The 72,089-nt window shown below is 35.8% G+C and overlaps 1 long non-coding RNA gene across 1 annotated transcript; it reads right to left on the reverse strand.

Moving 5' to 3' along the window:
• Positions 1-13,437: 13,437 nt before the first annotated feature.
• LOC115438412 (uncharacterized) lies at positions 13,438-30,684 on the reverse strand. The gene is made up of 4 exons (XR_003938065.1): positions 30,377-30,684; positions 23,182-23,185; positions 17,686-17,694; positions 13,438-13,449 (listed from the first exon to the last, which is right to left on the reverse strand). It is a non-coding gene; the product is annotated as an uncharacterized LOC115438412 (long non-coding RNA).
• Between the last annotated feature and the right edge of the window lie 41,405 nt (positions 30,685-72,089).

Consider the following 72,089-nt stretch of genomic DNA (forward strand, 5'->3'; position numbering starts at 1 on the left):
AAAAATAATCACACACAATTAGACTGAAAAATGTATAATGAAATATACTAATAACATACAAAAGCACAGAGAAATGTCTAACCCATAAGACCCAGTGTTATTTTATGGCAGTTCCCAAATGTATTTTTCTCCCATTCTTAAGTGATTTATCAACATTTATTATAATATTATCCTTGTGTTTTCCATTTTTCACTGTAATAGTGTATTTTCTTATATTTAATTTAGATGCTCGTGAAGGACTTGATAAATTCAGTTTATTATATTAAAAACTAGTGCTGTCCAATGATTACAAATTTTAATCAGATTAATCACAGGGTTGTTGTGGATTAATTTAGATTAATCTCAATGAAATATCATTCATTTTTAATCTAGATTAACTGCGTTTCATTTGCATGAGCAAACGAACTCAGAAATAAGGAAATATATATGAACTTAACTCAGTGGTTTCCACCTTTTTGGTTCGTGACCCCATTTTAACATCACAAATTACTGGTGACCCAGACATTCAAATGAGACTTTTTTTTTTTTTTTGGATAAAATGAATTATTTTTGATCATTTAACAGTTTGCTATACCATGTTGCAAATAAATGTTATTTTAGATGACATTAGTTTACATAATGTATATTATTATGGACACAGGCAGTAATCCAGGTGTAGATTACTGCATAAAGTGAGAATTTGATTTTCCTTGGTCAGGATATGTACAGTCCAGTCCAGCTTGGATTACAAGGCTGACAATTAATACTGAACAAACAAGAACTCAAACTATGAATTATGAAAGAGCTGCAGCATCTGAAACTGACCACAATGAACATTTGACAGATAAACAGAACCAGAGTGCTTCAGTTTCAGCTTCACAGTTTGCCATGTCTTTATGGATTGGGATTGTCTCTGTCAACTCACTTTATATTTTTTTTTATTGGTACAATTGTTTGGTTGTTTTTTTGTGTTTTTTTTTCATTTTTATCAATTACTACAAATTTCAGGCAACCCCATTTGAATTCCAGGCGACACCATGTGGGGTCCCAACCCCAAGGTTGAAAACACTGACTTAACGTGTTTATTAAACACCTTCGACAGGTTTCAACAAGACAGTTGTAAAACAACTGTTCCGTCTTGGTTTTTTTTATTCCTCATATTTCCATCCAGAGGACCATGGTGCTGTTTAGTGTCTTCCATCTTTATGGGTTGGTTTCTGCTGCCTGTCACTACCGGATCAACTGACCATTTGTTCATGTGTGACGCTAACTGCTCTTGGCAAACTGACCCAAATGTGTTGGCAGAGCGATTCAGAGTCATTCTGTGATGCAGATGGGTTAATTGCGTTAAAATTTTTAATCAGATTAATCATGATGATGGATTAATCCACATTAATGTGTTAATTCTGACGGCCCAAGTTAAAACACAAAAAAAAAAAGAAGAAAAAGTGACTTTTTTCAGCAAAGATTTCAATAATTGAATGTAAACATAACGTGTGCGCACTTGAAAACCCTCGGCCTTCAGTTTTTGCACACACAGATGGACAGACGATGCCCACTCCCCACTCACGACCTAAATTCGTCCAAAATCCGGACCTCAAAACATAACTGTACAAGTAACAACGGAACCTGTATGTGGAGGATGTGTTGATAAACCTTATCATTGTTGTGATGATTGTCTGGCTGCCCCCTGTGGGCGAGAACCAGTGGTGCATGCCAAAGTTAAGCACATACATGTACAGACAGACGGACGACGGAACGGATGACCAGCTGATGACAATACCCTGTAACAGTGTGGCTGAGGTAAAACAAATGTGTCCATCCACTGTCATTGATCCAACTCCATGGGTTTTACTGGTGAGATCAATGTTGTAGAAGATGACATTGTTTCCACGTAACTACGGAGCCTCTGACAAGCCAAATGGGTCATATCTAATGACCATGAAAAGATGACAAATTGTATTTTGCTGCAAATATTTACTTGTAATGACAGGATTAGTGGATCAATAGGGTGTTAAGCTCTTTAACCCCTGACGTGTCTGTGTGAGAGTTCTGTATGTATGATTTAAAAAAAAATAGGCCCTTTTCCTAAAAATCACTGTTTACCTCAGTAAGAAAAGTTCCAAAAACGTGCTGATAGAATAGATCTTGTTCCTCCATAAATCTGAGCATGCTCAGTACACCCCCCCCCCCCATATTCATATTTCATATACATTTTGTTGATGATTTTATCCATTATATAGAGAATTTTTGTTCCTTTTCCTTAATTTAGTTGTTTCATCACTGTTTATTTTGTTCATTTTACAGATATTTTTTACACCAGTTATTGTATTGATAGGATTAATGATCAACAGGTGTTAACCCTTTAACTCCTGACGTGTCTGTGGTGCTTGTTCTGAATGTATGGTCTATTTTAAATATTCATAAAAATTCAACCATTTGCTCAATAAGAAAAAATTTCAAAACATGCTTATAGAATAGACCTTGTTCTTTCCATAGATATCTGAGCATGCTCAGAACACCCTCCACTAAATCTCTTATTGATTTACATTCTGAGTGCCTTGTATATTCAATACTTTTTTTTAAATGCTTTTTTTTAAAACTTCATTTAGTTCATTTTTTTGCATATTTTTCATGTTATTTAGTATTTTGTAAGTATTTTATTAGTTTTTGTACATTTAGTTGCTTATATTGTTTGTTTTTCTACATTTTGTTTTTCATTTGATCATTTTTTTCAGCACTTTTGTTCAGTTTGTGGCTTATTTTGTTCATGTTACTTATTCATTTGTTGGCTTATTATTCATTTTTGTACATTTTATTGATCACTTTGGCTGTTTTTGTTCATTTTGTTGCTCATTTTATTCTTCTTTTTTGACCCGTAACTGCTTTTGGAGTTCAACCAGGTGTCAAAAAGCAGCTGGACTGATTTAGAAAAAAAAAGCCCCATGGATTGATAGGATTGATGGAAGTAAAAACATGAATCATTTACGTAGCCGAGTCAACATGAACAAATATGGTTTTGGTAAAAATGATATGGATAAACTTGTGGTGCTGCCCGGGAAAATAGGCCACTTAAATACACAGTACTTTGATATATTCAATAAGATAACCTGACTTAGTTGTAAATTGCTCATCTTAAGTGTTATTGTCCGAGCTCGGTCACTGCAGGTGTGTGTCTTTTTCAACAGTGAATGGTTTCTATTCACTGAAAACACTGAAGGGCTTTTATTTTGAAATGGAAAGGGAAGTATTGTGTTTGTAGAAAGTACACTGTAATACTTCTATCATCATAAAAAGGTGCTAAACAAGACAAGGTTTTACAATTATTTGCAATTATTTCTACTTATTAAACCAAACAGAATTACCAGGGCCACTTTTTTGAGGAAATATGGTACTTGCATTTTCATTACATTCTTTTTATTTATATGTGAATTGCATGAAAGGCAAAGAAAACCTTTTTTAAAGTCTTTTTTTTTATATTAATTCCCAGAGTTGACCATGTGTCCTTGTTGCCTAGCATCTATCAGTGTCTGTATAAATTACACGGGCAGGTTGGAATTTAGCGCAAGGTCCAAACAGCAGAAACAACCACAGCCACATTCATTCCTCCTGTAGAGAAATAAAGGCTGAATACCACAGTTGGGTATTTATCATGAGAGATTATAGAGTTGGAATGAAGGAAATCCAATGATCACTGAGGATAGCTGTAGTTAATACAACACCTTGAACAGAGGAATTCTGCAAATCCAACTGGTCCCACGTTAACTTTGGACTTTAATGACATTTTATATATTTTAACTGATGAAGAGTTTGGATTCAGGGCTTTTACTTGTAGTATTTGGACATGCATTGGTGTGCAAATACTACTGGAATTATTATTTATTATTATTATTATATTTTTTATGTATTATTTATTTAGAATTTTATTTGTGGATTTTCAACAGCATAACATGGATGCATCATACAATCTGTACATTTCTACTGTCTTTTTAAAACACAAGTCCCCGCCCCCAACTTAAATATAAATATAAACATGTAAATATATCTACCAAAAAACATCAAGATTATGAACAGGAGACATTATTATTATTAGTATTATTATTATTATTATTATTATTATTATTATTATCATTATTATCATCATCATCATCATCAATAATAATAATAATAATAATAATAATAATAATAATAATAATAATAATATAATAATATATAATAATAATAAATAATAATAACAACCTTTATTTAACAGGAAAAAATGACTCGTTAAGATTAAAAATCTTTTCCAAGTAGCAGAAGTTAGAGTCAGTCCTACAACCATACATAAAAAACAAACTAATTAACTAAGTAGTTAACTAACAAACTAACATTCGTCTGTTCTCAGTCCTTAGTCAGTTGTTCACTGTGAACTGCAGCGTTGTCCTGTTTTTAAACCCAGTCATTATCACAGACCAGGGCCTTCAGTCATGACCGATGACCCCTGTAACATCTGCACATACACTGCAAAAATCCAAATCTTTCTCACCACAAATATCTCATCTAGGGATGTAACGATTAGCAGTATAATGATGAACCGCAATAAAATTGCAGACAGTTAGTATTACCGTTTAAATTCTAATTATCATGATAACCGTGTTTGATTACCGCACTTTTAGGGGAAAAAACCCTATGTAAAGATCTGCTTTTATGTCAAATATTTGAGTATAATTTTAATTTATTACAATTTTGATTTTATATACCTAATATTTGGAACCAGTATTCACTTTTAAAGTCTTTGAAAAGGTTCGTTAAGCATCTTTGTTGTTATTTATGGAATAATTATATACATTTTTCAAATTGGATGTTATATATTTTTTTGTGTTTTCTGGCCTTTTATGTTTTTATAGTAGGTTAAAGTGAAAAAATAATAGGCAGATGAGATAGATGAAGTTGTGCTGAAAAAAAAAAGATACCAAACATGGGTATAGTAAACATTTGTTTATATAGTATATAAAGGCAAAATCAAAAGTACTGAAAAACGGACAAAATAGGCTCAGACCACTAAGGGTTAATACTTTAAGGTTTCTGCCAACAGAAAGTTAATTGTGCCAATTATTTTTTTTTTTTTTTTTTTTTTTTTTTTTTTTTAATACAACTTGATTAAATTATTTCAGTGTGTGTATTAGTACTTTTTGAACATTTTGAGCACAATTTCAACAATACCGCGATATAATGATAACTGTGATAATTTTGGGTCCCAATAACCGTGATATGAAATTTTCATATCATTACGTCCCTTATCTCATCATACTTAAAATAAGACATAATCACCTAAAGAGTAACTCTTCAGTGAGATATAAGACTTATTTTTAGACACTAGATCTGGAAAATCTTATTTCAAGAAATCTTGCCAAGATCATTTTCACTTGTTCCATTGGCAAATTTTTTTGCTTATTTCAATCTATTTATTTATTTATTTTTTTGCCTAATTCAAGCAATAAAGAATAAAGGAATAAAGGATAAATATTCCCGGAACAGAAGTGCAAAGGTGTAAAAGGGGCAATTGATTCACCAGTAAAACCCAAGGAGTTTGATCAGTGACAGTGGATGGAGATGCTTGGCTTATGTTCAGTTAATGACATATTTGCTAAAAAAAAAAAAAAAAAAAAGTCACTTTTTCTCCAGTTTTCTCTGTTTCTGATATAATATCCCTCAACTTTAATCTGAGCTTTTATTAACATCTATTTGATCAGTATATTAAATGTAGAAAAATACCTGATTTTCACTGACAAAATGCAAAATACAGAGGATTATTTTATAATAAATGGTGACAAATCACTTAAAAAATGTTAAATATAGATATTAAGAATATTAATTCAAGCAAAAAAAAAAAAATTAAATAAGCAAAAAATCTGCCAATGGAACAAGTGAAAATTATCTTGGTAAGATTTTTTTTAAAGTTACTCTTTAGGTGATTTTGTCTTATTTTAAGTGTGATGAGATATTTGGACTAGAAATGAGAAAAATACACTTGGTAAGATTTAGATTTTTGCAGTGGATGAACAGTTCCTTTGTCCGTCATCCTCATCCATCAACAATGGAGTTTATTTTCTTATAATGGCTAAAATTTACTTAGGGGGTCAAATGAGTGGCCATTTTTGTCAAAAAAAAAGTTGTAAGAAATGCATAGAACTGTGTTGAAATAATGCTAATCCATTTGTGCACAGACTACTGATATTATTTGACAGTGGAAGCTCTATTTTCAGAAATATTGGATTTGAATAGCACGTGTATGTGAAAACTTTTGCTGGTGGACGGACGTGACATTACCCATGATGCTCTGGTCAGTACCAGTACTTTATTAGTAATAAACGTATATACTTACTATTGCTAATTCTCCTCTTATTCTAAATGTTAGTATTGTGGATCTAAAACAATAACAGCTGACACAAAAACACAAAATGTGGCAGTGGACGGATGTGACATGGTTGTTACAGATCCCATCATACTGATGCTCTGCAGCCATGTCACCGTTTACACTAATGATCCCTGTGCAAAAACTAGGATCAGAATATTTATTGTATAGTTTATCATCATACTAAAGAGTAAATAACAATATAGAATTGTTATTTCTTTATAAAAATGCTTATATTCGAAAACTGTTGATTTTCAAAAGTGACAGGTGACATTCTTAATGTATGTATTGGCGTAACATAAGCAGGATGGATCAGCACCATACTCCATATTGAACCTGTAAAAATAAAACATGTGATATGTAGGATGGAATCTGGTAAGAAAAACTGGGGAATCTAAAGAATAGAATATTTGTTTTCAGCTAAATTCAGTTCAAATATAACTCGGCCATTTGTGACATGAAAATCTAGCATTAATTGTGATGAAATTGGACATTTTTGAGCTGAAAACATAGTTCATATGAGCATCAACATGTTGAACAGAACTGAAATCCTGTAAATTTGCAGAACTTGCATTTACCAACACAAAGTTCCTTTGGGGATTCACTTCTATTGATTTCTTATGCACAAAGATAGAAATAAGACCTTTAAGCAAATTTTAGGCATTATATATATCATGTTATTATTTTATTGGTTCGGCCCACTTCAGATCTAATTAGCTGAATGTGGCCCCTGAACTAAAATGAGTTTGACACCCCTGTTCTAAATATTGTTTAATATTAGTTGTAATATCTAAATGGGGTGGCTCAAGATGAAAATTCTCGGAAGAAGTCAAATTATCTGAACAAGGTTGAGTCTCAAGAAGTAAATAAATCTAAAAAAAGATCTTTGAAGCTAAATCTTGCACATTCAGGTGGGTTTATCTAAGTCAGATATTCCTCTTTTTTTTCAGTGTGGGTGGCTTTCAAGAGGCAGCTGTACGCGTAAGGAAGTGACGTTCACTGCTGCTTCGCCTGAGTTCAAGGTCCCAACCACTGTACGCCTTCGTGTCGACGGTAACTTCATCAAAAGAGCTTTGCATAACATATTTGTTTGTCGATTACATAAAGCACGGCATCCCACGCTTACCGATGGCAGCTCCAGACCACCTACTTTTTTTTTTTTTTTTTTTTTTTTTTGCAAAAGCTTTGGGGAAAAATTTTTAAAAAGAACAATTATAGGAACATTTAGCTTGAGGAAATGATCTTTTACGTATTTTTTTTCTTCCCCATCAATATGTTTTCTTTTTTTTTTTGTATATTTCGAGAGCTTCTGGAAAGAAGAAAAGACTAGGCTGCTGATAAAGGCAGAAGAGTAGACTGACCTCAGAAAAGGACAAAGCTAAGCTGCCACAGACAGCAGATTACACTTTATCACATTTAAAGGACTGGGACCTTGAAATAATGCACCTTTAATATAATTACCTGCCAATAGCGCAGGTAGGAAAAAAAAAAAACACATGCGCTTTTTGAGTGTCACCTCATATCTGGCCTGACCCTCTGTGAGCCACTTAGAATTTCTGCTGGCGTAAAATCTTTTGTCCTCTTAAACTAGATTTTCACTTGAATTGAGGACCTTAGGTGAAGGGAAGGCTTTTTAATCCAAGACTGAAAGGTTTAATTAAGTCTTTGCCTTATCACTTATTCTGATAAGGTGTGTAAAATTGGTTCAAAGGGTATATTGATGATGTTTCGTCTATGGAACTGATAATGCACCTTATTCACAGCTCTGTCATTTTTTGGGGGAATGAAGGGAAATCAATGATATCAAGGATGACAAATTGTGTCAAACTTTACCCGAAACTTTGTAGAAAAGAAAAGTTGATACATTTTCTGGGTTTTACTTGGTTAAAAGATCATCATCTTTGGAGGTAGAATCACCTTTTATCAAATGTAGTTGAGTTCCAACCAGTCTGGAAAAAGTTTTCCACTAGTTTTCTTTAGTTTCTAGAGGATTGGTGTGTGTGTTTGATGACTTTTTGTTGTTGTTCCCTGATAACACTGCAAAAATCTAATTTTAAGCAATATTTAGAACAGGGGTGTCAAACTCATTTTAGTTCAGTTCCATGTTCAGTCCAATTTAATCTCAAGTGGGCCAGACCGTAAAATAATAACAGTGAAAAAAGTAAAATTCTATTATGATCAGGTTTAGATAATTTCTTAAGGGATTTTTCACCATTTATTATGAAATATTCCTCTGTATTTTGCATGTTTCCAGTGTAAATCATGTATTTTCCTATATTTAATTCACTGATCACATAGATGTTCATTAAAGCTCAGAGTAAATTTAAAGTCTATTATATCAGAAAAACAAAAAAAAGTGACTTTTTTCTGCAAAATCTATCATTAACTGAACTTAAAAACATGTCTCCATCCACTGTCATTGATCAACTCCATAGGTTTTACTGGTGAATCAATGTTATAGAGCAGGGGTGTCAACTTATTCTAGTTCGGTGGGCCACATTCGCCCCAATTTGATTTGAAGTGGGCCGGACCAGTAAAATAATAACAGTGAAAAAAGTAAAATTCTATTATGATCAGGTTTATATCTACAAAGTTTCCTTAAAAAATCTGTATAACATGACAACTTGAATTGTCTTAAGAACAAGTGCAACTTTTAACAATATTATGCCTGGTTTATCAGTTTTTGATTTACACATGTACATTACAATCGCACAAAACATTTAGTAACAGGCAGAATATTGGTAAAATTGCATTTACTTTTCTGTAGACATTTTCCGTTTGTTCATATTTGTTCAGGTTATTCACGTTTTTTGTAAAAGTATAGTTTGGTCATGTAAACATTTTCATGTAATTTCACTTTTTTATACCGAAAAACAAAGAGAAAATTTGTTGTCATCATTATTTTTAGGTTATTATGATAATATTTTACTGGTTCTGACCCCACTTTAAATCTAATTGGACTGTATGTGTCTGTATGTGAACCTGAATTAAAATGATTTCAACACCACTGATTGTTCTATCTTCAGTGTAATTTTTGCAATTTTTCACAAATTCTTCCCGCTGGCCAGGTTGGAAACTTTGCGGGCCGGATTTGGCCCCCGGGCTGCATGTTTGACACCTGTGTTCTAGAGGATCGTTTGAGTGTGCGAAGGCTTTTTGTTGTTGTTCCCTGATAACACTGCAAAAATCCAAATCTTACCAAGTGTATTTTTTCTCATTTCTAGTCAAAATATCTCATCACACTGAAAATAAGACATAATCACCTAAAGAGTAACGTTTCAGTGAGATATAAGAACGGATTTTTAGACAACAGATCTTGAAAATCTTGAATTAAGAAATCTTATCATGGTAATTTTCACTTGTTCCATTAGCAGATTTTTTTGCTTAATTCAACATTATTTTTGCTTAATTCACGCATTACATAAATCACCAAAAATAGTCGCTTGCTTGATAAAGGGTTAAAGTGTTTTGTATTTCCTGTTGGCGAGTATTAGGGATGGGAATCGCGAACCGGTTCTTTTTGAGACCCAGATCCCAGTAACTCGATTCCTTGGAATCATTTGCCTGCCTGCTTAACGATTCTGCTTATCGATTCTGCCCTTCGTTTGCGTATGCACGATGACGTCCCGCGTACGCTGCATTGTTTTGGTCAGAGGCAGAAACGGTCCAAACAGACGACACCAGGTCCACTGAACACTGTCAAAGCTTCCATGTCTTCAAAAGGGTGGAATCCCTCCAATCTGCTCAAACATTTGTCCACAGCATGGGATTCATTACAGGAATGTCACGTATTTGATACGGTACTTAGCGGCGCTTGTGAATCTACCGGCAGGGCCCGTCATCTGGCCCAGTTCCGGTGCGGGCAACAAACGTATCCCCTCAAAATACAAGTTTTCCGAAGGTAGGGGGAAAGGAAATGAGTGCACAACAACAGGAGACGAGCAGAGTCGAACTGGTTCCACGTATCAGAAAATGCGGCAAAAGAGGAAACTAGTAAAGTGTCTTTAGTTTCACTTTCACTGTATGCACCCCCCCCCCAAAAAACCCCCCCCCCAAAAAAACTGGTCCCAGCGTCATCTGTTATTTTATATGTACAGTACTGTATATGTTATATTTTCTGTGCAGATGGAAATATAAAAGAACAGTTAATACAGACACACCTGTTTGTACTCTTTTATTTTCCCTCGCCCAATGGAATTGATAAGGAATACAATAAGCAAAAGATAAGCAAAAAACGATAATGGAATCGAATCGTTAAATTCTTATCGATTCCCATCCCTAGTAGTGATGCTGACGTAGAAACAGACAAACCTATTTATGTACGTAAAGTGAACATAAATGAGCCTTAAACCTCTCCATCAGCTCCCAGTTTCGTATCAGCACACAGTCGGACTCTGCATCCGAACCGTGACTCAAGAACTGCAATACGTACCGAACTGTGGTTAACCTGTACCGCTGCATCCCTATTGCAGACCCTGTAGCCCACATTAGACCTTAGATTACTGACTCACTGTCCTCACTGTAACTGCCGCTGTCGCTGTCTTGTAAATTACCAAAAAGTAGTCGCTTGCCCGATAAAGGGGTTAAGTGTTTTGTATTTCCTTTTTGCGAGTATCTGATTGCGATGAACTGGAAACATGTCCAGGGTGTACCCCGCCTTCACCCATAAGTAGCTGGGATAGGCTCCAGAGACCCCCGTGACCCTAGTGAGGATAAAGCAAGTTCAGGAAATGAGTGAATGGATGAATGAATGAATGAATGAATGAATGAGAATCTGATTTTAGTTTTACACTGAACTGCGCAGCAAACAAATCCAGTAGCATTAATAATGTTTATCTTACCAAAAACCTAAATATTATTTCCTCTTTTTCCGATCATCAGCACCTAAGTTCAGAAGCCACCCAGTGTTCTGAGTCTGTGTTTAGTACTGTGATTACAATTCCACTCAGATTCTCCCAACGATGTAAATCCAAGCCACCAACTCTCAGACCAAACATCCATTTTCTCCAAGTGGAAAATAACTTCAGGGCTATAACTTGGCAAAGCAAAAAGATGTAATTAACAGACCATAATACATCCATGAGATGAAGCACAGCAGCAAAAACAGTGAAACGAGTTAATTGCCATGGTAACAGGGGTGTCGTGATTGTCTGTTGCTGTGCCTGTGCAAAAAACCAGCATCACAACCACACTTTTTTTTCCTCAAATTTGCTCAACAGCTTCACTGAAACATGGTTTTCGTACTATATTGTTGGCCATAAAGTTGGAAGAATTTGATTTTCAGGCACATTTTTCTTTTTATTCCAATTTATACACATCAGTAATCACCTTTGAGTTCCAGTTACACTTATCTATCAACAAGTAAAATATATTTTATCCAACTTTATGGGCGACGGTGTGTTATATTATTTATATTTGCTTCCCCTAGAGTGCAGATCTTTTTTAATATAACTCTAGAGCTAAGGTTTGTCTTCAAATTATTGACCTGACCAACTGGTATGCTCTTATGCGGGGTGCACACATAAGGATTTCGTAAATTTGAAGAGATTTTTTTATCACACATGAAGGGGAAAAATCAGTCATTGAACAGTTTTGATCGTACTGTGTGTGGTGTGCTCCGATAATCTAAACACAGCACACACATAATGATTCTGTCCCACCACCGATCTAGAATCTAGTCCTCCAAGACAGAAATCTCGGATGATCAAACATGATCTAACAAAAATGAAGAAGAACATAGCAACACCAGAAACACAACACACAACATGTCATTTTGGTTGTGTACGACGCTTGAAGAAGAAGCTGAATAGACATTTTCGGTCTACCCACTGCTCCACAAACTGGTCCTCCATTTCTGAGGTCCACCGAACTATACGTTTTAGTTTGGCCATGTTTGTTTTTATTTATGCCTGCTTCCTTGTTCCTCAGTCAGCTTGCTTCTTGATTGGCTACATTCTGTTCCACGTCACAGTTCATGGAGTCATGACTTGGGAGTCGTCGGCTTTCCCCAAACACATGAAAATTTTTGGTTGTGAATATTGAACAAGTTTAATATTTATGATTGTCGGCCCTGGCCCATTTCAGAGCCGATTATTGGGGACAAATTCACTCTTAACACACCTCAGACCACAGGATATCATATAAAACATAAGCTAATCTGGCGTTTGCCATCCTTAGTTGGGAAGTGGGAAAATTGGGACAAAAACAGCTGATTATCTTTACCGTGTACCCCGCTTAAGCTTTAAAGAAATTAGACATGAGGTTCTGGAGAAAAGACCCAAAAAACCACCGGTGACCAAAACCGTCTACTGACCTAAACTGTTTAATGTGTTGAATCCTTAAACCTATCAATACATCAGAGGTGATTTCTCACAGACTGCAAGGGAAGCTCAGCTTCCCCTAAAATTACAAAAATTAAATGTTTAAATACGTTCGGTTGTGTTGACATTTCATTGACTACAAATGTGTTAGAACACGTTCATCTCACAGACGAGTTCGTTCAGAATCAGCTTTATCACAAATCAACAGACTCGATGTTGTTCACTTCTCATACGTTCCCGTTGCGCTGTTTTCTCATTCGATCTCTGCTCAGTGCATTTGTCCGTAGACGCTCAGCGTCCATGCACTTCAATGGGACTGAGTGGAACACGTTTTTTCATTGCCTCAAAACTGGACGGGGATTGGATAAATGCCACAATGTTGTCCCCACCCCCGGACGCTCGGCATCTCTGGGGGTGAGTGGAGCTGTGGCGGAGCTCAGCCGGGCTGGACGCCAGGCTTCCACATGCTGATTGGAGGATCAGTGTAAAGACTAAATCCCACTTGATTGACAGCTATTTTCAGATCTACTCCTTCACTGACACAGTTCAGTTTAATACTGTCGCACATTCTGCTGTGAAATCGAGAGAGAAACCACTATGAAATATATCGTTTTGTAGATGGTTAAATCAATCATACTGTTGGCTAGGTCGGAGTGAACTAGCTATCAAGTCCCTGGAAAAGATGCCTACTTGGTACGATAAGGTCACTGACCATTTTCTTAAAAAGAACAGAGGGCCGAAATTATGTTTAAATAACTTGACAATTTGTTTGATGTAAGGCCGACAATGAGTTTCCCTTCTCTGAAAGACAAGCAGCCGCCACTGTAATACATGTAATAATTGGTGTAAAATCAGTTTGTCATCTTTCATGGCCATGTTTTATTTCCTTGACAACCATAGAAAATGTGGGTAAACTGCAATAACGGACAATTTTAAGGAAAAATGAGGATAAAAAAATACAAAACCTTTGTAAAATGGGAAAAAATGAACAATTATTATTATTATTTTCTTTTTTAGATTCTCAGCTAAAACACTTTGAAAATATTTCAAAGTTTTGTTCTTTTACTTCATTCTGCAGTTACCAGGGTGTGGATTTACATTGTATAGTAACACTATATACCATGTATAACCTTTTGTATGGTGTTATTTTCCTATAATCTTCATTTACTGGTTAATAATAGTCAACTGTAGTTACTATTATCATTTGGGAACTGACACAAAGTAGCACTGGGTCTTTTATGGGTTCAAATAATTGACCGGACCAACCGGTACATAGAAATTAGACATGAAGTTGTGGGTGTAATCCATGTCTGAAATGAGCCGACATTAATAAAGTCCTGGGAGTCCTCCAGACTTCATTGCCATTCCTGTTGGGGTCAGCTGGATGTGATTTGCCCGACTTCGGATTAGAACCTGATTGGCTGGGCTGGTAATGATCTGCATTAGGCCCATTATGTTAATATCAATTTCCTTAATGTTAAAAGCACTGAGGTAGATGTCCAACAGGGAGATGTAGCGGAAAAGACAGAAAAGGGGAAGGGGAAAAAGAGATGTTCTGATGCACTGCAGCAAAGCAAATGTGGATCTAATTTGACAATCCTAGCTCTACTGGCGACAGTAATGTCTTGATAGAGCATAAGTGGATCATTTTCCTCACTGCAGCTTGAAAGAAAGACCCAAAAAAATCCCCCCCCTTTGCATTTTTTTTTTTTTTTTTTTTTTTTGCTGGAATGTGCCCCTTGTTCTTTTTACTGTTAGTGGAATACTTTGTCTGTCTCCGGCCTTATTGATTTTGGATTACAGTGGCTTTATATTTCCCTGCATCCCCTCGCTTTGGTACAATGAGCTACCTCGCAATGTCGGTTCCCACATCATCGAGCCCACGGGCTGTTTATAGTCATAGCGCGCGGGTTCAAATATCAAATATCAAATATCAACGCTACATAAATGTGAAGCCTGTTTTTTTCTTTTTTTTTTTTTTTTTTTTTACATGAAATGCGCCGATGCAGGAGGTGGGAGTGGGCACAACCATTCATCACATCTTTGCTTAGTCACGGCTGAAAGGGAAGTAAATATCTTGGGGGAGCTACTAAGGTTACAGTGGTGCAAATATGTCCGGTTGCACCATGATATTCTGCTTCTTTTGTACCCCGCAAGGACAAGATAAGCCAATCACTAGCTTCACTATTTATACACTGTAAAAAAAAAAAAAAAAAAAAATCTGTAATTTAAAAGAATTTTCACTGTTTATTTACAGATTTTTCCCTGTATTTTTAAGATAACAGGAAATATCAATGAAATAAAAAAAAAAATAGACTGTGATTTTACATGTCAAATGTAAAATAACACGAAAAATCTGTAACTGTGAATGACCCTAAAATTTCACTTTTTTAAAAGAATTTTCTCTTTTTTCACAGAAAAATACAGTTAAAATACATTTGCAAATGTATCAAAATTTCTTTTCTATTTATGAGATTAAACTGTTCATTTAAAGTTTAATACTGTAAAAAAAATAATAAATGAGATAAAATTACTGACAATTAATCGTAAAAGTAAGACTTGAGACAAGTATATTCTGCTTAAATTAGAATTTCGGCATCATAATCCTTAGATAATAGTGCGATTTTCTTACCGCACTGGCAGAAAATTTTATTTGAAATAAGACATTTTAACCCAATAATGAGTTTAATTTTCTTATTTTTGTCCAGGGCCTTTTTTTTTTTTTTTTTTTTTTACAGTGCATCATCATTGGTATATTATGCACATTTTGCACTTCATGTCATAAAAGGTCATATTATTTTTCGCAATTTGTATTATATTAGAATTCAAAAGTTGCTCGTTGTTGCATGATTTGTAAAATTCTGCCACTAAAATCACATTGTACAATGAAAAATTACTACAGTAGGGCTGTTAAATCTTACTGTGAAGACTTAAACAAATATATCTGCTTAAAATAAGAATTTCACACTGTAAAAAAAAAAAAACTGTAATTCAACAGAATTTTCAGTTTATTTACAGATTTTTCCTGTATTTTTAAGATACAGGAAATATCAATGAAATGACAAAAACAGACTGTGATTTTACATGTCAAATGTAAAATAACATGAAAAAACTGTAACTGTGAATAAACCATAAAATTTCACTTTTTTAAAGAAATTTTTCACAGAAAAAATACAGTTAAAATACATTTGCAAATGTATCGTAATTTCACAAATATTTCTTTTCTATTTAGAGATTAAACTGTTAATTTAAAGTTTAATACTGTAAAAAAAAAAACAAAAAAAAACAAAATGAGATAAAATTATTGACAATTAACTGTATAAAGAAGTATTTGTTCTGTAAGTTTTACAAGACTTGTTTGTTAATTGACAAATATCTTGTGTAATTACAGGAGGTTTCACAACAAAATGTTGAATAAATGTATTTTTGTGAATGTATAAACATGTATAAGCATCTGATAAACTGTCAAATACAGTTTTTATCAGTGGATTGTACAACTGAGTCTCATTGAAAATTATTTATATATATATTTATAGGTAATTTAATTGTTTTAATACAAGAAAGTATTCTTCATTAAACATTAAAATGTCAAACAAACAAAAAAAAAAAAGCAAAATCTCATGTAAAGTTAGGGCAAAAAACTGTATTTTAATTATGGGAAATTACCGTATTTTTATGAGATGGTTATTGTCCGTTATTTTACAGTAGTTTTGGCACCCCAGCTGCTGGAATATTACTGGGTTTTTTTTATGTTTGTTTGTTTTTTCACAGTGTAGAGAAATAACGATTATTATTTGATTGTAATGCATGTTCCTGAGATAAGAAAACCCAGAGATCTGCTTGGAGTTTTGCTGATCTGTGCAGACGCTGATGGATTTGTTGTACCGGTTTCAACGCTGTTTGCATAATATATTCTATTGACCAAAAATACAAAAAAAAACAACAAAAAAAAACCAATGACCTTACAGCTGATTGTGTCAAAAAAAAAACAGCCTAAGAGCATGTATTAAAACTATAATCAATACCTGCTGGGCTAAAGTGGCCCACGTTATAAAACAGTCGTCACCTTGAAGCACAGACAGATAAATTATCTGAAGGAAATCACGATAATGGCTTTCATGTTACTCAATAAAGTAAAAATTATTTTATATATATATATATATATTTATAGGTAATTTAATTGTTTTTAATACATGAAAATATTCTTTATTAAACATTAAAAAGTCCAAAAAATATGCAAAATCTCATGTAAAGTTAGGGCAAAAAACTGTATTTTAATTATGTAAAATTACCGTGTTTTTATGAGATGGTTAGTTTCTGTTATTTGACAGCACAGGTGCCAAACATGCGGCCCGGGGGCCAAATCTGGCCCGCGAAAGGTTCCATTTCCGGCCCTGCAGATGAAAGTGCATAAATGAACCTGAACAGTCAGGTTTCCAAATCCTTTGGTTCAGGTTCCACATACAGACCAATGTGATCTACAGTAAAAATAACAACACAGTAAACCATAAATAATGACAACAACTATTTTCTTTGTGAAACATTTACGTGAAAAAAATAAGATTACACCGTGAAATATTTACATTCACAAAACTATTTTTCACAATAAAACACAAAATAAATACATAAATATAAACAAAGATGAACAACCCGAAATGTGCAATTTGAACAATATTCTGCCTGTTACTAAATGTTTTGTGCATTTATTGATCCTCTGTGATCTGGAGTTGTGTTAATATAAGAGATGGAATATTGGAGAAATTGTTCTTATTTTAGTTCCAAACTCCAACATTTTCACAATATTCTGCCTGTTACCCAATATTTCTGTAACACTGTGTGTAATGTTACATGTATAAATAATAAGTCGAGGCATAATATTGTTAAAATTGCACTAATTTTTTCAAATGAAATTTCTGTTTTTTCAGGTTATTCACATCTTTTTGTGAAATGTAAATATTTTCATAATTAACTGGGAGGTTTTTTGTACTAAACAAATGAAAACTTGGATTTGTCATTATTTATAGGTTATTAAGTCATTATTGTTACTGGTTCGGCCCACTTAAGATCAAACTGGGCTGAATATGGCCCCTGAATCAAAATGAGTTCGACACCCCCGCTTTACAGTATTTTTCGGCACCCTTTGCTGCCGGAACATTACCATTTTTATGTTTTTTTTTTTTTTTTTACAGTGTAGTCTAGCGGTGCTCTGAAGGTTAAAGTAAGTAAAGTGGCAGGTGTATTCTCCTCATGCTTGACTTTGGATGAACGCTTCATCAGGAGGTGACCCCCTCAGCCTCTAATGTATGCTTTCATAGTAAAATGTTTGACCAATAAATCGCTCAGGAAACATTAACCGGTCTTTTCTTTTTTTTTTTTTTCTTCTTCTTCTTCTTCGCATTTGCTGGGGCTAATCCACATAGGAAGCGAGAGGTCCATTGGACAAAAGCGCTACGCCGCAACTCAACAATTACCCAACGGATGCTGGAAATGACAGGGTAGATGTCAGCCGTTGCTGTGTCCCACTCGCCACGATTGATGAGTTCATTTATCTCTCCCTGGCCTGTCTTCTGGCTTTTCGCCCCTCCGTTGCTTTGAAAATGAATAGCCCCTGTAAAATGGAGGAATCATGCCTTGAAAAAAACAAAACCTGTCTTTACAATACCACAGAGGCATATTTATTTCATCTTAAAGGGGAGGTTTGAGGTCACCCTCCAGTCCTTCCCTACTGGACATTTTCCGACTGACATTCTGTGACATTTCCAGTTAAATATTGCTGATATTCCTGCAGTGGAATTAAAAGCATGTCTAAAAGGGGACACCGGCATTAAAGCCCTTTCTATCTTCCGTCCTCCCTCCATCTTTCCTCTCCCTTCTCCCTCTCTTCTGTCTTTTCATCCTAAACACTCTATCTCCCTCCTCCTCTTGGTGCAGCTCCACAGCCTTACATGCACTACCTACTAAGTGCAGTTGACTTGCATCTCCAGGTATTAGAAGTCTTGTTAATCCAAAGGATTACCAAAAAATTCTATCACCCAGAATATACCTCAACTGTGTGACGCAGAAAGATTATGATACTATTTTGAGCAAAAATTCAAAGATTAAGATGGAGCAACATTCTCCCAAGCAGGAAAAATGTGCAAGAGCAACAGAATGGCCTGAAGAATCAGAAGGATTTAAACTGGCATCGCACTAATGTACTGGTAAAAACAAACAAAACAAACCTACAACATGTGGACACAAATACACACTGTAAAAAAAAGGCCTGTACAAAATAAGACAAATAAAGTCATTAGTGGATTAAAATGTGTTCTTTCAAATAAAATTATCTGCCAGTGCAGTAAGAAAATCGCAGGATTATGATGCTAAAATTCTTATTATAAGCAGAATTTGTTTGTTTCAAGACTTCATAGTAAGATTTAAGGGCTCTAATGTAGTGATTTGTCATTGTTTACAATACGCTGATTTTAGTGGGAGAATTTTAAAAAAATTATCCAAAAATGAACAACTTTTGAATTCTAACCTAATACAAATTGTGAAAAATAATATGACTATTTATAACATGAAGTGCAAAATATACGTGTTTCAAATCTTCATAGTAAGATTTTTTTTCTATGATTATATATATATATATATATATACAGTCGCGGGAAAAAAATTATTAGACCATCGAAAGTCATGGGCGGCCATGGCTCAGATGGTAGAGTCCAATAACGAAGGGTTGGTGGTTCGAATCCCACTCAGTCCATGTGCTGTTTGTGTCCTTGGGCAAGACACTTCTCCTCCTTGCCTCCAGTGCTGCTGCTCACACTGGTGTATGAATGTGTATGAATGTTCAGTGGTGGTCAGAGGGGCCGTAGGGTCAGATTGGCAGCCATGCTTCTGTCAGTCTGCCCCAGGGCAGCTGTGGGTACAGATGTAGTTTACCACCACCAGAGGGAGAATGTGAGAGTGAATGAATAATGGATCCTCTGTACACGCTTTGAGTATGCGTTCATAGAAAAGCACTATATAAATCTAATCCATTATATTATTATTATTGTTATTATTACTATTATTAAAAACAATGGTTTTGCAATCCAGTCCTAAACTCCTGTGTGTATCATGTGACTAAAACAGACAGAAAAAAAAACATGGAATGCCTAAAAGCACTGTTTTTGTCAGTACAATGCCATAGATATTGATGTAAGAACTGAAGTGATTTTGGTTATTATCAAGAAACATGGGAAAATGGATAGATATCAGCTCTGAAATTAAACTACTATGAGCTATTTTTGTTGTTATCATTATATTGTCAACAAATATACTTGTAGTTGTACCAGGCATTAAAAATGAACAAGAAACTGAAGAAAACAAGGGTGGTCTAATAATTTTTCCAGCGACTGTATACTATGTAATGACTCAGTACCAGAGGGTGATTTCTCAGACTGCCAGGGAAGCTCAGCCTAAAATTAAATGGTCAAAAATTTTCGGTTGTGTTGACATTTTATTGACTCCAATGCTGTTAGAACACGTTCATCACAGACGAGTTCGTTCAGAATCAGCTTTATCACAAATCATCAGACTCCATGTTGTTCCCTTCTCATACATTCCCGTTGCGCTGTTTTCTCATTCGATCTCTGCTCAGTGCATTTGTCCGTAGACGCTCAGCGTCCATGCACTTCAATGGGACTGAGTGGAACAGGTTTTTTTCATTGCCTCAAAACTGGACCGGTAATTGGATAAATGCCCACAATGTTGTCCCGCCCCTGGACGCCAGACGTCTCTGGGGGTGAATGGAGCTGTGGGCGGAGCTCGGCCGGGCTGGACGCCAGAATCCCACGTGCTGATTGGAGGATCAGTCGAAAGGCTGAATCCCGTTTGATTGACAGCTATTTTCAGATCTACTCCTTCACTTGACAGAGTTCAGTTTAATACCGTCACACATTCTGCTGTGAAATGGAGAGAGAAACCACTACGAAACTACTTGTTCATTTCTTGCACTGTAAATAAAACATACTCATTGTACTTCCTTGTTTCAATTAACATAATTTCAGTGTTTTCTTGTTTAGTTGGTACGATAAGGTCACTGACCATTTTCTTAAAAAGGAACAGAGGGACGAATTTATGTTTAAATAACTTGAACATTTTTTTAATGTAAGCCGACAATGAGCTTCCCCTGTCTGAAAGACGAGCAGCCGCCACTGGACTATATACATGTACATATGTGTGGACCAAACTGCATTAAACAGTTCCTGTGTCCTCCATACTCATCCACCAACAATGAGCTTGTTTTGTTCTAATTATTGCTTATAATTAGTTGTAATATCTAAGTGGGGTAGTTCAAGATAAAACTTCTTGGACCAACTTAAATAATCTGAACCAGATTTAGTCTAAATAAGTAAATAAATCTAAAAAAAAAAGATCTTTCAAGATAAATATTCCACATTCAGCTCACTTTATTGAAGTCAGATATTCCTTTTTTTCAGTGCATGTAGACTCTGTGAGCAGTTTTTTTTTTTGAGACACTGCAAAATTAAGAAGCACACTGACTTAATTGGGGACTATAATTAACAGTGCAACACTAATCAGTGTTGACAATGACCTGTCAGCTGTAAGTCTGTCACGTCATCGCCTCCTCATGGTCGCCCACTGACAGTTAAAACAGTCGAAACCTCTGTCCCTGAGCCGCAGCAGTTTGTACATACAATGTCCTTTAAGTGTTTCCTATTGATTCACTGGACCATTAGGCTCCCATATACCACAGAATACCTAAAAGCTATTAGTGACATAGCATCAGCTGGCATTAATCTAGTTTAATAGAGCACCATTTGGGTTTAGACAGTGTGATTCATACCTTTTCCCACATCGGTATGATGTAAGCATGGAGTACTGCACTTACCGTCAAAGGGAAAATCTGGATAATAGCCTAGATTATAACACTTCAGTGTATTATATGGGTGAGAGTTAAAAAAAAAAAAACCAACATGACGATAGTTTAGAGCTGATCTCTGTACTTAGTTATAGCTTTCTCTGACTTGTTTAGTGAAAATTTAAATGTCAAATATGTAAAATTTCTACATCAGAAAACATGAGACTGATTAGACCTATGTTATCAGTATAAATCAGTAGTTTTATTCAATATACACTGGGAAAACTGTAAATGTTACTAGTGTATTTTTCTCATTTCTAGTCCAAATATCTCATCACACTTAAAATAAGACATAATCACCTACACTGTAAAAAAATCTGTAATTCAACAGAATGTCGATTGTTTATTTACAGATTTTTCCTGTATTTTTAGATACAGGAAAATATCAATGAAATGACAAAATAGACTGTGATTTCTACACGTCAATGTAAAATACATGAAAAAACTGTATACTGTGATAACCAAAAAATTTCCATTTTTAATGGAATTTTTTTTTCTTTTTTTCACAGAAAAATACAGTTAAAATACATTTGCAAATGTATCGTAATTTCACAAATATTTCTTTTCTTTTTATGAGATTACACTGTTAATTTAAAGTTTAATACTGTAAAAATAATTTAAAAATGAGATAAAATTACTGACAATCAACCATAAAAGAAGTATTTGTTCTGTAAGTTTAACAAGACTTGTTTGTTAATTGACAAATATCTTGTGTAATTACAGGAGGTTTCATAACAAAAATGTTGAATAAATGTATTTTTGTGAATGTATAACATGTATAAGCACTGATAAACTGTCCAAATACAGTTTTTATCAGTGGATTGTACAACTGAGTCTCACTGAAAATTATATATATATATATATATATATATATATATATATATATATAATTTGATTGTTTTAATACATGTAACATTCTTTATTAAACATTAAAAAAAAAAAAAATCTCATGTAAAGTTAGGGAAAAAAACTGTATTTTGATTATGGAAAATTACCATATATTTATGAGATAGTTATTTTCTGTTATTTAACAGTATTTTTTTTGGCACCCCTACTGCCAGAATATTACTGGGTTTTTTTTTTAAGTTTTGTTTTTTTGTTTTTTTTTTTTAAACAGTGTAAAGAGAAACTTTTCTGTGAGATATAAGAACTTATTTTTAGACAATAGTTCTTGAAAATCTTCTTTCAAGAAATCTTACCAAGATCATTTTCACTTGTTCCACTGGCAGATTTTTTTTTGCTTAATTCAAGATTTTTTTTGCTTAATTCAAGCAAAAAAATCTGCCAATGGAGCAAGTGAAAAAGATCTTGGTAAGATCATATAAGTTCTTATATCTCACTGGAAAGTTACTCTTTAGGTGATTATGTCTTATTTAAGTATGATGAGATATTTGGACTAGAAACGAGAAAAATACACTTGGTCAGATTTAGATTTTTTACAGTGTAACAGCCTGTGTCACCAACTATTGGCATAATTTTCCTCTTTTACACTACAAACACACCAAACAATAGCGTACCAGTAACAATAACAGCAGTATTTTTAACCTTACTGCATTATTTTTTCATACTGCTTGCACTACTTTACTGACCAGCCACATTTTCATCTGTGTGCCATGGTAACACTATTCAACACTTGTATGAACATACAAATTCTATACATCCACGTATACAGAAGAACAATAGTTAAAAATTTCATAGTCAATTGTCTAACAGTCTGAGACCAGCATGTGTTATGAATAATGTAATAAAACGGACCAATGAGACCAACTGTGCAGCGCTAAGCTAACGCTAAGCACATCCAACAGAACAAAGAGTATTTATCTACCGATAAAACTCAATGAACGAGACAGAAGAGCAAAAAATAAAAGGTCACATCAGGAAGCAGTGATAACGAATTAAGTCTGATCAAACTTGGTTTTAGAAGAATGAAGCTTCTGCTTTGGGCTAATCCAGTGTTTTATGCTACGTTGAAATGTTTCCCACTGGAAACAAATGGACCAGAATTTAACAGGTTAACCCTTCATAGGGCGCTCATAGAAAGACTCTGAAATTCAACATGCTAACCTTAGTGTGTTATTGGGGATATAGCAAAGATTTTATGATTACTTTCATGAAATTTAAAAAAAAAAAAAAAAAGTAGAAATCAAGGTCAATGAAGTTACCATATTTGGTTCCTTACCCATAAGTGGCAAAAAAATAAATAAATTTAACAAGTGCTACCAGCCACAACAAACCCTGCCCGTTCCATTGGCAGATTTTTTGTTTTGTTTGCTTCAGTTAAGTAAAAAAAAAATAAATAAAATCTTGAATTAAGCAAAAAAAAATCTGCTAATGGAATATCTCACTAAAAAGTTACTCTTTAGGTCATTATGTCTTTTTCTTGTGTATATATATATATATATATATATATATATATATATATACATATATATATATATATATATATATATATATATATATATATATATATATATATATGTATACTTCTTGGATTTTATTTATTTATTTATTTTTTGCCACTAGGGCAAGGGATCAAACATGGTAACTTCATTAACCTTTTTTATTTTTTTTTTACTTGACTGTGTTTTATGGTTTAATTTTTATTGTTGGGTAACTTCATTAACCTTGATTTTCTACATGACAATAAAAAATGTATAAAGATGTCACAAAAGTAACAAGTGGTTCCAGCACACCAAACCCCGCCCCTCGCATGTATTGTATCTTATTTTGGCATCGATCCAGCTGATGTCATCATATTGATTGCCTCTATATGTGCCAAGTTTGAAGTAAATTGAAACAAAATTGATGTTTTTATAGACATGTGAAATGTTGCTCATAAGTAAATGGGAGACAAAAAGACCTAAAAAATTTATAAAAAATTTGAACTTTGACCTACTTTTCCCAAAATATAATAACATCTATTCTGGGTCACTGACAATCTATAAACCCAATTTGATATGAATTCAACCAATAGTTTTGCTGCAACAGACATGTGAAATTTTGCCCATTATAAGTAATTGGGGAAAAAAAAAGGATTGTAAAATTCATAAAAAATGTAAACTTTGACCTACTTTTCCCAAATTTAACGACATCTATTCTGGGTCACTAGCTATCTATAAACCCAATTTGGTATGAATTCAAATAATATTTTTGCTGTTAGAGTGTGAAAAACAAACAAACCAAACCAAAAACAATACCCCTTGCCTCCCCTTCATGGGGCAGAAACACCAATGTAATGTGAAAAGACCATATATTTTAGAACATTAGAACAACATTTTTAGAACATTAGACCCACATCAGTGCTGCTCCAGACCCCTGTCCACATCCACATGATCCCTTTGAACATCATTCCTTACATTAGTAACATTACTTCATGGTACCGAACACAGCAGGTCCACTCACTGTTCATGCAGAGGTGGACCTTACAGACCCTGGAGACCACATTGGACCTGAGATTATTGACTCACTGGACTCACTGGAACTGTCTTGTAATGTATATGTAAATGACCAAAATAGTCACTTGGCTGATAAAGGGTTAAAACATCTATTAAAATCAAGTTGACGGAAACAGTGAGTGTGGGACATTTATAGGAGCGGCTTCCGTTGAGTCAAAGTGAAACAGCAGTTCTATCTGTGCAGCTACACTCGTAGTCAAAGTTCTTCCAGACTTGCGACTTAACTTTCTACTGTTTTTTTTTGTCCTTATTCGTAGTCTTTGTCCTTGGTGGCGGCGCCGGGTTCTGTATCTGGCTCGGACCTGATTCATGTGCCACGTCTCCACTCCCCACACATCATCCACGCTCATCACACAGAATCTCGATGTTAAATAATCCATGATAAATATGGTACTACACCCACCTATAAATCTTTGTCATTAGAGGCCTCGGGATTTCATTTTATACCACCATCGCCAGCGAGATAATGATCGGTGCCTCTGAGCAAAAACCGTAAATGCACAGAGAGTCGAGACGCTTACATAGTAACTTTCATCCGAGGCTGCGTATTCACTTTGTAAGGTCGCCGCTTCAGTCTGCAGAGTCAAGCCTTTTACCATTTGGACGGAACCGCAGGATCAGATCTGCGGCAGAAGATAGTAATTGATTGTAATCAAATGTAAGAAGGCCTGAGCCGTCCCCGCTAATGGATTTAATAGTTTATTTGACTAGAAAGGTGAATCAATCTTAAGATATTGACCACGGGATCCTGAAGGATTAAGGATGGGCCAAGAGGTTAGACGGGGTAGACCAGTGCGTTTGAGAGAAGGCTAGCGTTTGGATAAAGTCCTGGGTTCTAAGCAGTTTAGAATATTGAATGGAAATTAACCTTCCTCTGAGGGAGAGCCCAAGACAAGCAAATCCTCTTTCATTTGTTAATTCATTCATTAGTCTGGGGATGACAGGACTGCTAAAGATGCCGCCAATGCTCAAGTCTTGCAAAAGTTTCACAAAGACACAGCTCTTCCAATAACACAGAGATAACGCTTTCTGACAGTAGGACAGTGTTTTTCAACCTTGGGGTCTGGAATCCCATGTGGGGTCGCCTGGAAATCAAATGGGGTCGCCTGAAATTTCTAGTAATTGATAAAATAAAAATAAAAACTTACTAATAAAAATATATGGTGAGTTGACAGAGACAATCACAGTCCGTACAAGACATGACGAACTGTGAAGCTGAAACTGAAGCAGTGTGGTTCTGTTTATCTGTCAAATGTTCATTGTGGTCGGTTTAACCCTTTCATGCATAGGTCACTCCAGTGGACAGTTCTTCTCCAGCTGTTCTCTTGTATTTTAATGGGTTTGGATGTTTTAGTTCCACACTCAAAAAATAATTAAGCCAAAAATGTTGACTTTATGTATTTTAATTACATGTAAATTTTCCATGTTAATTTTATTACATAAGTTTAATGTAAAGAGTTGCATTTAATACAATGTTTTTTCTATCATATTGAGTCAATATGAATAAATTAAATACCTTCAGTCAGATTTGCTTTAGTTAATGCAAACGTTTACATAAACTGTGTTTGACTGTGACGCTCAGCCTTTTTATGTGATCTAGTAAATAAAGTTTATTTTAATGTTTAGATTCACTTTATACAAAGCATATTCACATTATGTTTGACTTTTTCGGATAAATAAACTTTAAATTTCATATATTTCAGTTACATTTTACTTCAAAATATTACTTCATGTTTATTAGAGCCAAGAATCATTTTTTTGAGTGCATATCAGCCAACACAGTGAACACTTACGCACCATCCCCCATACACTGACATTCAGACCATTACTGTAACTTTGCTGTTTTTGATAAACCTGATCTGCACTAACATGTTTGAGTGTAAATCAAATGTTATTTGTTAGACAAGAAGGTTTTTTTTGCATATTATCTCCATGAAGTGAGTAATTACTGGCATTAGAATATGTTAAAATGTGAGAAGACATCAGATTAGCAGCATTAAAAACGTTTTTATTTCATTGTTTTCATATCACTTTCTGATATTGGGTTTTAAACACGTGTTTCTTTACTTCAAAAATTAAATGCATGGATATTTTTTGTAACTCCATAGAAAAAAAAACTTGATTGCATTGTTTTTTTCATGCCTAAGGAGGAATAAAAATACTGAAGAAAAAAATCTTGACTAAGGTTCTCACAATTCATGCATGAAAGGGTTAAGACACAGGTGTCAAACATGTGGCCCATGGGCCAAAACCAGCCCTCCAAAGGTTCCAATCCAGCCCGCGGCATGATTTTACGTACCACACCTCCGATACTTTGTACACGTGCTCAACACCACTCGTGGTCGTGTTTGCCTGCAAACACACGCTCCAATGGTTACAACTCACTTATTGTAATGTGTATCTCAGTTGACAACTCAACAGGACAGCTGAACTCTTGCCTAAATTAACGACCAAAACTTGGGTTTCTTTTGTTGTTCAGTATAGTATAGCAAACTATTACATGATCCAAAACAAATTAATTTTAGCAAAAAAAAAAAAAAAAAGTCTCCGTTTTGAATGTCTGGGGTCGCCAGAAATTTATGATGTTAAAATGGGGTCACGAAACAAAAAAGTTTGGGAACCACTGCAGTAGGATGTTATTAATATTGGATAGAATTCATTTTGAAATGCAAACACCAAAAGTTAAAGTGTTTATAGGCTGGCTGTGGCTGAACGAAGGGCCGGCCTTTAAAATTATGTGTGCTTTCTCTGTTGCCAGGTTCCACTGTGAATATCTCCTTGAGGATAATGCAGGATCAAGTGCTCATGATATTGACATTGTAAGCATAATGGTGATGGAGGGTCTCCGCAGTTAGTTGCCCTCAATGGAGCACAAACAATAACTTCTCTCGCACCCGGTGTCAGAAACCAATCAATGGAAACAGTAAAGGAAAAAAAAAAAAAAATCTAACTCTAGTGAATAAAATATGGATTACGACGGCTCTCGGATGTCGGTTTGCATCCGCGGCTGTATGTACTATACGTGCGGCGCATTTTCTCGGTGAATGGAGATAAACCATCGACCTAACTGTGTACGAGCTGTTGAAGCTGGCACCCGACCACGCAATCAACACAGAGCCCTCGCTTCAGTTTGCAAAATTAGAAGTGAAATTTTTGATTGTGCCATTAAAGAGGGCCCTCATTATGACTTGGCAAGGACAATTTGCATGCTCTATTCCACAGAATCTGAATGAGGCTCCAATCAATTATACTCATTATCCAGGCGAACTGATGGTATGTGGTCAGACGTGCGCCCTGCAGAGGTCGTGCCATGGTTGCCGGGCAGGATAATGACGACATGCATGTGCGAGGAACAATGCATGTTTAACTAATTATCATGCTGCGGTATCAAATTAATTAGCCATTGAAGCTTTTAAAGGAGCGTTTCTTTTGTTTTGTTGTTTCTCACCCCCAAAATGCATGCATGTAAATATGTTGACTCACCCGGCACTCATGCGAATATGTACGATTAATATGCACATGTCATTTTTACATCTAGAGCTGATGATAGACATTTGGAAGCATTTTCACAATCGTCTTTTCTGATATCGCAATATAAAATAAGATAACCCCTCTGCTGTGGAGAAGAGTGGAACCGTAGTAACTGTTAACCCTTTAACCCACAGGTGTCAAACATCCGGCCCGCCAAAGGGTCCAGTCCGGCCCTTGGGATGAATTTGTGAAATGCAAAAAATACACTAAGAAATGAAACAATCCTTTTAGTTCAGGTTCCACATTCAGACCAATTCAATCTCAAGTTGGCAGGATTCAGTAAAATACTATCATAATAACATATAAATAATGACAACTCCAAAGTTTTCTCTTAGTAAATGTAAATATTTTCATGTATTTGCACTAAAACAAAGTGTAATTTCACAAAAAATGTGAATAACCCGAACAAAAATAGGAACAACCTGAAACGTTTTAAGAGAGTAAGTACAAATTTAACAATATTCTGTTTGTTATTAGATGTTTTGTGTGTTTGTAGATCACTGGATCTGTAAGTTGTAATGTACATGCGTAAATGATAAACTGAGGCAGAATATTGTTAAAATTACACTTATTTTTTCAGTTTCTTCATGTTAATCACATTGTTTGAAAGGATATGTTTGTAGATGTAAACATTTTCATAATGTAAATTACTTTTTTCGCTCTCTAACTCTTTCAGTGCCCATGGGCCGATTAAATCGGCTTTACGAAACAACCTTTAAAGTGCCACGGGCCGATCAGATCGGCTTTGGAGAACACGCCACATTTGTGTACAAACAAACCATCCACCCCCATTTCTTTCTACATTTCGATGACGTTCTTTCTGTGTCCCCCTTTTGAGACCAAGCAGACGGGAATTTGAGGTCACGCGACCGAATAATATTTTTATATCTTTTTAATGTTTTCTTATTCTCCGGTGTTTCATCAGAGGGAGCCCTCCATGCCGGGGGCGGCTGTGGACTCCGGGGGCTGTGGCACCTTCTCTCACTGGGGTCCGCTCCTTTCTGGTGGGTGGGGTCCCAGTTGGCCCTCTCCCACTAGTTGGGATGCGGGGCTGTGTTGCTGGTGCCTGGTCGCGGGGTCGGCGGCTGCCTCCTGGTGCGGATGGCTCCCTGAGACAGCGCCTCCTAAATTGATGTTTTACTTTTACTTGTACATTTTTGTTCTGGGTCTACCCGTGCTCAGTCAGTCTTCTTAAGTATGTGTGAGCTTGTGGGTTTGCATGTATATGTGTGTGTGTGTGTGTGTGTGTGTGTGTGTGTGGTGTGTGTGTGTGTGTGTGTGTGTGTGTGTGTGTGTGTGCGGTGTGAGTGGGTGGGTGTGGGTGGGGGCGGTACTGATTTTTAAACTGATATGTAAAGCACTTTGTGCTACAGTTTTTAATGTATGAAAAGTGCTATGTAAATAAATATTATTATTATTATTATTATTATTATTATTATTATTATTATTATTATTATTATTATTATTATAAATTATGCAAATTACGATCAATAATGAATCGGCTGCGTCCGGTGCATTTTGGATCTAATCAGCAATTGGTCGGATGTTACCGAGCGGTTTCCTGCAGGATTCTTCAAATATTATAAAAACGACGCAAAATACTGAAAAACGGCCAAATTCTGTGGCACTTTTAAGGCTTATTAGCCCCTACTGTCTGGCACTTAAGAGTTAAACAGAGAAAGTTTGGAGTTGACATTATTTATATATTATTATGTTATTATTTTACTGGTTCGGCCCCTATCAGATCTAATTTAGCTGAATGTGGCCCCTGAACTAAAATGAGTTTGACACCCCTGCGTAACCCCTGACGTATCAGTGGTGAGCGTTCGGAATGTAGGATTTATTGTCAATATTTCTAAAAATTCAACTGTTTGCTCAATAGGAAAAATGACCAAACGTGCTGATAGAATAGACCTTGTGCTTTCCATAGACTTCTGAGCATGCTCAGTGCAGCCTCCTGCCGCTTGTGGAATGGGGGTTTAAACACAAAGCAGTGAGTGAGACGGACTCACTGTAAAAACAGACAATTTGGGCTTTGTTGTTTGTTGTTTTAAACCATTTTCCTTGTTGTTTTTTGTTTTTACTGTTGTTTGCAGTGTGGTGGTGATTTTCCTTTTTTTTTTTTTTTTCTTCATATTTTTACTATGTTTTGACTGTGTAACTACTTTTTGGAGTTCAACCAGGTGCCAAAAAGCAGCTGGACTGATTTACTATGTCCATCTTTATATACACTAAACAGTGGTGACCAAAAACAGAGCTAAACAAGTGGTTCCAGGCACAACAAACCCCGCCCCTCACACATATTGTATCTTATTTTAGCATCGATCCAGCTGATGTCATCATGTCTATGTCTATTTTTTTTTTTTTTTTTTTTTTGGGGGGGGTGGGGGTGTGTGTGGCTAAAATACCATGACAATATTATTGTAGTGTGTTGGACTGCCCTTATATAAATGGAACTGCAAATGAAATACCACCATTTTTTGTTCATGTGTTTTATTTGATTTAATTTGTTTTTAACACTGATATTTTTATTCAAGTGGAAACAATAAAACATACAAATCAGAAAAATTTAATTTTAACTCATTTTCCATTTCAATGTGAATGCCCTGGTAGAGTAAACAGTCTTAACCTCCTAAGACCCAGCTATGGGTTTTCTGTCCACATTTGTGGACAACAGTTTCACAACTTTATACACAAAAAAAAAAAAAGAAAAGAAAACTGTCCACCACAAAGGACATTCCATAAAAATTTTAAAAACTACATCTGAAAAAACTGTTGCATCATGATGTTTCCAATATGTTTACAATATATTTAATAAAAAACAAAAAAGCTTGTACTTTGCTGACATTTCCTGGGTCTTAGGAGGTTAAAAATTAATCAGTGTTCTATCAAAATCATAATACGGACAAGTACAATGTCCATGTCTCAGTGGTCTTTTTTTTTTTTTTTAAATGAACCGCACCATTAGAAAAAAACAACATTGTGCCTACCAATAATTCTCCAGACATAAGGGAACATGTTTTAGTACAGATGCCAGAACAACCATGACTCATATTACAAAGACATTATCATTATTCAGTTGTTCATACAGATTTAACTGTATTTTATAGAGCTATAACATGGTGGATTGGACATATAAACAGCAAAAACACTATAGAAATTTCCCATCCTGCCTTGTGCTTGATCCTTCCAACTACTATCACACAAATAAAGGTTAAGTGTAGTTTAGAATAATAACTAAGTAATGCTACCCTCGGATGTAGTCATGTCTTTCAATGTAACACTGAACTGTACAGTATGAGTCCGTTTTATTTTCATCATTGAGCTTATCGGGGAATCTCTTGGCGGTCATGTACTGTGACTGCCGGCAGATGTTCTAAAGGTCGCTGCCGCCCACACGCTGTATTTGTAGCGTAGATGAGAGAACACTCACCCGACGCCCGAATTGAAATAATCACGCGACGTTACGCGGCCTGTTTGTTTGAGTTTGGTGCGTTCGGTGGAATCCCCCAGTGAGCCTCCCCTAACAGCCAGGAGAAGTGGCGGAGAACGTCACGCCCGCCGACACTTTGCCAACTTGAGGAAAGTCTTGGCAGTTATTAGACAAGGTTTCCTTTGGCCCTGGTGGTTCGCCTCGGCAGACTGCTTCCTGCCACCGGCTCAGCCAGGCTTCGGGGGTATATGAGCTCTCATTAGTATCTCCAAGATCACGCTGCTATTGGCAGATAAAGGGGCTGGACTGGGGCCAAATGCACGGTGGCCCAACACCAATCCGCTCGCCCCATGGCAAATATGTTTCTGAAAGAGACACAGTCAGTAGAGACGGAAACTGAGAAGAGTTTAGTGATTCTGGTTCCATTATCCACATCCTCACTGATTCGATTCTCTTAGTGATTCTCAATGGATTAGAGACTAAAACTAGAATTCAGCTGCATTCACTCTTTAACCCTTTATAAGGCACTCAGAGAAACTGAGTGTGTTATTGGAGGACCTAACAAGACTTCATTACCCTGCCCCCTGAAGAGGAGGCGAGGGGTACTGTTTTTGGTTCAGTTTGTTTGTTTCTTTGTTTGTTTGTTAACCCTCTAGCAGCAAAACTATTGGTTGAATTCACATCAAATTGGGTTTATAGATGCCAGTGACCCAGAATAGATGTCATTAAATTTTGGGAGAAGTAGGTTCAAAGTTCAAATTTTTAATGAATTTTGAAAAAAAAATTTTCTCCCATTTATGAAATTTCAAATGTCTATAAAAACATCAATTTTGTTTCAATTTCCTTCAAACTTGGCACATATATAGAGGCCATTGCTATGCTGACATCAGCACATGCATAGACATGTGACATCAGCTGGATCGATGCCAAAATAAGCTACAATATGTGTGAGGGGCGGGGCTTGTTGTGCCTGGAACCACTTGTTTATATTTACTTCTTGGTTGTTGTTTGTTTTTGTTTTTTGCCACTTATGGGTAAGGAACCAAATGTGGTAACTTCATTGATTTCATTGAACTACAATAATACAATAATTCGATAATTTTTTGCTTAATTGAAGCAAAATCCACCCATCCTAACCAACAGACACCTGCATTTGTAATGTTTTTTATTCATTTCATTTGTTATTTTATTTGTTTATTTTGTTTTATTTTCTACATTTTGTTGGTTCTTCTATTATTTTTCTATTTTTTTTGCTTGTTTTATTGTTGTTTTTTTTTACTTCATTACCTCCGCCAAGGAGGTTATGTTTTTGCCAGGGTTTGTTTGTTGTTTGTTTGTTGTTTGTCTGTCCGTTAGTGTGCAACATAACTCAAAAGTTATGGACAGATTTGGATGAAATTTTTAGGGGTTGGTGGGAAATGGGATAAGGAAGAAATGATTAATTTTGGTGGTGATGGGGGGTGGGGGGGCCCACGGGGGGGGCCACTGATCAGCCTTGGCGGAGGTCTGCGCTCTCCGAGTGCTTCTAGTTTTGTTTAAGTTTTTTGCCTATTTTTTCATGTTATTTAGGACTTGTAACATTTGTATTAATTTTTCATTTTTATTATTTAACACAATCCAAGTGTCTCTCTCAACTCACCATATATATATATATATATATATATATATATATAATTATTTTATTTTATTTTTTTTTTAATCAATTACTAGAAATTTCAGGTGACCCCATGTGGGGTCCCGACCCCAGGTGAAAAACACTGGTTTAGGGAAATATGACCCCTTTCAGCAACAGACTAATGACTCCAAGAAACTGAGCTACTGGGAACCAGTTCTATACATGGACCAGTTCTTTATTCCCATCCTTACCAGTCCGGAACAGACGCTGCATTTCAGTGTTGTGGATAAAACAGTGGCCTTTGTAATCAACATTGGATAACCTCTCTGATCGCAGAGACCATTTACCTCCTCCGTTTCCACTACCACCACTCATGTTTGTGCATTAAACCACAAATACCATCGCTTTGCCTATTTGCACTCGTCTATAGAGAGTTGTTCTTGTTGAAAGAGCTATTAGTCTGAGAGATACCACAAATTCATCATAGTCACCCTGCGGTTGTTTCACAAATTCATCATTTCATTACTTTTCCACAGAGGGTGGCGCAGTGGAGGGGGGGGTAGTGGAGACACTATGTTTGTGATAACATCGAATTCCCTCAGGAAAACAAAGCTACGAGGCTGCAAGGGTGTGGTTTTCGAATCAAATCTCCAGTAATTGCCAAACAAGAGGAGGAATTAATATGTAAATTCCTGAGTGCTTAGTTAGAGGACTCTAAACAGGTTTTCATTATATCTTGATCAGAAAACCATTTATCTCAAGGCTCTCAATAAGTCTGGCCCCCTGATCTGTCGGACAGATAATTAATACTGCTATTGAGTAAATGAAAGCCATTATCGTGATTTCCTTCAGATAATTTATCTGTCTGTGCTTCAAAGTGACGACTGTTTATAGCATGGGCCACTTTAGCCCAGCAGGTATTGATTATAGTTTTAATATATGCTCTTAGGCTGGTTTTTTTTGACACAATCAGCTGTAAGGTCATTGTTTTTTTTTGTTGTTGTTGTTTTTTTTTTGGTCAATAGAATATATTATGCAAACAGCGTTGAAACCGGTACAACAAATCCATCAGCGTCTGCACAGAATCAGCAAAACTCCAAGCAGATCTCTGGGTTTTCTTATCTCAGGAACATGCATTACAATCAAATAATAATCGTTATTTTCTCAACACTGTAAAAAAAAAAACCTGTAAAAAAAACAAAACAGTATTATTCCGGCAGCAGGTGTGCCAAAAAATACTGTAAAATACGGAAACTAACCATCTCATAAAATACGGTAATTTTCCATAATTAAAATACAGTTTTTTGCCCTAACTTTACATGAGATTTTGCATATTTTTTGGCTTTTTAATGTTTAATAAAGAATATTTACATGTATTAAAACAATCAAATTACCTATTAATATATATATAAATAATTGTCCAATGAGACTCAGTTTTACAATCCACTGATAAAAACTGTATTTGGACAGTTTATCAGTGCTTATACATGTTATACATTCACAAAAATACATTTATTCAACATTTTTGTTGTGAAACCTCCCGTAATTACACAAGATATTTGTCAATTAACAAACAAGTCTGGTTAAACTTACAGAACAAATACTTCTTTAACGATTAATTGTCAGTAATTTATCTGGTTTTAATTTTTTTTTTTTTACAGTATTTATTTTAAATTAGCAGTTTAATCTTATAAATAGAAAAGAAATATTTGTGAACTTATGATACATTTGCAAATGTATTTTAACTATATTTTTCTGTGAAAAAAGAAAAATTTCTTTTAAAAAATTGAAATTTTATGGTTATTCACAGTTACAGTTTTTTCATGTTATTTTACATTTGACATGTTAAATCACAGTCTGTTTATGTCATTTCATTGATATTTTCCTGTATCTTAAAAATACAGGAAAATCTGTCAAATAAACAGTGAAAATTCTGTTAAATTACAGATATTTTTTTACAGTGTGAAATTCTTATTTTAAGCAGAATGTTTGTTTTAAGTCTTCACAGTAAGATTTAACGACCCTACTGTAGTAATTTTTCATTGTACAAAGTGCTGATTTTAGTGGCAGAATTTTAAAAATCATGCAAAAATGAGCAACTTTTGAATTCTAACATAATACAAATTGCAAAAAATAATATGACCTTTTTTAACATGAAGTGCAAAATGTGCATAATATTCACCCTGATACCGATGATGATGTACTGCAAAAAAAAGGCCTGGACAAAAATAAGAAAATTAACCCATAAAGACCCATCGCTACTTTTATGGCAGTTCCCAAATTAATATTTCTCTTTATTTAACCATTCTTAAATGATTTATAAACATTTTTCATAATATTATCCTTTCTATTTTGCATTTTCAGGTATTTTCCAATATTTAATTTACTGATCATGCACTTTAATCATCAAGTTATTTTACATTTGACATGTAAAATCACAGTCTATTTTTGTCATTTCATTGATATTTTCCTGTATCTTAAAAATACAGGAAAATCTGTCTAACAAACAGTGAAAATTCTGTTAAATTTTTTTTTTTTTTTTTTACAGTGTATTACAATGCATCCTCAGCAGTACAAAGCCCACTCTCAGGAGCAGATCACAACTCATTGCATACATGAGGATAAGAAACCATGGCAACCATCCATACATCCATCCACTGCTACATTCACTGCACACATAGGAGTAGCTAATAAACTGTTTGCTGCACTATCACAGACACCAAGCTATAATTTAAAACCCTGATTTTAAATAAAGTTGTAATTACTCATTTCCACATTTCCTATTTGCATAATAAATGCCTAAGTGGTATTTCAGAGACGGTCTCTAAATGTCACACCATGATGTGCATGAATAGTCACTGATTCAAAGAATTCTGGACAACTTTGAGGCTTATATTGATGGAAACACTATGTGGGATTTAATTACTCGCGCAAAAAACATGAAACTGAATTATTGACAGTCTTTGTGTTTCTTTTTACAGATAACAGTTTCGGCATGGATGTTTCACAGTCACCCATCGGAGGAATCGTTTAAAGGTAATCTAGGGAGTTTGGGGTTTTGGACCTTTGCAGAACTACAAGGTAAAAGATCTAGTGTAGATCAATGGATAGTTTTATATCTATGTGGTTTAGTTCCTCAAAAACAACAACAGTAGCAATGGCTTTGTGGTGACCTTTAACATCTTATCCACACCTTCATGGCCAAATGTACATGCCCAAAAAACAAAAACTAAACAAACAAACAAACAAACAAACAAACAAACAAAAACTGCAGTTAAATCATCATACATTGATGTTCTTTTGTTCTTTACCAACTTCAGAGTTGCTCAAAACTGTTAAATATTCAACCATTTTCAGAATTTTAAGTCTTTAAATGCCAGGTTAATTAGTGGAATTCTGTATTATTTATTGGATGGATGGATGGAGGGAGGGAAGGAAGGATGGATGGATGGAAGAATGGAAGGAAGGATGGATGGATGGATGGATGGATGGATGGATGATGGAAGGAAGGAAGGATGGATGGATGGATGGATGGATGGATGGAAGAAAGAATGGATGGAAGGAAGGAAGGAAGGAAGGGTGGATGGATGAATGGATGGATGAAAGAATGGGTAGAAGGAAGGATGGGTGGAAGGAAGGAAGGATGGATGGATGGATGAAAGAATGGGTAGAAGGAAGGATGGGTGGAAGGAAGGAAGGATGGATGGATGGATGAAAGAATGGATGGAAGGAAGGATGGGTGGAAGGAAGGAAGGAAGGAAGGAAGGAAGGATGGATGGATGATGGATGGATGGATGGATGGATGAAGGAAGGACAGAAGGATGGAAGGAGAGAAGGATAGATCGATGGAAGGAAGGAAGGAGAGATGGATGGATGGATGGATGGATGGAAGAAAGAATGGATGGAAGGAAGGAAGGAAGGATGGTTGAATGATGATGGATGGATGAAAGGAAGGAAGGAAGGATGGATGGATGGATGGATGGATGGATGGATGGAAGGAAGGATAGATAGATAGATAGATAGATAGATAGATAGATAGATAGATAGATAGATAGATAGATAGATAGATAGATGGTAAAAACAGAAAACAAACCCAGTCATTTTTGAACTTAATACAGGATAAAGGGCTAATATATAATAATAATAATAATGAATCTATCTGTAAATCTACACCATATTTACATTTGTCACCATGTTTATGAAATGACTTCTCGTGTCATCTCGCGATAATAAATAAACAAATCATCGCATTTGTGATTTAGTGGAAAAACCGACATGACGCCCTTCTGTTTTTTTTCAACATTTAGTAAATATGGGTAAAGTTTAGCTCAGATTTCCAATAGAAAAGCCCCCACAGACCAGACTGTTTCTAATGTGTTTCCTCACAGGCTGAACCAGTGCGGTGTAACTGGTCTAAATGTTCCTCTTATATCTTAAACCTGATGTGTTCTGTGGTGCCGGTGGCTTTGACTGGACCCAGCAGATCCACGTCCAGCTGTGAGCCTTCGGGGGTCCGGTGGCGTCTGTGGTGCTTATCACCCAGGTGGACGTTCCACAGAGGGGGGTAAGGGCCGACGCCAGGCACCCCCCGCCGGCGAGCCTCTGGCCGGGTGCTGGACTCGGCGGGGGGGGGGCTGCGACTGCCGCTCGCCAACGGGGGATGTGGCTGTGCCCGGCGGAGGCATGGGTGGAAATAAAGCCAGTGTGACTTCTCCTGTTCTGGGCTCCGACAGCACCATGAGATCAGGCAAATGATGGTGGTGTTCACACTGGTGCAACGCCAAGCAAACAGTGTGGGTTTACTACACCTCAGGCAGCGTTTTTAACCCTTTCATGCATGAATGATCTGAACCTTAGTCAATTTTTTTTTTTTCTTGAGTGTTTTTATTTCTCTTTAGGCATGAAAAAAAACAATGCATTTGAAATTTTTGCAACAAGAGGAAAATGATGTTAAAAAGTACAACAAAATTAAAAATGTCCAAAAGTTGCAACATCTTAACCAGGGGTGTCAAACTCATTTTAGCTCAGGGGCCACATCCAGCCCAATTCGATCTCAAGCGGGCCAAACCATTAAAATAATAGCATTAAAACAACCTATAAATAATGACAACTCTAAGTTTTTCACTTCATTCTAGTGGATGAAAAAGCATTAAATGATGAAAATATTTACAGTTACAAACTATCTTTTCACAAAAAGATGTGAATAACCAGATAAAATTTTACTTTATTAAGAAAAATAAGCTAAATTTTAACAATATTATGCCTCAACTTATCACTTGTACATGTGCGTTACACACAATGTTACACAAACAAAATATTTTTGGAATTTTGAAGTTTGGAATGTGTAACTAAAATAAGAATGTCTACAATATTATGTGTCAACTTATTAACACAACTTGCAAATCAGATCCACAAATTCACAAAACAGTTAGTAACAGACAAAATACTGTTAAAATTGTACTTAATTTTCAGGTTCACATGTTATTATAAGGGTTATTACACTATTATTTTACTTTAGATCACACTGGGCTAAAACCAGTTCAACACCCTTGACTGTTAATATCTTCAGTGTAATTTTTGCACTTCATAAAATCATGCCGCGGGCCGGATTGGAACCTTTGGAGGGCTGGTTTTGGCCCATGGGCCACATGTTTGACACCTGTGTCTTAACCCTTTCATGCATGAATTGTGAGAACCTTAGTCAAGATTTTTTTCTTCAGTGTTTTTATTCCTCCTTAGGCATGAAAAAAACAATGCAATCAAGTTTTTTTTCTATGGAGTTATAAAAAATATCCATGCATTTAATTTTTGAAGTAAAGAAACACGTGTTTAAACCCAATATCAGAAAGTGATATTAAAAACAATGAAATAAAAACGTTTTAATGCTGCTAATCTGATGTCTTCTCACATTTTAACATATTCTAATTGCCAGTAATTACTCACTTCATGGAGATAATATGCAAAAAAACCTTCTTGTCTAACAAATAACATTTGATTTACACTCAAACATGTTAGTGCAGATCAGGTTTATCAAAAACAGCAAGTTACAGTAATGGTCTGAATGTCAGTGTATGGGGATGGTGCGTACAGGGTGGGGAAGCAAAATTTACAATATTTTGAGGCAGGGATTGAAAGACAGTGTATGACCAATTAGTTTATTGAAAGTCATGAGAACTTTTTTTGCCACAAGAAAATTGACATCATAGACATGTTTTATTCTACAGGGGTTGGACAAAATAATGGAAACACCTTCACCTCAAGATGATAATGCCCCAATCCAACAGCTAGAACTGTTAAAGAATGGCATGAGGAACATTCTAATGACAGTTGAGCATCTCGTATGGCCGGCACAGTCCCCAGACCTCAACATTATTGAGCATTTATGGTCAGTTTTAGAGATTCAAGTAAGACGTCGATTTCCACCGCCATCGTCTCTAAAAGAGTTGGATGGTATTCTAACTGAAGAATGGCTTAAAATTCCTTTGGAAACAATTCACAAGTTTGAATCAATACCTGAATCAATACCTCGGAGAATTGAGGCTGTAATTGCCGCAAAAGGCGGACCTACACCATATTAAACTAGAAAGCACCTCGGAGAGCGCAGACCTCCGCCAAGGCTGATCAGTGGCCCCCCCCGTGGGCCCCCCCACGCCAAGGAGGTTATGTTTTTGCCAGGGTTTGTTTGTTTGTTTGTTTGTTTGTTTGTTTGTTTGTTTGTTTGTCTGTCTGTCTGTTTGTCTATCCGTTAGTGTGCAACATAACTCAAAAAGTTATGGACAGATTTGGATGAAATTTTCAGGGTTTGTTGGAAATGGGCCCCCTCGTGGGCCCCCCCCACCCCTGATCACCACCAAAATTTAATCATTTCTTCTTTATCCCATTTCCAACAAACCCTGAAAATTTCATCAAAATCTGTCCATAACTTTTTGAGTTATGTTGCACACTAACGGACAGACAAACAAACAAACAAACAAACAACCCTGGCAAAAACATAACCTCCTTGGTGGAGGTAATTATATTTTGTTGATTTTTTAAGGTGTTTCCATTATTTTGTCCAACCCCTGTATGTGTCCTCCTTCTTTCTCAATAACTGCCTTCACACACTTCCTGAAACTTGCGCAAGTGTTCCTCAAATATTCGGGTGACAACTTCTCCCATTCTTCTTTAATAGTATCTTCCAGACTTTCTGGTAATAGTTTTGCTCATAGTCATTCTCTTCTTTCCATTATAAACAGTCTTTAGTGACACTCCAACTATTTTTGAAATCTCCTTTGGTGTGACGAGTGCATTCAGCAAATCACACACTCTTTGACCTTTGCTTTCCTGATTACTCATTTGGGCAAAAGTTTGTGAAAAGGTATGGATAATAGTGTTAGGTATGATTATGACATCAATATATGTTGGTTTCAAAACAATTGACGTAGTGCCTGCTGAGAAAAACAACTAAATGTTCGTTGTAAATTTTGCTTCCCCACCCTGAAAGCATGAACAAATACTGAATTCATTATTTATAAAGCATATTTGTGACATGAATACTCATTAATATATAGTTTATAAGCACAGTTATAAATGTTTTACTCATCATTCATAATCGTAATCATTCAGTCATGCAGTTTGTTTTAATAATCCCATGTACTGGGTTAACTTAAATGTTAAAACTTAAAAACTTAAAATGCTGTCCATTGCAAAGGACATTCCATTAAAAAATCAATCAATAATAAAAATGAGTTAAAAACGGATCTGAAAAAACTGTTGCATAATGCAGTTTCCAATCAGACCATTTTTTTTTAATGTAAAAAAGCTAACTCTGTCAATTTCCTGTGTCTCAGGAGGATATTATCTCCATGAAATGAGTAATAACTAGAATTAGAGTATGAGAAAATGTGAGAAATGTGAGATTAGTGGCATTAAAAATGTTTTTATGTCATAGTTTTCACACAGCATATCACTTCTGATGATGAGTTTTACATACATATTTCTTTGCTTCAACACTTAAACGCATGGTGTCCAGCTGAGGGACATTTTTAGACCGGAAAATTACAGTTACTTGTAAGTGAGATTATAAGAACTTATTATTAGACAATTGATCTTGAAATTGTTATTTCAAGAATTCTTACCAAGATAATTTTCACTTGTTCCATGACAGATTTTTTTTTTTTTGCTTCAGTTCAGTAAAAAAAAAAAGAATCTTGATTAAGCAAAAAAAATAAAAAAAAAATAAAAATCTGCCATAGAACAAGTGAAAATTATCTTGGTAGATTTCTGATTTCTGATTGAAGTAAGATTTTCCAGATCTATTGTCTAAAATAAGTTCTAATATCTCACTGAAAAGTTACTCTTTAGGTGATATGTCCTTTTTTTTTTTTTTTTTTTTTTTTTTTTACATATATACTTCCTTGATTTTTTTTTTTTTTTTTGCCACTATGGCAAGGAACCAAATATGGTAACTTCATTAACCTTTTTTTTTTTTTTTTTTTTTACGTGAGTGTTTTTTAGGGTTTAATTTTTATTCTTGGGTAACTTCATTAACCTTGATTTTTTTGAAGCAAGAAAACATGTATTTAAAACTATCATCAGAAAGTTGATATTCTGTGTGAAAACTATGACATAAAAACATTTTTAATGCCACTAATCTGAAATTTCTCATATTTTCTCATACTCTACTTCTAGTTATTACTCATTTCATGGAGATAATATCCTCCTGAGACACAGGAATTGACAATTTAGCTTTTTTACATTAAAAAATTGTCTTGATTGGAAACTGCATTATGCAAAAGTTTTGTTTTTTTTTGGCGATACATTTTTTTTAAAACTCATTTTTATTATTGATTGATTTTTTTAATGGAATGTCCTTTGTAATGGACAGATTTAGTTTAACCCTTTCATGCATAGTGGTCACTCCAGTGGACAGTTATTCTCCAGCTGTTCTTGTATATTCATGGATTTTGTTATTTTAGTTCATATCAGCCAAACACAATACACAATACACTGCAATTGATAACATTACTGTAACTTGAATGTTCTTGATCAACCAAATAGACATGTTGAGTGTAAATCAATCCCTTTGTTATCATTATTAGAATGTAATTAACAACAATTTTTTTTTTTTTTTTGGCATATTATCTCCATGAAGTGACTAGTCTTGGAGTTCACTACAAACAAAAAGTTAAGGATGTTTCTTTTTTTTTTTTTTTTTGTCTTTTTTGTGTCTTTTTTTGCCATTTGTAAATAAAGCTATGTCTGGTCATAAAAAAAAAAAAAAGTGTTTCAATTCAATTCACACACAAAAAAGTAAAAGCACAAAAATCCCAACTGAAAAAATAGCCCAAAAGTTTTAAATATCCATAACTTTTTGTTTGTAGTGTATGTTAAAATGTGAGAAAACATCACATTAGCAGCATTAAATGTTTTTATTTCATAGTTTTCAACAGTAGATCAGTAAATACACATTTCGTTTGCTTTAAAATTAAATGCACATTTTTGCAACTCCATGAAAAATTGCTTCGTTAAAAAAAAAAAAAAAAACTCATTGTTTTTTTAAATACCTAAGAGGAATAAGAAAAAATCTTGATTAATGGTCTCATAATTCATGATGAAAGGGTTAAACTGTCAAACTTCTATCTCCTATAGAGGACAAAATGCATTGCTGGGTGTCATGGAGGATATGCAAAAAAAAAAAAAAAAAAAAACTTTTTGTTTCAGAAGACTGTTTATTACAGTATAATAACAATAGCAATTGATTCATACTAAAACATGTTACTGCAGATCAGGTTTATCAAGAGCAGTGAAGTTACAGTAGTTTGTATGAATTGCAGTGTATGGGATGGTGCATAAGTGTCCACTGTGTTGGCTGATATGGAACTAAAACAACAAAAGCCATGAATAACCAACAGAACAGCTGTAGAATAACTGTCCACTGTGGTGACCAGTATGTATGAAAGGGTTAACTCCACTGTACATCAGCAGCCGTTGGAACTGTCAGCCTTTGTCCTTCATCTGCCCTTCAGTTTGGCTGCAGACGCTTCCATGTTGATTGTTCCAAGCAAATCAGGGCACTTTCCAACAAAGCTCAAGTGTTTGTCAAGTATATAGTCACCATACCAGAACCATAATTTGCAATCACTTCAAGAGAAGCAAACTTGATTTTGATTTTCTAATATTCCTCAAAAGAGAGCAGCAGAAGTAGGAGTAAACAGAACAAGCGAACTGTTATATAAATATACTTCTGCATGTCAAGGTTGGTGTTACATAAGTGGAAATAACATGTGTGCAGAAGGGATTTGAACTTCCACGGAAAAGTTTAACATTTGAAACACTATCTATCTATCTATCTATCTATCTATCTATCTATCTATCTCTATCTATCTATCTATCTATCTATCTATCTATCTATCTATCTATCTATCTATCTATCTATCTATCTATCTATCTATCTATCTATCTATCTATCTATCTATCTATCCTTCTATCTCTCCATCCGACCTTTCTTCCATCATCCATTCTTCCTTCCTTCCATCCATCCATTCATCCACCTATCCATCCATCCATTTTCCATCCCTCCCTCCTTCCTTCCTTCCTTCCATCCCATCCATCCTTCCTTCCTTCCATCTGTCCATCTCTCTCCTTCCTTCCTTCCTTCCTTCCTTCCATCATCCATCTATCCATCCTTCCATCCATCCATCCTTTCTTCCGTCCATCCATTCATCCATCTATTCCTCCATCCATTATCCATCCGTCCGTCCGTCCCTCCCTCCTCCCTTTCTTCCTTCCTTCCCTCCTTCCTTCCATCCATCCATCCATCCATCCATCCTTCTCTTATGTAATGAGTACCACCCTTGTGTGTGTGTGTAAACAGATGGAAGTGCAGTTAAAGGCCTTTAGCTCAGATAGTTCCAGTAGATATGTTTATTTTACACTCAGGGTGGGTGTAAAACCTGCAGGGGTGGGGGCTTATATTCAGGCTGATAATACCGCCTTGCTTGTATCTAAATGATCAAGTTAGCTTTAGAAGGCCATTTGCTTATGTCCTATTTCTGTCCTATTCTCAACTTGCATCTATTTGACCCTTGTTAGTTTGACTATTGTGCATAAAACAGATAGAAATTTGGGTTTGATGCAAATTTGTGGCAACGGGCATAATGGTCAATAGTATGGAAGAGGATTAGGGCTGCTGAAAAAAAAAAGTCCAATTATTATTATTATTATTATTATTATTATGAGAAAAAAGTCAGAATTCTGAGATTAAAGTCAGAATCCTGACTTTTTTCTCAGAATTCCGACTTTTTTCTCAGAATAATAATAATAAAAAAATTTGACCTTTTTTGTTTGTTTTTTTTCCCCAGTGGCCCTAATCCTCTTTCGTACAATAGTAATGAAAAAGTAATAAAACAGATTTTTCCGACTCAGGAGATGTCGACTGGTTTTATGGACGGATATTTTGGGGGAATACTTACGATATCTGGCTGAATCTGTAATAGGAATGGTTCAATGTAAATTAGCGACAGTCGATGTTAACGGGATCTTCTCATCCTTCGTCCCGTAGCCAAGCCTAGCTAGTGGGAAATCTCGGAAAAAGTTCAAGCAAATTTTCAATTATCTTGATAAATTGACCACAGACTTGAAATCTGAGCACTCCGTCATCCATCCATCCATCCATTCCATGACAAAATCTTAAAAACGATAAGAAATACAAAACTCAGTTGTCAAACCAGACCCTTCAGTGGACAGCTCTGGACCTGACATTGTCGCCTATGTCCACTCTTAGGCTTTATTACCTCCCAGTGTCTGCTTTTGAGGATGCAAAGGAAATAATACTGACCGCTCGTGAAGCCCAGTCCTTTTTCGTGACCTTTTTTACCTTTGTGTTTCCTCCTTTTATCCACAGTCCAACCTTACACAACAGCGTGGACTCTACAGATTCTGTTTGAAGCCCATGTTCGTGTTGTTGAATGTGGTGATATTAGGGTCTCCTCAGCCCTGTCTGTCAGACTCCTTGGGGATCACGGAGGATGGGATGGTGGTGGGGGATTGGGGGGGTGTTGGCAGCAGCGGCGGTGGTGGTGGTGGTGGTGGTGGGGGGTCGGGTTGGTGTTGGCGAGAGACTGACGGGAAGCTTCATCTTGACATCTCCGTCACTCACCCACATTAGACCTTCCCTCAGCGTTCACAGAGCTGTCACGCCACTGTTCTAACCACCCCCCCTCCCCTCCTACCCCCCCACCCTCGCCACTGCCCCCCCCCCCCCCCCCCCACCTCCTCCTCATTATGTAACCTGCCACAAACTCCCATCACACAGATGCCTAGAACCACAGCTGGAGTTCGATCTGACTGCTGTGTATACGAGGCCCGTTGCGACGATAATACTGATCAGACAGAGCAGGAGTCCGAAGCAATTTCCTCCTCCCCCCTCCAGAGCACCTACGCCTCGGTATCGGACATAACATCCTGAGACGGCGGAGATTGGTGGCAGGATGCTGAATTTTTCATGAGGCAGGAAAGGTTAGATAAGATCTTCCCACGTACTGAAGATAGTGCACTTACAGATCTGTCTGCGGAGCCCAGTGGTAAAAAATACACTGGAATGTCTGGGGTTTGGAATGTGACCTCTGAGCTCTGAGGACAGATGAACTGATGAAAGGATGAACAGATGAAAGGATGAACAGATGAAAGGATGAACAGATGAAAGGTCTGAGGATTCAAACAGGTGATGGAGTCAAAACATCTGAGAGGAAATGTCCTTCTGCTGTGGATGGATGAACTCCTGCAGTTTAACAGTTTGGAGTGACCGAACATCCATCCATCTGTACGTCTGTCCTTCGTCTGTCCATCATCCATCCATCCATCCATCCGTCTGCCCATCTGTCCGTCTATCCATCCGTCCGTCCTTCATCCATCCGTCCGTCTGTCATCCATCCATCCATCCATCCATGCGTCCATTTGTCCTTCCATTTATCCATCCTCCCTTTCATCATCCATCCATCCATCCATGCATCCACATCCATCCATCCATCCGTCTGTCCATACATCATCCTCTCTTCCATCATCCATCCATCCATCCATCCATCCATCCATCCATCCGTCTATCCGTCCATCCATCCATCCGTCTGTCCATACATCCATCCTCTCTTCCATCATCCATCCATCCATCCGTCCTTCCATGTGTCCATCTGTCCTTCCATCTATCCATCTTCCCTTCATCATCCATCCATCCATCCATCAATCCATCCATCCATCCATCCATCCATCAATCCATCCATCCATCCATCCATTCATCCATCCATCCTTCCTTTCTTCCTTCCTTCCTTCCTTCCTTCCTTCCTTCCTTCCATCTATCCATCTTCCCTTTCATCATCCATCCATCCATCCATCCATCCGTCTGTCCATACATCCATCCTCTCTTCCATCATCCATCCATCTGTCTATCCGTCCATCCATCCATCCATCCATCCATCTGTCCTTCCATCTATCCATCTTCCCTTTCATCATCCATCCATCCATCCATCCATCCATCCATCCATCTGTCTTACCTCTTAAATACGAAGGTTCTGTTTTTACATGCTGCTGTAAAATAACCTCCTTAGATACAGGAAAGTAAAAGTTTAGACTTTTTTTTAATGCAACTGTTACATGTTTTGTTTATTTTTTGTGGAATATCCTTTGCAGTGGACGTTTTTTGTTTTGGTTTGGTTTTTTTTAAGTGAAGCTGTCAAACTTTTCCAGTACAGAGGACAAAAATGCATTGTTGGGTCTTGAGGTAAAAAAAAAAAAAAATAAATGTGTTTGTCCTGTCAAATGTTAAACCTTCTGCAAATTAGCTTCTTTAACAATTGCAATGATTGTGTATCATAAATAAAAACTTAAGCTCGAAAACAAGATGAAATTGTGATTGTTGCGATTGTTATTGTAATTTTTTCTTCTCACAGAACAGCTAGAGAAATAAATATAAAATACCCACAAAAGAAATAATAAGGACAAACTGACAACATGATGTGTGAATAATGGAATTATTCAAACGATGGAAGGGTCCTGATTAACCCTTTAGAGGGCACTCCTAGAAATACTCTGAATGTCAAAATTTCAACCTTAGTGTGCTATTGGAGGACTTTTTTTTTTTTTTTTTTTTTTTAACTTTTGTGATATTTTCCAAAATTTTCAAAAGTCAATGAAGTTACCATATTTGGTTCCTTACCCATAAGTGGAAAAAAATACTAGTAAATATAAAAATACAAGAAAAACACGTGTAAGGTGAAAAGAACATCACTTTAGAACATTAGACCCACATCAGTGCTGCTCCAGACCCCTGTCCACATCCACCTTCTCCCTTTGAACATCATTCCTTACATTAGTACCATTACTTCATGGTACCTAACAAAGCAGGTCACTCGCTGTTCATGCAGAGGTGGACCTTACAGACCCTGGAGACCACATTGGACTTGAGATGTTGACTCACTTTCCTCACTGGAACTGTTGCTGTCAATCTCTTGTAAATGACCAAAAATAGTCACTTGCCTAATTAAGAGTTAAAACAAAAGCCCAAAGTGAGAGGATGTATTTTTCAGGGTATGTCATGAATTTCATGTTAATCTAACTTTAGTTGAGTTGATGATCATATAGTCATGGAAGAAATTATTAGACCACCCTTGTTTTCTTCCAGTTCCTTGTTCATTTTAATGCCTGGTACAACTACAGGTACATTTGTTTGGATAAATATAATGATAACAACAAAAAATAGCTCATAAGAGTTTAATTTCAGAGCTGATATCTATCCATTTTCCATGGTTTTCTTGATAATAACCAAAATCACTTCAGTTCTTACACCAATATCTATGGCATTGTACTGCCAAAACAGTGCTTTTAGACATTCCATGTTTTTCTTTTCTGTCTGTTTGAGTCACATGATACACACAGGAGTTATAATGGATTGGATAACCATTATATTTGATGGACTTTTGATGGTCTAATAATTTTTTTCCATGACTGTATTGTGTGTCAGTGGTGGTTATGGCATGTGGATGTTGTTGTTTTGTTTGGTAATGGAGAAATATCTCACTTTCTAAACAGAAGCATCCCCACCGGTGAGTAGTTTCTGTTTTACACTAGTTGGTTTGTGGGGAGAAGATTACAGGCTGTGAAACAACCGCTAAGCCTCGGCTGGAGGTTGGAGCGAAGGATGGATTGATGGCCGATGATCGGTCCGGTAAACGCTCCCTTTGGGCTCCCTCCCGGCAGAGACGTCCACAAATATTCCCATAATCGCTGAAAAGCCCGGTAACTGCCAGGCTGGGAACCCAGATGTAGCAGGAAACATGTCTGAGCTCTGAGTCGTAAAGGTCACAAGCTGTTTCTCAATGTGGATAAAAAGCCCCGCTGCCATGTGTGGTCGTTTCTTGACAGAAATGAGCTTCGCTGTTCTCCCGACGACGACAAGACAACACAAAGATCACGCGTTTCACTTTATGTTTACTGTAAATTCATTCAGTTTGGCTCAGATGGATTAACCCTTTTAACTCCAGAGTGGTGAATGTATAATTCATTTTAAATATTCATAAAAATTCAACCATTTGATCAATAGGACAAAATTTCAATAATGCTGATAGAATAGACCTTGTTCTTTCCTGTGACATCTGGGCATGCCTCAGTACACCACCCCTCGCCCTGTGGAATGGGGGTTAAAACACAGAGCAGTGATACCGTTCTCCTTGGTTTGTTTTGGCTTGAGGCCGGTTATATTTCACATCAGAAGTAACCGGCCCAGAGTCCGTTTGGAAGCGCCCGCTTGTTTGGTTTCGAATCAGAGTTTGCATGTTGTATTCACACCTAAAACAAGTTTGGACTCTCTGGGGGAGGAAACAAACTCAAACAAAGTACTTGCACTAAAAGAACTGCTCTCTGGAGTCAGGCCTTGTTTGGTCCGTTTAAATGGACCAGAGTTCGTTTGCTGCCTTGGTTCAGACCTTTTGGGCTGGTGTGAATAAAAACCCCAAACTCTGTTCCAGACCAAACAACGCGAACCGAGACCCAGTTGAAGAGGTGGGTCTCAGCACGGTTCCATATGAACCCTGGTGGTGGTTCGTTTGAGGTTGTGAAAGCAGTCCGACACAGTTGGGTTTTTTTTTGTACCTAATGAGCCCCCGTCGTGTGTCGAGCATTATGGAAAGAGTTTAACCAGAGACCAGAGGGAGAATAGGTACTAGCTGAAATGAGCCGTGGTCAAACCTGGAGCCGGAAGACACACGCTGCCTTTTGGAGATCTGGGCAGATGTGCATATAACACAAGTGATAGAAAGGACCCATAAAAACTCCGATGTTTTCAGCTTGTTCAGCGAGGAGAATGATTAAGATGACGGTTAGATTTGTCTGTTGTGCTTGAAAAGAAAAAAATAATCAAACGACTTCATCATCCCCGCAAACGTTACCTGCGTTAAGGAATTCTGTCCCTGGCTAAACTGAACGGTGATATAGGATAGATACACACAGGTAAGCGGTACGGAGCACTAATGCTTTTGGAGAACAGTCTTTTCATATACTAGCAGAATTCCAACTTCATAGCCGTTACGTCTTGTGTGAATCAGACCAACAGTCACAACATGATGTGCACACATGAGCGCTGTCCTCCATAGACGTCTGCCCTGTGTCTTCGTCTTTGAGAAATAAATTTTACAATACTCTAAACCTGACGTTGCATCAAACGCTCTTGCCTGCTCAAACGCTTGTGCAAACACCTGCATCTGTAAAAACCGCTATGACGATAACAAAACAGCACGCAAAATTTCCATGATTCTCTCCTTTCACTTTGGACTGAACGCTTTAATCGACACTGCTCATTTCTGTCCAATGGATGAACGACCTCAGCACATGTGGTTTTGTTTACAGATTTTGGTCCACTTACAAAATGTACAATGTGAATGCGAACCACACCAAATTAAGAAAAAAAAAAAGAGCCTGTTCTATCTGTAATATCATGTCCATCAGATCCAGGCTCTGTTTGGAACCAGCTGAAACCATGGGCGGAACTGTTGTGTGTGACCACTGGACGTGTAAAGCAGGGTTAAAAACCAACAAAAACAAGAACGTTCAGATCAAATTCGATATTAGCCGGTTTGCTGTTCAGTGTGCGGTCCCGCACTTCCGCCATCTGTCATGGTGCTCGTTTGCGGCGCGAACAGAGCGTGACGTAACGTGCAAAGGGTCATCATTAATATCTTTGGTGTAATTATTTTCATTTCATAAATCAGTCCATGGTGGATTGGACCCTTTGGTGGCTGGTTTTGGCTCATGGGCCGTATGTTTGCTACCCGTCTTTTATACAATAACAGTGACAGTTTATTTGTTAAGCTCATATCATTAACCCATAAAGACCCAGTGCTGCTTTCTCTATTTTCAACCTTTTTTCAGTGATTTTTCACAATTTATTCTAATAATATGCTCTGTGTTTTGCATTTTTAACTAAAAATCTGGTATTTTCCTGTATTTAATTCACTGATTACACTGGGTTACAAAAAAATGTTTTTTGCAAGTTGTCTAGGTTTTTTCAACTGAATTAGGACCATTTTGCACCGCTAAATCCAAAAATGACATCTGTTTTTCTCAATCAGGTCAGGGTTTTTTTTGCTAATTGATTTTTGAAAAATTTGATCTTCTCACAATCTGCGCCCAAACTTGATCTTGGTCACCAAGTTTAATACCAAAATAAGATTGGTAAGCACACTTTATGAAACTTGTGACTTGATTCCTGTTAGGTACAATGGTGTATTCAGCGCAGATGTAGCAGATACGTCAGGCTTATTTTTTGCAAGATCTTCTAGTCGAAGCCATTTCATTCACCTGTAATATTAAAAAAAACATTAATCATAAATTGGCAAAAGTAAAATCTTCAGAACTCGTTTATTTGCAAGAAATATGAAATAATTTTGTATCATATGATGTGAAAATGCCCATAAATGTAAGCAAAAATGTTAAAAAGCCAATATGTAGCATAGTTCAGAAAGTTGACCTGATTGAGCAAAATTAATGTGATTTTTTGGATTCAGCACACCAAAATGATCCTAAATCAGCTCAAAAAACTTAAACAATAAATTTGTTGTGACCAGTGTTATTCATATAAATATCAGAGTAAAGTTGAAGATTATTGTATCAAAAAGATCACATTTGCTGAAATTCTATTATCAGCTTAACATAAAATAATCATCTCTATCCACTGTCATTGATCCAACTATAACAGGTATGTTTGTGCAATTTGAGGGTCAACAGAAAAGCGACTAGTGATCCAAGTCCATGGGTTTTACTGGTGAATTAATGTTGTAGAAGATGACGGTGGTATGCATGGTAACTACAGAGCCTCTGACCATCCAAATGGGTCATATCTGATGACAAAACTGCATTTTACACCATTGTTTACATGTATGATAGGATTAGTGGATCAACAGTATTAAACACTTTAGATCAGTAGATGGTTGTTGTCGCTGGTGGATGTTTGGGTCTTTATGGGTTAAATCCACAGAGTCTCTGATCTGATTCGATGCCTTATTTAATTTTCAACTCCTTCACATCGTCCAGTGTTCGTTTCCCGCTCGGACCCACTGACTGGGGTCCGTGCAGGATTTACAGATGCTAGGCTTTGTACAGTAACCTTGGCGGATGCACAAAACATTGCTAAGGCATACATATTTATCAAAGCACATTGCGAGGGTCAGGGGCTGGGTCGTGTGGACTCTTGCCCACATTTGTCCTTGAGTGTCAGAGGAGGTGAATACCTGCACTTGTGGAATATTTACCAGGTCTTTGATTTGGCCAGTTCCACCTTTATCAAAGGCATTGCTAATAGGTCAAATGAGCCCAAGGTCCGCGCTCCAGGCATTGAACTGACACGAAAAAGGCGTTTTTTTTTTTTTTTCCCTTCCACATAATCTATATTGTTCACGAAAACCAATTAAAAATGCAGCAGTTTCTGTTTACTGACGATATAACAACAAGTTTAGCAATCACAGGCTTTTTCTGTTTTTTGTTTTTTTTTTCTCTCTTTGTGCAGACGCCGATGTGAAAACAATTTCATAGCGTCCCATAAATTATATACCCATCAACTCACCCTCCCACATTATGCTTTGACAAGTCTTCAACTATGAAAAGCACTCAACAGGTCATTTTTATCCACCAACATGAAAAGCTCCCTCCAATAAAAGTTTCTTACATCATAATTTTGCAACAGAGTTGGCACACGTCACCGAGGCCGCCAAACAAGTGGTGAGTCAGAGTCAGTTAATGGTCAGCTCAAACAAGCAGAGTTTAACACAAACTGAGCGCATTTCTTGATTACGTAGTGTCATGCAGGCTTAATTTAGTTCTGACCTGCGTGTCAAAACACGTCTCGATGGAAGGCCTCCAGGGAGGACGTGAGAGGTTGAGAGTGAGACTTGAGCTGATAAGGTGGGATACTGTATGAGGCGGTGAGGTGGCGACGACCACAAACGCATACGCAGCGTTAATATGGAAGATACACAGATGAACGCAGCGGCAGAGGGCGAAAACGTGAATGATGCTTTTATGGACGTGTTTTTAACCCTCACAGACCCTAAACAGTCAGAGCCGATGGAGCAGAGGTCGCGTTAACCGAAAATATTCCATCACTGACGTGATTTTTTTTTTAAATGACGGAAAATTCTGAAGGCCGCCCGTCATTTTGACAGATTAAAATACTGATGGTGATCTACCAAAGAAGTTTTCACACAACACTGACACGAACCTGAACAGAAATCGCTGGTCGTCTGTCTCTTAACAAGGAATTAAACATTCTGTAACAGCATCCTACCTGTGTAGGACCAACAGCACCACTGTTCACAACTACACTGAATACAACAGCGGTACTGCAGTCACATGACTCACCGTTTAGTCCACCTGTTGTAGTACCCCCTGTCCAGTTAGTCCACCTGTAGTAGACCCCCTGTCCAGTTAGTCCACCTGTAGTAGACCCCCTGTCCAGTTAGTCCACCTGTAGTAGACCCCCTGTCCAGTTAGTTCACCTGTAGTAGACCCCCTGTCCAGTTAGTCCACCTGTAGTAGACCCCCTGTCCAGTTAGTCCACCTGTAGTAGACCCCCTGTCCAGTTAGTCCACCTGTAGTAGACCCCCCTGTCCAGTTAGTCCACCTGTAGTAGACCCCTGTCAGTTAGTTCACCTGTAGTAGACCCCCTGTCCAGTTAGTCCACCTGTAGTAGACCCCCTGTCCAGTTAGTCCACCTGTAGTAGACCCCCTGTCCAGTTAGTCCACCTGTAGTAGACCCTGTCCAGTTAGTCCACCTGTAGTAGACCCTGTCCAGTTAGTCCACCTGTAGTAGACCCCCTGTCCACCTGTAGTAGACCCCCTGTCCAGTTAGTCCACCTGTAGTAGACCCCCTGTCCAGTTAGTCCACCTGTAGTAGACCCTGTCCAGTTAGTCCACCTGTAGTAGACCCCCTGTCCAGTTAGTCCACCTGTAGTAGACCCCCTGTCCAGTTAGTTCACCTGTAGTAGACCCCCTGTCCGTTAGTCCACCTGTAGTAGACCCCCTGTCCAGTTAGTTCACCTGTAGTAGACCCCCTGTCCAGTTAGTCCACCTGTAGTAGACCCCCTGTCCACCTGTAGTAGACCCCCTGTCCAGTTAGTCCACCTGTAGTAGACCCCCTGTCCAGTTAGTCAACCTTTAGTAGACCCCCTGTCCAGTTAGTCCACCTGTAGTAGACCCCCTGTCCAGTTAGTCCACCTGTAGTAGACCCCCTGTCCAGTTAGTCCACCTTTAGTAGACCCCCTGTCCAGTTAGTCCACCTGTAGTAGACCCCCTGTCCAGTTAGTCCACCTGTAGTAGACCCCCTGTCCAGTTAGTCTACCTTTAGTAGACCCCCTGTCCAGTTAGTCCACCTGTAGTAGACCCCCTGTCCAGTTAGTCCACCTTTAGTAGACCCCCTGTCCAGTTAGTCCACCTGTAGTAGACCCCCTGTCCAGTTAGTCCACCTGTAGTAGACCCCATGTCCAGTTAGTCACCTGTAGTAGACCCCCTGTCCGTTAGTCCACCTGTAGTAGACCCCTGTCCAGTTAGTCCACCTTTAGTAGACCCCCTGTCCAGTTAGTCCACCTGTAGTAGACCCCCTGTCCAGTTAGTCTACCTTTAGTAGACCCCTGTCCAGTTAGTCCACCTGTAGTAGACCCCCTGTCCACCTGTAGTAGACCCCCTGTCCAGTTAGTCCACCTTTAGTAGACCCCCTGTCCAGTTAGTCCACCTGTAGTAGACCCCCTGTCCAGTTAGTCCACCTGTAGTAGACCCCCTGTCCAGTTAGTTCACCTGTAGTAGACCCCCTGTCCAGTTAGTCCACCTGTAGTAGACCCCTGTCCAGTTAGTCCACCTTTAGTAGACCCCTGTCCAGTTAGTCCACCTGTAGTAGACCCCCTGTCCAGTTAGTCCACCTGTAGTAGACCCCCTGTCCAGTTAGTCCACCTGTAGTAGACCCCCCTGTCCAGTTAGTCCACCCTTTAGTAGACCCCCTGTCCAGTTAGTCACCTGTAGTAGACCCCCTGTCCAGTTAGTCCACCTGTAGTAGACCACCCTGTCCAGTTAGTCCACCTGTAGTAGACCCCTGTCCAGTTAGTCCACCTGTAGTAGACCCCCTGTCCAGTTAGTCCACCTGTAGTAGACCCCCTGTCCAGTTAGTCCACCTGTAGTAGACCCCCTGTCCAGCTGGTGTCAGTGTGCATATTAATCAGTCAGTGTCCAGTCTTGTGTCGTTGTTTTTGCTGACTTTAGCCAAAATTAGATGCTACTTTGCTACCGCAAAATGTGAAGACATCGAGTCTCCTTAGTTATTTTAAACCCCAGTAAATGTGATGGCATTGAGCAACGCGGTGAAAAAAGAGGGACTGATGCACTGTGAAGGATGACGGACAAGCAAGTTATACACCAGTTCTGATGGCATTTGGTGTGTTATATGTACGCATTTTCTACCTTTCATGTGTTATTTGATGGCATATCAATGTGTGCGTAGATCTCTGGTTCACATAACCTGAACCCTAACCTCAGTGCATGATAACGCACCAATAAAAGTGGCGTATATAATTATGCGAGTCGTGATATCACGTTGGTTTATCAGCCAGCAGCAACTACAGTTGCTGCATCATTGAGATGTTTTTGAACATTAAATACTACTAAATTTAGCTCATTATCATTAAAAAATAAAAATTTTAAATGACATATAATAATATGTTATGACGGAATTTTTACGACCCTGTCCGTCAAAATGACAGACAATAAAATGTCTAGCGCAACCTCTGCGACGGAGCACGTAAACTGTTTAATACTGTTGATCCACTAATCCTATCAATCCATATAAATAACTGGTGTAAACTACAGTTTGTCATCTTTTCCATGGTCATCAGATATGACCCATTTGGACGTTCAGAGGCTCCGTAGTTACCATGGAAACACTGTTATCTTCTACAACATTGATTCACCAGTAAAACCCATGGCACTTGGATCACTAGTCGCTTTTCTGCTGACCCTCAAATTGAGTAAATATAACTTAAGCATAAAATTGACCAAATGGAAAAATGACAATTTTGCCAAAGTCTCACTTTTTCAATAATAGTTTTTGCCCTGGCAAGAGGTGTGTTTTTTGGGCGTAGCGCAAATGGTATATCACGCATAACTGCAATGGAAAAACCTTTTTTTTGCAACTAGAGTCAGGTGAATTAAAAAAATAGGACCAATGGCCCGTAGCTTACCGGCCAAATTAAAGCTTTGGGAAATGTATCCAGATGCCATTTATTATCACCCAGTTCTGTGTATTTATTCTATTACAGAATAGCCCATGTTTTGGTCCTATCCAATCAGATACTGTAAAAAAATTCAAATTCCAACTTGATATCATTGATACTGATTTATTGAATCAATCACTTCCTATCTGTATAATGGGAAAATTTGTCAAAGTTGCACCATAATCACACAATCAGATCCAGATCGAAATAATTTCAATACCTTGTGTTGACATCATCATACAGAAGCTGTATACCAAGTTTGAAGTCAATCAGAACTGGAGTTTGGGAGAAAAGACAATTGAAATGTCTTCCCCATTAGAGCCATGTTAAATTTTCCGTAAGTTCCCGGATCCAGAAGAGATCCTGATCAGCATGTGGACATTATGTTTAGGTCATCTTCCCATCAGGACGGGACTGTAGAAATTTACACTGGATATCATTTAGATTACTGAGTTATTGCATCGATCCACTTCCTATCGCTTATAATGGGGAAATTTTTAATAGAATAGAATAGAATAGAACAGAACAGAATAGAATAGAATAGAATAGAATAGAATAGAATAGAATAGAATAGAGAAGAATAGAATAGAATAGAATAGAATAGAATAGAATAGAACAGAACAGAATAGAATAGAGAAGAACAGAATAGAATAGAGAAGAATAGAATAGAATAGAATAGAATAGAATAGAGAATAGAATAGAACAGAACAGAATAGAATAGATAGAATAGAATAGAATAGAATAGAATAGAATAGAATAGATAGAACAGACAGAATAGATAAGAATAGAATAGAATAGAATAGAGAATAATAGAATAGAATAGAAGAGAATAAATAGAATAGAATAGAATAGAATAGAAAATAGAATAGAATAGATAGAATAGAATAGAATAGAATAGAAAGAACAGAATAGAATAGAGAAGAACAGAATAGAAGAGAAGAATAGAATAGATAGAATAGAATAATAGAATAGAATAGAATAGAATAGAATAGAATAGAATAGATCTTTATTGTCACTGTTTCAGGACCAGTGCTGTGTTTCTCAGTTCTGTTTTTTATTTAACAGCAAAAACTCTTAAAGTACAAAGAGACACAAAATTATACTGAAAATATAAACGGAAAAGTATACAAAAAAAACTACAAAGAAATACTCAATATACAAAAAACCACATTATACAGATAACAGAAACATATACAACATATAAGGCTATATAACCAGGCAGTACAGGACCTGTACAGGGTTAAATTAGGTTAATATTATTATTGATTGTGGATGAAATGCCAGTTGTTCCAAACAGACTGAATCCCACTCAGACTGCTCTGTAACTCATTCTGCTTCAGTTGTTGTTTTATTGTTTATGTGTTTGCAGATTCACTGGATGATCTGCATTGTCTTCTGTGTGTGTGTGTGTGTGTGTTACATGTCCACTGCTACTATCGACTGTGTACAATAAAAAAGGACAAACGCCATAAATAATTGACATTTTTCCCCTCCGCCTTAAGATGCCACCTTAAAATAATCTGCCAGTATTTGATATGGATGGGGTCTGTAGGGTTATTGACGCTGATAAATAGATATTATGCATATGTGGACGGAGGAAGTCCTGCTTTTGGATTACTTTGGCTGTACATGGTCCTCTCAAGTCCCAAGGGGGTAATCACTACATTTCCCAGTGATGCCTGCTTGGCTAAGCAGTTTTAATACACAAATCAATTTTGCATTACCCCCTTCTGGCTGCGAGTGCTTCATAGTGTGAGAGCCATGAAAAATTGATTGGGCCTTAGCATGCAGATTGCAACCCAAGTGAATCTTAAATCTGGTCTGGGCTTTTTTTTTAACAAGACAATGTCAGAAGGGTGGGTCGACTGTTTGTTTTGCTTGTAAAGCTGTTGTTCTGGGGGGGGGGGGGGGGGTTGTTTTTTGGTTTGTTTTTTTTTGAAAGCGAGACAGCTGTAGGAAACACTGTGGAGAAGCAGCACAGCATGAGGAATGATGACATGAAGCGGATCCCACAAAGTGGCAAAAGTCCTCAGATGACCTCAGCTTTAGGCTATGTTAGATGGAGACGGGTGTTTTTTGTAAACAGAGATATCCCCCTGTCTGTTCAAAAAAAAAAAACAAAAAAACACGTGCAGACATGATCATTTTCGGAAATTCTGTGTTTATACAGCCCCGTACAGTATATCTATACTGTCTAGAGCAGGGGTGTCAAAGATGCGGCCTGGGGGCCAAATGTGGCCCGCCAAAGGTTCCAGTTCGGCCCGTGGGATGTTTTTGCCAAGTGCAAAAATTCCACAGTCTTGAAATGAATTAAGCAAAAAATATTTAGCTTGATTTAAGGAAAAAATCTTGAATTAAGCCAAAAAAAATCTTCAATTAAGTAAAAAAAAAATCTTCAATTAAGCCAAAAAAATCTCAAATTTAGCAACAAATGTCGAATTAAGCAAAAAAAAAAAAAACAATAAAAAAAATCTTCAATTAAGTAAAAAAAATCTTGAATTAAGCAAAAAAAATTCTAGAATTAACAACTTAATTTTTTGTCTTTGTTTTAGTGCAAAAAATAACATTAAATTATGAAAATATTTACATTTACAAACTATCCTGTAACAATAAAATGTGAATAACCTGAACAAATATGAACAACCTGAAATGTCTCAAGAAAATTCAGCACAATTTTAAAAATTTTTCTGCCTGTTCCTCAGTGTTTAGTGTCTTTGTAGAGCTGATCCATAATGCACATGGACAAATGATAAGTGGAGGAATAATATTGTTAAAATTGCACTAAATTTTCTTACTTTTTTTTAAATTTAAATTTCATTTTTTCTGTTTTTTTTTTTTTTTTTTTTTTTTTTTTTTTTTTTTTTTTTGGGATAATTTATAAAAGGAAGTATTTTCATAATTTAATGGGTTTTTTTTTTTACACTAAAACAAAGACAAAAATTTGGAGTTGTCATTATTTATAGGTTATTATGTTAGTATTTTACTGGTCCGGCCCACTTCAGATCAAATTTAGCTGAATATAGCCCCTGAACTAAATGAGTTTGACGCCCCTGGTCTACATCACAGGTGTCAAACATGTGGCAGATAAAATACTGACAATTAACTGTAAAAGAAGTATTTGTTCTGTAAGTTTAACAGGACTTGTTGTTAATTGACAAATATTTTGTGTAATTACAGGAGGTTTCACAACAAAAATGTTGAATAATGTATTTTTGTGATGTATAACATGTATAAGCACTGATAAACTGTCCAAATACAGTTTTATCAGTGGATTGGACAACTGAGTCTCATTGAAAATTATTTATACATATATATATTTATAGGTAATTTGATTGTTTTAATACATGAAAATATTCTTTATTAAACATTAAAAAGTCAAAAAAAAAAAAAACCCCCAGCAAAATCTCATGTAAGTTAGGGCAAAAAAACCTGTATTTTTATTGAGACTGAATATGGAAAAAATGAACATATTTTATGTTTTTTTTGCAAATCTTAACCTTTTGGTGTAAAATACAGTTTGTCGTCTTTTCATGGTCATCACATATGACCCATTTGGACGTTCAGAGGCTCCATAGTTACCGTGGAAACATCATCACCTTCTACAACATTGATTCACCAGTAAAACCCATGGACACACTGGGTTTATGTTCAGATAATGATATTTTTGTTGAATTTACTCACAGTTTTAATGAACATTTACATAAATACAGGAAAATACACGATTTTGACTGCAAAAAAGCAAAATACAGAGGGTAATATTGTCATAAATGGTGATAAATCACAGGTTAAAGGTTAAATATAGAAGATAATTCATGTGGAATCTGCCCCCAGAAGTCGCCTTAGGCCTTTACGGGTTAAACTGTCTTAATACGACACCCAGTATCTTAAAGAGCATTTGTTTTGTCACAGCCATTATCTTGTGTCATTTCAGAAGCCGCTCTGTATTTGACCAGATGATGAGTTGACTGCTGAAAGAAATTACAGCTCCCATAATTAGCTTTCACTATGAAATGAAGCTATCATGGAGGAGAATGAGGAAATTTCACACTTTGGAAATTAGATTTTGCAAGGTGCTGTGTCGATGTCCTTGAGTGTATGCACATCAAAGGCCTTTTTTTCCTGTGTGTTCCGCTCTCACTGGGCCTTTCTTTGGCAGTATAGACAAAAATCTGCATATGAACAGCAAATTGAACAGCGACGAGGCATTCGCGAGGTTCTAACTGTCACATTTCTGAATGTAATGATTTTTCTTTTGTTGCACAATACAGGAGATCTCCTCATTTATTCCCTGCTGTTGAAATTTGCAGCACCGGTAATCACAATTAAGGCTTTTTCCAAGCGTGGCTTTTAAATTATATTATGTGAAATTTCACTGTGTTGAAACAACATTAAATTAACAGTGAAATAAGTCAGCGTGTTGTCAGCGCTGTCTGGAGGACACAGTCTGCAGGTATGTGAGGCTGGAAATGATCCCACATGGATGTGTTTATGGAAGAGAATGCCGTTCAAGGATCTTCTTCACCTTTGATTGTAGAGGAGAGAGAAAAAATGACATGTTTAGGAGACCTTTTAATAATATCTAAACAGGTGGTTCCAGGTACAACAAACCCTGCCACTCGCAAGTATTGTAGCTTATTTTGGCATCGATTCAGCTGATGTCATCATGTCAATACGTGTACTGATGTCATCATATCAGTTGCCTCTATATATGTGCCAAATTTGAAGTAAATTGAAGCAAAATTGATGTTTTTATAGACATTTGATATTGTGACCATGATCAGTAAATGGGAGAAAAAAAAGATTGAAAAGAATTTATAAAATTGAAACTTTGACCTACTTTTCCCAAAATGTAATGACATCTATTCTGAGTCACTGGCAATCTATAAACCAATTTGGTATGAATTCAACCAGTAGTTTTGCTGCTAGAGACATGTGAAATTTTGCCCATTATAAGTAAATTTGGGAAAAAAGATTAAAAAAATAAAAAAAAAAATCATAAAAATTGAAAGTTTGACCTGCTTTTCCCAAAATGTAACCACATCTTTTCTGAGTCACTGGTAATCTATATAAAAAAAAAAAAAAATTGGTATGAATTCAACAAATGGTTTTTGGTGCCACAGATATTTAAAATTTTGCCAATTTATACGTAAATGGGAATTTTTTTATTTATTTATTTTTAAACCATAAAAATTTTAACTTTGACCTACTTTTCCCAAAATGTAATGAGCTCTATTCTGGGTCAATCACAATCTATAAACCAAATTTGGTATGAATTCAACCAATAGTTTTGCTGCTAGAGACGTGTGAAATTTCACCTATTATAAGTAAATGGGGAAAAAAATAGTTTAAAAAAAATTCATAAAAATTAAAGTTTGACCTACTTTTCCTAAAATGTAACCACATCTTTTCTGAGTCACTGTTAATCTACAAAAAAATTTGGTATGAATTCAACTAATGGTTTCGGTGCTACAGATATTTAAAATTTTACCTTTAAAAAAAAATTTTTTTTAAATCATAAAAATTTTAACTTTGACCTACTTTTCCCAAAATGTAATGAGCTCTATTCTGGGTCAATCACATTCTATAAACCAAATTTGGTATGAATTCAACCAATAGTTTTGCTGCTAGAGACGTGTGAAATTTCACCTATTATAGGTAAATGGGGAAAAAAATAGTTAAAAAAAATTCATAAAAATTAAGTTTGACCTACTTTTCCTAAAATGTAACCACATCTTTTCTGAGTCACTGTTAATCTACAAAAAAATTTGGTATGAATTCAACTAATGGTTTCGGTGCTACAGATATTTAAAATTTCATCTTTCAAAAAAAAAAATTTTTTTAATCATAAAAATTTTAATTTTGACCTACTTTTCCCAAAATGTAATGACTTCTATTCTGGGCCAATGACAATCAATAGACCAAATTTGGTATGAATTCAACCAATAGTTTTGCTGCTACAGAGATGTGAAATTTGCCATAATAAGTAAAAGGGGAAAAAAAGATTAAAAAAAAAAAAAAAAAATCATAAGAATTGAAACTTTGACCTACTTGTCCCAAAATGTAACCACTTCTATTCTGAGTCACTGGTAATCTGTAAACCAAATTTGGTCGAATAGTTTTGGTGCTAGAGATATTTAAAATTCCACCCATTATAAGTAAATGGGGAAAAAAAAAATTCTAAAAAAAAAAAAAAAAAGATAAAAATGTTAACTTTGACCTACTTTCCCAAAATGTAATGAGATCTATTCTGGGTCCATCGCAGTCTATAACCCAATTTGGTATGAATTCAACCAATAGTTTTGCTGCTACAGACATTTGATATTTCACCCATTATATGTAAAAGGGGAAAAAAACAAAGAAAAAAAAAAAAAAATTCATAAAAAATTTAAACTTTGACCTATTTTTCACCAAAATGTAAGTTTAAAAAAAGCGAAACAATCAGATCCTAAATGGAGACTAAACTCTGAAATGTGTAGAAAAGCCCATGTTTGGACCAACAGCTGTGTGTGTTCCAGTTAAATGTTCAGATCCAGGAGGTTGTGCTTCACTGTGGTCCATTATTGTGGATCAGAGTTGTGTCCATACACAACGTAGGCTGGAAGTCTATGAAAAACACAAAAGCCCAGTGATGCTTTAATATAATGAGCCACTTTTCCTTGACCTTTATTTTCTCTCACTTTCTCAAGTGCATTTCTTTACAGTTTCTTTTCTATTTTCTCACGACATGAAGTGGGTGAAAAAACTGAAACTCCAATAGGTAGTGGTGTAATAAACCAAACACACGAACATGTGGGTAGGGTGGGTATTGTGTAACTGTCTGAATGCGTTGGTTGTGGACAGGTAGACTACCATTATCAAAGTTTTTATGTTTCTTTTTTTTTAATGCAGACTCATTGAGTCAATTCACTGTAGATTTTATCTATAAATTGTCAGAAAAATAGAGAATTTTCCTGCCATTTATATAATATTATCTGATATATTTAATTAGATATGTGGAATGTATTAGTACCCTCTGTGTCTACATCCACGCTTAGATTAGATTAGATTAGATTACATCAAATAAATTAGATCAGATTAAATTTAGTTAGATTACATTAGGTTAGATTAGATTAGATCAGATTAGATTAGATTAGACTAGATCAGATTATATATATTACATTAGGTTAGATTAGATTAGATCAGATAGATTAGATTGGATTAGATCAGATTAGATTAGATCAGGTTATATTAGATTACATTAGGTTATATTAGATTAGATTGGATTAGATCAGATTAGATTACATTAGGTTAGATCAGGTTATATTAGATTGGATTAGATTAGGTTAGATTAGATTAGATTAGATTGGATTGGATTAGATTAGGTTAGATTAGATTAGATTAGATCAGGTTATTATATACATTAGGTTAGATTAGATTGGATTAGATTAGGTTAGATCAGGTTATATTAGATTAGATTGGATTAGGTTAGGTTAGATTGGATTAGGTTAGATTAGATCAAATCAGATTAGATTAGATTAGGTTCGATTAGATTAGATTAGAGCACATCAGATTAGGTCAGATTAGATTAGATTAGATTACATTATGTTAAATTAGATTAGTATCCAATCTTCACCTGACAGAAATGGAAAAACAGACCAAAAACAGCTGTTTTTTTTTACTTTCTGAGACCAGATGTTGTCATTTTCAAGGAAAGAGCGCTAATGCCTTTGTCACAAAGATTCTTACGAACAATGAGTTTGTATGAATCCTCCAGTTTGTAGGAAATCTGGAGTTTGTAGAAATTCGTGGAGGGAGCGTGTCTACCACCAGCCGATTTTGGTTGTTTTTCCCATTTCTGTCAGGTATTAACTTCCTTTTTTGTTATTAGAAAGAGAAAATGAAAATCTGTCCGTTTTTAAAATTTGGTTTGTCTATTTTGACACTGAACAAAAAAAACAAAAAACAAAAACGCCCTGAATATCAATTTTAATTCTTCTGTTTAAAAAGCGAAAATCAGTTAATCACTAGTTTTTCTTTGTTTCTGAAAAGAAAATTACCAAAAGACACACTGACCTGTCTGGATCAGCACTGACGTTGGTCTAATGTTCTAAAAGTGATGTTCTAATGTTCTAAAATACACGTTCCTAGCACCTCACATGTGTTTTCTTGTATTTTTTATTATCGATCCTCCTGAGACCCAGGGAAGGTGAAAATGTAGCTTTTTTACAGTGAACAATTATCTTGATTGGGAACTGCATGATGCAACAGTTTTTCAGATACATTTTTTAAAATTATTTTTTATTTTTAATGAAATGTCCTTTGCATTGGACAGCATGTTTTTTTAATTTAAAACTGTTAAACTTGTGTCCCCTACAGAGGACAAAATGCAATATTGGGTCTCAGGAGAATATATTACTTTTTTTTTTTTTTTTTTTTTAGGAACCAAATATGGTAACTTCATTAACCTTGATTTTCTACATAACAATAACATTTTTTTTTATTCACAAAAGTAATAGTCTTATGTCCTCTAATAACACACTAAGGTTGAAGTGTTGAATTTCAGAGTATTTCTATAAGTGTTCACTAAAGGCTTAACTTGTACCTGAATACAGTATCTCATATTTTTTAATGATTTACAAAACTGTGCATGTGTTTAAATATTTCCACTGTGTAAATGTCAGCCCATGTCTCATGTATCAAATATGATACATTTGGTGTTATAGGGTTAAACAAGCACGCTAGTATTTTTAGTATTTTTATAATATACATATATATAAGAACCAAATGTGGTAACTTCATTAACCTTGATTTTCTACATAACAATAACATTTTTTTTATTCACCAGAGTAATAGTCTTATGTCCTCCAATAACACACTAAGATTGAAGTGTTGAATTTCAGAGTATTTCTATAAGTGTTCTCTAAAGGGTTAACTTATAACTGAATACAGTATCTCATATATTTTTTTTTTATGATTTACAAAACTGTGCATGTATTTAGATATTTCCACTGTGTAAATGTCAGCCCGTGTCTCATGTATCAAATATGATACATTTGGCATTTGGTGTTATAGGGTTAAACAGGAACGTTAGTATTTTTAGTATATATATATATATATATATATATATATATATATATATATATATATATATATATATATATATATATATGAACCAAATATGGTAACTTCATCATCCTTGATTTTCTACATAACAATAACATTTTTTTTGTATTTCACAAAAGTAATAGTCTTATGTCCTCTAATAACACACTAAGGTTGAAGTGTTGAATTTCAGAGTATTTCTATAAGTGTACTCTAAAGGGTTAACTTGTACCTGAATACAGTATCCTCTTTTTTTAATGATTTACAAAACTGTGCATGTATTTAGATATTTCCACTGTGTAAATGTCAGCCCATGTCTCATGTATCAAATATGATACATTTGGTGTTATAGGGTTAAACAAGCACGCTAGTATTTTTAGTATTTTATAATATACATATATATAAGAACCAAATGTGGTAACTTCATTAACCTTGATTTTCTACATAACAATAACATTTTTTTTATTCACCAGAGTAATAGTCTTATGTCCTCCAATAACACACTAAGATGAAGTGTTGAATTTCAGAGTATTCTATAAGTGTTCTCTAAAGGGTTAACTTGTACCTGAATACAGTATCTCATATATTTTTTTTTATGATTTACAAAACTGTGCATGTATTTAGATATTTCCACTGTGTAAATGTCAGCCCGTGTCTCATGTATCAAATATGATACATTTGGCATTTGGTGTTATAGGGTTAAACAGGAACGTTAGTATTTTTGTATATATATATATATATATATATATATATATATATATATATATATATATACATATATATATATGAACCAAATATGGTAACTTCATCATCCTTGATTTTCTACATAATAACATTTTTTTTGTATTTCACAAAAGTAATAGTCTTATGTCCTCTAATAACACACTAAGGTTGAAGTGTTGAATTTCAGAGTATTTCTATAAGTGTACTCTAAAGGGTTAACTTGTACCTGAATACAGTATCCTCTTTTTTTTATGATTTACAAAACTGTGCATGTATTTAGATATTTCCACTGGGTAAATGTCAGCCCGTGTCTCATGTATCAAATATGATACATTTGGCATTTGGTGTTATAGGGTTAACAGGAACGTTAGTATTTTTAGTATATATATATATATATATATATATATATATATATATATATATATATATAATATATATATATATGAACCAAATATGGTAACTTCATCATCCTTGATTTTCTACATAACATTTTTTTTGTATTTCACAAAAGTAATAGTCTTATGTCCTCTAATAACACACTAAGGTTGAAGTGTTGAATTTCAGAGTATTTCTATAAGTGTACTCTAAAGGGTTAACTTGTACCTGAATACAGTATCCTCTTTTTTTAATGATTTACAAAACTGTGCATGTGTTTAGATATTTCCACTGTGTAAATGTCAGCCTGTGTCTGTGGGCGCAGATGTAAATTTGAAGAAACTATGGAAGACAGCGCTAACAAACCACTTTATACCGAGTCCATTTTGGCCGGATGATATTCAGAATACGACACACATGACGCCTCTCGCTTTCATGCTGTTTTTATGTGAGCCGTACAGATCAATTTGCGACCTTTTCTCATGCTGATTTGAGCTGGGCGTCGTGCACCAGTCTAAATCTGCTGTACCTGACTCCAAAAACAGGATGCTGTGTTCTACATTTCTCTACGGAGAAGGGGGTTTGTTGCCATGACAATAGTAATGTCACTTCAATGGCAGAGATGTTAAGATGGCGGGTGTGTTGGTGTGTTTCATATGCAGGTGCTATGCACAGAGGAGAAGTGATACAGATAATGGAATCAATTTCCTGTGGTTTCTGAAGCAGAGAGCTCTGGATAAAAATAAGAAAGGAATTAAATGAGCTAGAGCTAAACATCGTCCACTGGTTAACGACGACTCTTTGACTTCTGGTTAAAAACACAAGACTGGTGAGGTTTAGGAATCTGTTTATCATTCGTTCTTTTCATATTCAATTGAGAATCCACAATCGGAAAACAAAAAAAATGACTCCTTATTTCATTATTCATGTCGGCTAAAATTTGCTTAGAAGTCTTATTTATGTCTTTGTGCATAAGAAATCAATATAAGTGAATCCAACTGAATTGAATATGAAAAGAACAAATGATACACGAATTTTTCGGGATGGGAATCGAGAAGTAGCTCAGTTCTCTGGAATCATTAATCTGTTGTACCCTATAACACCAAATGTATCATATTTGACACATGAGTTTTGAAGCCGTCTACATGATCAGTGTAATATGTTTTTTTCCTTGAAAAACCTGATGTATACAATAAGATACATGCAATACACAGATAATCCACCAGGGGGAGGAATTCATTCACCAGAGGCCTTTCATTTCATTCATTTAAGTTGTCTGTTTATTTTGAGCATTTACAGAATACATGCAAATTGAAAATTCCAAAATCATTCATCTACACCGGAAAAGGAGTGGGAAGAAGAAAAAACTTATTTAATTGAGAATCCACAATCGGAAAATGAAAAATGACTCCTTACTTCATTATTCATGTCGGCTAAAATTTGCTTAGAGGTCTTATTTCTGTCTTTGTGAATAAGAAGGAACTTTGTGTTGGTAAATGCAAGTTCTGCAAATTTACAGGATTTCAGTTCTGTTCAACATGTTGATGCTCATATGAACTATGTTTTCAGCTCAAAAATGTCCAATTTCATCACAATTAATGCTATATTTTCATGTCACAAATGGCCAAGTTCTATTTGAACTGAATTTAGCTGAAAAACAAATATTCTTTTCTTTTAGATTCCCCAGTTTTTCTTACAGATTCTATCCTACATATCACATGTTTTATTTTTACAGGTTCAATATGGAGTATGGTGCTGATCCATCCTGCTTATGTTACGCCAATACATACATTAAGAATGTCACACGTCACTTTTTTAATCAACAGTTTTCTAATAATAAACATTTTTATGAAGAAATAACAATCCTATATTGTTTTTTACTCTTTAGTATGATGATAAACTATACAATAAATAATTCTGATCCTAGTTTTTGCACAGGGATCATTAGTGTAAACGGTGACATGGCTGCCGAGCATCAGTATGATGGGATCTGTAACAACCATGTCACATCCGTCCACTGCCACATTTTGTGTTTTTGTGTCAGCTGTTATTGTTTTAGATCCACAATACTAACATTTATGAATAAGAGGAGAATTAGCAATAGTAAGTATATAAGTTTATTACTAATAAAGTACTGGTACTGACCAGAGCATCATGGGTAATGTCACGTCTGTCCACCAGCAAAAGTTTTCACATACATGTGCTATTCAAAATCCAATATTTCTGAAAATAGAGCTTCCACTGTCAAATAATATCAGTAGTCTGTGCACAAATGGATTAGCATTATTTCAACACAGTTCTATGCATTTCTTACAACTGTTTTTTTTTTTTTTTGACAAATAAGGCCACTCATTTGACCCCCTAAGTAAATTTTAGCCAATATACAAATCAAAAACCAAAAATCAAAAAACAAGTTGTTTTTCATTATTTCGATTGTACGCACAAATTAAAAATTGGAAATAAGCAAATGGACCAAATGTCGGGTTTCATGTTGACATTTTTGATATCCAGTTTGGTTTGACCCAGAAGTTACTGACTTCTTCGTGTGTTGAGCTGACAGTCGTGGGTTTGCTAGTATTCTTCGGTCATAGACAACATAGGGGGGTCGCGTCATCGGTTCTTAATCTGGCCCCGGTTTTGCCCAGCTTGAAGTCACTTGCCTGGAACCTGTTTGGAACCACTTTGAAACTGGGTTGGCCGGTGCTCAGGCAGTGGAAACACAAAGAACCGGTGCTAAGTCAGGCACTGGTTCCGAACCAGCCCTAGAACCAGTTTGTTGGAAAAGGGGGAGGACGACGTGACAACTGAAAAAAAAGTCTAAAAAATAAGAAGAAAGAAAGACAGAAAGAAAGAAAGTGTGGGGGACAGGGGTGTCACATTAGTATTTTTATGATCGTACGAAGAAGTCGGTAACTTACGGGTCTTACCAAATCAGATATCAAAAATGTCAACATGAAACCCGACATTTGGTCCATTTGCTTATTTCCAATTTTTAATTTGTGCGTACAATCAAAAGAATGAAAAACAACTCGTTTTTTGATTTTCAATTTGTACATGAATAATGAAATGAGTCATTTTTTTCTTTTTCCGATTGTGGATCCTTAATTGAATATGAAAAGAACGAATGATACACAAATTTTTAGGGATGAGAATTGAGAAGTAGCTCAGTTCTCTGGAATCAATTAAGACTTCCAACAAACATTTCTTAGAGTACGAGTAGTCAGCAGCACCAGTTGTAGTAAAAACTGAAAATATCATGTGCATGTAAAGGACCAGCGCTCAAAACGACCTTTCTGGTGTCATTACTCAGAAATAGGGTTGAAGATGGACCTGTGGAGTTGAATTAATGAAGAATTCAGACCCAAGTATAGCATTTACAGTTTATGTAGACCACAGGGAAATGTTTGAAAATGCAGAATTCCATTTAAAAAAAGCAAAATATCACTCCTTTAAAAAGTTAATGCAAACAAAGCCATTTACACTATAGTTTATTCCTTAATCAGGACTGAATTTACATGTTATATTTCTATATATTCGACTCTACCAGTTGGAAAATTTACAAAAATAGTTCCACGATCCATTTTCAGCCCTGAACTTTAGCACATTTAAAACCGATATAACTTCGATACTATTAAAAAGCTACTTTTATGTTCTACTGATATTTCACTTTGTAACCCTTTATGAGTTTAGTTCCAAACAAAGACAAAATATTAGTGACATTAAAAAGTTAATGCAAACAAAGCCATTTATTGATTGATTGAAATCTTAATTTCGAGCATGTAGACGGTGAAATCAAAACAAAAATCAACCAACAAAATGTAAGTACTGGTACATAAAAGGTTGATAAGCAAACAAACAAACAAACAAATAATAATAATAATAATAATAATAATAATAATAAATGAAATTAAATAATACATGATTGAAAAGGAGTAGGAAGAGGTAAAAACTTATATACTCCTACCCCTAATCTCTATCCCTTATGATCACTATATAGCAATTATTATTTTATATGAATATCAATGTAATAATAATAATAATAAAATAATAATAATAATAATAATAATAATAATAAAACAATATCACACATCCTTTTTCTTATATACACTAATATAATAATACCCATTTACAAATTATCCTACCAGATATTAATAAAAATAAAAACCACACATATACATTTATAATATAAATACATATAATATTCTATATTGTCCTATATAGTAATACAGTAATAATATATTCCTATATCCATATTTAACACTATAGTGTATCGTCTAATCCAATGAGAATGGATACGAGAATTAATAGTGAGTTTTTTTAAGGGTGTATGTGTAGACTGGTTGTTGAAAATGGTAATAAAGAGCGTTTTGTTTTGTTTTTTTTCTTCTTCTGCAGACGACCAGCGGAGCCACCTTAAATCCAACCGCTAAAATAAAGATCTGTAATTGACTCCAGAGCAGAGATAATGTTTCCCATTTAACGCATGGCAGACTTGCTGGTCTTATTATTGCACATACAGTAGTGAGTAATCTGATCACTTTCTACTGGCTGCTGTATTTGGCGATCTGATAGTTTGTTGCAGGTCAATGGCAATGATTTTTTCGTACCATCTGCCTGCTCGATACTAACATGCTTATCTTGGACTTTTGACCCGCAGAGCTTTTGCAAGAGGCGATGTCCACAGAAAAAACAAGCATCTTCTGCAGATTAAATTTTCCACGGAGGAATAAATTCTCTAAAGGTTTAGTTGGACCCACTTTTTATTGAATCTGCTGTCAGTCTGCTGAGAGGTCAAAGCACAGAGGACGCAAACTGACAACAAAAATTAGAGTGGATATCTGTGTGCTGGAGATGTCTGGCCGACGTCCAAGTGGACAAAATGGATACTTATCGAGCTTACAAATGGAGCTCCACATGGGACTTTTGCATGGATACGTTTTCATAAATTTGTTTTCTATAGTCATTAAGTAATAATTAAGCTTGGTTGTAGGCAGCAGTGCTTGAAAGTTAGGTTTTTTTGTGCAAATATTACATAAATTATGATGAGATCGACAACATAAAGGAAACAGTTAAACAAAAAAGACAAAAACATTAACCCAGAAAGACCCAGAGATACTTTTGGGTCAGTTCCCACATGAATTTTTTCTCCATATTTAACCTTTATCAACATTTATTGTAACATTACCTTCTTTATTTTGCATTTTTCAGTGTAAATCATGAATTTTCCAATATTTAATTTCCTACATTTAATTTAGATGTTCATGAAAACTCAAAGGTTATTATATCAAAACAGAGAAAACTGAGGAAAAAGTGACTTTTTCAGTGAAATATAGCAACAACTGAACATAACATTTACTGTAATATTACCTTCTTTATTTTGTATTTTTCAGTGTAAATCATGAATTTTCCTATATTTAATTTCCTACATTTAATTTAGATGTTCATGAAAATTCAAAGGTTATTATATCAAAACAGAAAACTGAGGAAAAAGTGACTTTTT

The sequence above is a fragment of the Sphaeramia orbicularis genome, chromosome 18, assembly GCF_902148855.1.
Source record: "Sphaeramia orbicularis chromosome 18, fSphaOr1.1, whole genome shotgun sequence".
Classification (NCBI taxonomy): Eukaryota; Metazoa; Chordata; class Actinopteri; order Kurtiformes; family Apogonidae; genus Sphaeramia; species Sphaeramia orbicularis.